The sequence below is a fragment of the Lolium rigidum genome, chromosome 5 (assembly GCF_022539505.1).
Source record: "Lolium rigidum isolate FL_2022 chromosome 5, APGP_CSIRO_Lrig_0.1, whole genome shotgun sequence".
NCBI lineage: Eukaryota > Viridiplantae > Streptophyta > Magnoliopsida > Poales > Poaceae > Lolium > Lolium rigidum.
In genome coordinates this window covers 11,368,462-11,440,550 of record NC_061512.1, presented here as the reverse complement: position 1 = coordinate 11,440,550, position 72,089 = coordinate 11,368,462, and positions in this window count along the sequence as shown.

Here is a 72,089-nt window from a genome sequence, read left to right as displayed (position 1 = left end):
TACCAGACAGCGATATGGAGAATAGTTTCTTCCTCACTTCATCCATAGCAATACCTGCACACTTGAATAAACCGCATAATTAATGTAAGAACAGTAAATGATCTCCAGGGTGGACAGTTCCATCCCCTGTATAACGGTTACCCACTACACGTTCAATAATTTTCATAGGTATTTTGTATGGTATTTCTTCCTTACCTGGCGCCTCATCCACTACCTTTGCAGTAGTAGTAGATTTCCCAAATAAACACTCAAGAGAAGATCTCTCCATAATGAATTATAGCAGCAGGCAGAAATAAAATCAGCACAAACAGTAGAAATTTCCCTTACCAATTCCACTTACCAATAGCGCTTCACTCCCCGGCAACGGCGCCGAGAAAATAGTCTTGATGACCCACAAGTATAGGGGGTGTATCGTAGTATCTTCGATAAGTAAGAATGTCGATCCCAACGAGGAGCAGAAGGTGTTGACAAGCAGTTTCGATGAAGGATTCACTGTAAATGCTCACAGACAAGTATTCAGGGGGTTTTGATGTAACAGATGAATAAAGTACAAGTAAATAAAGTGCGAGAGAAATAATTGCAGCGAGTGGCCCAATCCTTTTTAGCACAAAGGACAAGCCGGTTTGTTTACTTATAATGACCAAACATTCTTGAGGACACACGGGATTTTAGTCTAGTGCTTTCGCTTCATACAGCTGATTAATCTTCATTGTTTTGATAAGTGTTGTGTGGGTGAACCTATGCTAATGTACTGCCCTTCCTAGGACTAATACATACTTGTGATTATACCCCTTGCAAGCATCCGCAACTACAAGAAAGTAATTAAGATAAATCTAACCACAGCCTTAAACTGCGAGATCCTGCTATCCCTCCCGCATCGATATACCAACGGGGGCTCGGGTTTCGTCACTCCGGCAACCCCGCAATTGGCAAACGAGTACAAGATGCATTCCCCTAGGCCCATAAATGGTGAAGTGTCGTGTAGTCTACGTTCACACGACACCACTAGAAGAATAACACCACAACTTAAATATCATAACATTGAATACTACTCAACCATAATTCACTACTAACATTTAGACTTCACCCATGTCCTCAAGAACTAAACTAACTACTCACGAGACATCATATGGAACATGATCAGAGGTGATATGATGATGAATAACAATCTGAACATAAACCTTGGTTCAACGGTTTCACTCAATAGCATCAATAACAAGTAGAAATCAACACCGGGAGAGTTTCCCCTATCAAACAATCAAGATCAAACCCAAATTGTTACAGCGGTGACGAGGTGCAGCGGTGCAGATGGCGGTGATGATGATGGATATGATGACGATGGTGATGGAGATGATGTCCAGCTCGATGACGGTGACGATGGCGTCGATTTCCCCCTCCGGGAGGGAATTTCCCTGGCGGATTCCTGCCCGCCGGAGAGCTCTTTTCTCTCTGGTGTTCTCCGCCCCGCAGAGGCGGCTGTGACTCTTCGCGACTATCCTCTGGGGCTTAGGTTTTCGGGATGAAGGCGTACACGAAGAAAAGGAGGCGAGAGAGGGCTGTGGGCCCCCTCCTCACAGGGCGGCGCGGCCAGGCCTTGGGCCGCGCCGGCCCATGAGGTGGGCCCACCTCGGGTCCCCTCGGCTCCCCCTTCTGGCTCCCTTCGTCTTCTGGAAAAATAGGATTTTTCATATAATTTCCGTCAATTGTTGATCTTCCGAAATATTGCATTCTGACGGCGCTTTTTCCAGCAGAATCCTGACTCCGGTGCGCGATCCTCCAATAATCATGAAACATACAAAATAGATGAAATAACATAAGTATTATCTCCAAATACGAAATATATCAATGAATAACAGCAAATTATGATATAAAATAGTGATGCAAATTGGACGTATCAGCTTCGTGGAAAAATAGGATGTTGGGCGTTGATTTCGTCCGATTCCGAGAATATTTCCTTACTAGGATTTCTGAAACCAAAAACAGCAGAAAACAGCAACTGGCCCTTCGGCATCTCGTCAATAGGTTAGTTCCGGAAAACGCATAAAAACGATATAAAGTGTGAACAAAACATGTAGGTATTGTCATAAAACAAGCATGGAACATAAGAAATTATAGATACGTTTGAGACGTATCACAGCTATATACATGAGCAGTGTTTCCTTCTCACGGGGGGTTACGAGGACTGGAGATGTCGACAAGATTTTCTTCAGATTGTCGAAGGATTCCTACGCCTCCTTTGTCCACTCGAACTTCTTCGATTTCTTCATCAGATGGTAGAAGGGCAGTGCGTTTTCCCCTAGCTTGGCGATGAACCTGCTGAGCGCTGCTAATCGTCCGGCCAATTGCTGCACTTGGTGCAGATTCTTTGGCGGCTCCATATCGAGAATAGCTTTGATTTTCAAAGGGTTGGCTTCAATCCCTCTGGCCGAGATGAAGTACCCGAGTACTTGCCCCCCTGGCACTCCAAAGAAACATTTTTTGGGATTCAACTTGATTTTGTACTTGTCTAAGTTGTCGAAGGTTTCCCGCAAATCATCGACGAGGGTGGCAGCATGCTTCGTCTTCACCACGATATCGTTGATGTAAACTTCGATGTTCCTCCCGATCTGCTCTCCAAGGCAAGCCTGCATGCAACATTGATAAGTTGCTCCTGCGTTTTTCAACCCGAAGGTCATGACGTTGTAACAGAAAACGCCGTGTGGGGTGATGAACGCGGTTAGCTCCTGGTCTTCTTTCTTCAGCTTGATCTGATTATATCCGGAGTACGCATCGAGGAAGGAGAGGCGATCGCATCCGGCTGTGGAGTCGACTATCTAATCAATACGAGGCAGCGGGAAGTGGTCTTTCGGACAGTGTTTGTTGAGGCCGGTGTAATCGATACACATACGCAGAGCGGTGATGTCCTTTTTGGGCACCATGACAGGGTTGGCCACCCACTCAGATTCCTTGAGCTCTCGGATGAATCCTGCTTTACGGAGTCGATTGATTTCCTCGCCAATTGCTCTCCTCTTCGGTTCGGAAAATCGGCGCATTGACCGTCAGTATCTTGGTTTGGGCTGTCGGGTCAACATTAAGGGCGTGCTCGGCGAGTTCCCCGGGGATACCTGGCATGTCGGATGGCTCCCATGCAAATATCTCCCAGCGCTCACGGAGGAACTCGATGAGCGCGCCTTCCTATGCGACCGTAAGGTCAGCCGATGTATTGACCGTTTTCTTCGGGTGAGTGGGATGCACCTGCAGCTTCTTGGCTTCCTTTGTAGCATCAAACTCGTCGGATCTTACGTTTCGATTGTCGGCTGGTGGTTGCGTATGATCTGTGGCAGCGTCGATTGCATTGAGTTCTTCCTTGGCACCGAACTTCGAGGCGATCTTCTGGAACTCCCTATCGCAGGTGTCTGATCGAGCAAAGCTCCCATGAACGGTTATTGGGGTCCCGTTGTTGCCTGGCATCTTCAGTTTTAGGTACGCATAATGAGGTACAGCCATGAATTTGGCAAACGCGGGCCTGCCGAGGATGGCGTGATATTGAGACTCCCAGTCGACTACTTCGAACTCGATCTTCTCTTTCCTGAAATTGTTGGGCGTACCAAAGACTACATCCAGTGATGTTTTGCCGAGAGAATAAGCGGGTCGAGTCGGTATAATGCCATGGAACCCTGTGTCAGACTCTCTTAGCATATCGACTGTTAAACCCATTGCTCTCATTGTGTTGGCGAATAGTAAGTTCAAGCCACTTCCTCCGTCCATGTATACTTTGCTCATATTGTACCCTCCAATCTGCGCCTCAAGGACAAGGGCTGCATGACCTGGTCTAGGGACGGCTTTCGGGTGGTCTGTCCTATTGAAGGAGATGCTTTGCTCCGACCAGTCGATGAATTCGGGTGTGTCAACCATAGCAAGTTCCGCATACTTCACTTCTCGCGAGAATTTCTTGATTTCTCTTTTCGAAAAGCTGGTTTTATGGATCATGTTGACCTGCCCGCATGGCTCTGGGAACGCTTCGGCTGGTACATACTCGTCTCTTTCCATCGGTTCATACGGCTCTGGTACATACGGTTCTGGATGATAGCTGTAAGACCTTGCCCTCTTCTCCATTATGTGAACTCTTGATATGGCTTCGCCTCTAAGATCATCACAGAACTGTCGAATCTCCAGGAAGTGTCGGCAGTTCCTTAATAAGTGACTGGATTTCTCTCGACCGTCCTTCGGATCAATGTAGGAGTGGAGGTAGCATGGTGCCTCGAGTTGCTCTGTGGCCGATAAATACGGCGAACGGGTGCGGCCATGGATCGGTTGCTTGTCCTGCTGCCCTCGTTCGGTCTGCCGAGGGTGAGTCGTTGTACGTTCTTCTTCTCCACGGCGCGTATCCCTTTGTCTTTTCCTTCGTCCCGCTGCGAGGTCGAAACTTCCTCGGCTGCCTCCTTGCGCATTTCCGGGCGGGATTTCCATGGATGCTGCCGGAACGTCACCTGCCGAGACTGATGTTCTCGAGCCAGATGTACTTGCCCTAGGGAGGCAAAGAAAGCCTCCGGAGTCGATGATGAAGTGAATGCCTCCGAAAGTTGCGGTCATGCCGTCATGCGATTCTGCAGAGATCGAATGCGGCGGCTCGAGATGCGGTACGAACTCAAAGGATCCGTAGCGGATCGGGTCTTTTGGATCTGGTGGCGTTGGCGACTCGAGTACGAACGCCGCAGATGTGACTGGTATTGCCGATGACCTGCCTTGTGCCGACAGGGTTCCCACAGACGGCGCCAATTGTCGAGGGTGCTCCTCGGCAATGCCCTCCGATAGGGGCTTAGGGTTGATGGAATCCTGCAAGCGGACACGAGACATCGGTTCACAGACAAGCGGGGAGAGCGATTTACCCAGGTTCGGGGCCCTCGATGAGGTAAAACCCTTACGTCCTGCCTGTCTGTTCTTGATTATGATGATAATGGGTTACAATGGGGTGCCAAATAGTTCGGCTGTGATCTCGTCGAGATGGCTAAGTACTAGGGTAACCTAGCTCTAAGCTTCTGTTGGCTAAGATCGCTAAGATTGGTTGTGTCCCTCGGCAGCCCCTCTCCTGGCCTTTATATAGGAGGCCAGGTCTCAAGAGGTCTAATCGAGTACGACTAGGTTTACAGTAGATCTATCTCTAAACTTTCCTTGTTCGGCTCCTTCCGTGCCTTATTCTTCAAGGAATCTTCCGCTGCACCGGCCTAGCGACCCACCTTGCCATCGGGTACCTTCATGGGCCTCCAGTTGGACCGTATAGGGTAGAGCAACGTCGGTTACCCGAAGGGTAGTGCCCACGTCAGCCATGAAACTCCAATTCGGAGAAATCATGCCCTCGCTCTGGAGGTCTCTGAGCTCCGCGTCCATAATCTCGCAAGGCCACCATTGCTCTTTCTCGCCCTCTCGGATCCGGGCCTTGGAAGCCTTCTTAATCTCCGCCTCCTGCACTTTAGCGGCCATCCTGGCTTGGAATTCAAGTTCCTCTTGGATCTCTTGGAGAGTTGGGATCCGGCTTAATGCGTTGCTGGAAGATGAGGAGAATGGTTGAGCTAACTTGGTGTCGGAAATATATGGTGGCAGGAATGCTATGGGTTCCGGATAGCTTGGTTCCACAACTCATTGTAACAACGCGAAAGTGCCCATATAATTCCAGACAAGCAGCAGTAGGCCCTGTCATCGTGCAGGTGTTCCGAAGCTGGGTAAATCGCGTACTACCGTCCCGAGGACTCTCTGCCCTATGAACCCTACTTCTTCTCCCCCTCGTGAGGATCCCTACTCCGAGGTACCGTCGAATAGGCAACGACAGGAAGCAACCACAACAATCTGAAGGAAGGACCAATCAAAACTCACTTCTATCCTTAATCAAGGAGTACTTCAACATGGAAGTACCATGAAAGTGAGAAAAATAGTGAATATGGAACAGTAGAAGTGAAGCCATATTCATTATGGAAGAAGGGATTGCATGTAGAGTCACTTATGATACTATCTTCATAGTATCAACAAGTGGTTAGCTTGCAAAACAAACCCTAGAAGAAGGAAAATAGACAAGTGAAGTCGCAGTCGATATAATAAGACCGCAGCTGATATGGGATAAACGTGAAGAGGAAGTGTTGAAAGTGAGGTAGATCGTAACTAAAACTATAAAAGTATCTGCATCTGGTAGGTAGATGTTGACTAGAACCATCAATAGTCCACAGCTGGTATCAAATAAGTCACATCTGGTGCTAGTTAGTTTGCAGCTGGTATCAGATAGTCTGCAGCTTGAACATTCCTTTACTCCAAAAGAAAGAGGGATTCCGCAGATGGTATTCTGTAGCAAGTAAACATTTAGTCGGAGGATTCACATCGGATACCCACAATTGTGTGGATACACCGTGATGCATGCAGTTGACACACGTCCGTTGGGAACCCCAGGAGGAAGGTGTGATGCGTACAGTATCAAGTTTTCCCTCAGTAAGAAACCAAGGTTATCGAACCAGTAGGAGTCAAGGAACACGTGAAGGTTGTTGGTGACGGAGTGTAGTGCGGCGCAACACCAGGGATTCCGGCGCCAACGTGGAACCTGCACAACACAATCAAAGTACTTTGCCCCAACGTAACAGTGAGGTTTTCAATCTCACCGGCTTGCTGTAAACAAAGGATTAACTGTATAGTGTGGAAGATGATGTTTGTTTGCGAAGAACAGTAAAGAACAAGTATTGCAGTAGATTGTATTTTAGATGTAAAGAATGGACCGGGGTCCATAGTTCACTAGTGGTGTCTCTCCCATAAGATAAATAGCATGTTGGGTGAACAAATTACAGTTGGGCAATTGACAAATAGAGAGGGCATAACAATGCACATACATATCACGATGACTACTATGAGATTTAATCAGGGCATTACGACAAAGTACATAGACCGCTATCCAGCATGCATCTATGACTAAAAAGTCCACCTTCGGGTTAGCATATGCACCCCTTCCAGTATTAAGTTGCAAACAACAGACAATTGCATTAAGTATGGTGCGTAATGTAATCAACACAAATATCCTTAGACAAAGCATTGATGTTTTATCCCTAGTGGCAACATCACATCCACAACCTTAGAACTTTCTGTCACTGTCCCAAATTCAATGGAGGCATGAACCCACTATCGAGCATAAATACTCCCTCTTAGAGTTACAAGTATCAACTTGGCCAGAGCCTCTACTAGCAACGGAGAGCATGCAAGAACATAAACAACACATATGATAGATTGATAATCAACTTGACATAGTATTCCATATTCATCGGATCCCAACAAACACAACATGTAGCATTACAAATAGATGATCTTGATCATGATAGGCAGCTCACAAGATCTAACATCATAGCACAATGAGGAGAAGACAACCATCTAGCTACTGCTATGGACCCATAGTCCAAGGGTGGACTACTCACACATCAATCCGGAGGCGATCATGGCGATGAAGAGTCCTCCGGGAGATGATTCCCCTCTCCGGCAGGGTGCCGGTGGCGATCTCCTCAATCCCCCGAGATGGGATTGGCGGCGGCTGTGTCTCTGGAAGGTTTTCCGTATCGTGGCTCTCGGTACAGGGGGTTTCGCGACGAAGGCTTTAAGTAGGCGGAAGGGTAGGGTTGGAGGCGGCGCGAGGGGCCCACACCATAGGGCGGCGCGGGCCCCCCTCTGGCCGCGCGGCCCTATGGTGGCGGCTCCTCGTCGCCCCACTTCGTAACCCTTTCGGTCTTCTGGAAGCTTCGTGGAAAAATAAGACCCTGGGCGTTGATTTCGTCCAATTCCGAGAATATTTCCTTTGTAGGATTTCTGAAACCAAAAATAGCGAGAAAACAACAATCGGCTCTTCGGCATCTCGTCAATAGGTTAGTGCCGGAAAATGCATAATAATGACATAAAGTGTGTATAAAACATGTGAGTATCATCATAAAAGTAGCATGGAACATAAGAAATTATGGATACGTTTGAGACGTATCACACCGCAAAGAATTCTTCGTGAGACTCTACAAAAGTACAAACTATAAGCCAGACCAAGATAAATTCTCTAACATTGGAGTTTAATGATTATAAGAAAAGGAGCTTGAAGATCATTAGTAAACTCCAAGGGGGAGAGGAAGGTTGAAGGAGAAGGATTAAGATAGATCTTTAGAGTATGATAGATGAAGAAGAAGGTCTGAACTGGGAGGAAGTTCAATCTTATTTTCATAAGGTTGTTGGGAAGTACACATATAACAATACTCTCAGGAGGATGTCAGACCAGAAGCCGAGGTTCATATCTCGAAGAAGTAAGGATCAGAACCTAACTTGAGTGGATAATTGATAATTACTCATAAGTAAAAGAGCTCAAGTAAGTCTAAGATAATGAAGTTGGATGATGTCGGGGGACAATCAAAGCTTAAGAAGGCTTAAGACCGAAGGAGTTTGACATACCAAAACATAAGCCTATTAGAAAGATTCCTTTCATGGAACCTAAAGAACCAAAAATAGGATAAATAGCGTAAACTAGAAGTCATGATAGGATGGACTAAATGAGTCTAATCCATTTGTAGGAATAAACCTCAAGACCATGCTTATTGTAAATACCTTACCAAATACCATTACTATAGTTATGGTAGTAAGGGAAAATAATACCTTACTTTAAACAAATCTTTTAGAATTAAGCTTTGGATCACCGCAGCTGGTACACCGTAGTGCCATATTACAACGTAGCTGGTAGAACCAAGTTTTGGGTACCCAGATAGGAATCTATCACCACAACCATTAGTAAAGTCCATTAGCATAAGAAGATGTCCTAATCCAAGAATCTTTGGAGAGCAAGACTATAAGCTTAGAGTGTTAGAAGAAATCCTAAAATTAAAGAAAGTATCAGTGCCAGACATCAGAAGACTTCAGGAAGGATCTAGACAAGGGATATATCCAATTATATCTAATGAGATCACCATGGAGTTTGAAGGATCGTAATATGTTCAGTTCCACATTCCGAAACATGAGAGCGTTCGAACTTCGGGACGAAGTTCAGTTTAAGGGGGAGAGGCTGTAATATCCCAGGTTTAGAGGCAATAAAATGAGAGAACACCAAAGTGTGCATTGCATTCATGCATAGAAAATCCGGGGAATTTTCGCGCTTTCAAATAAAACTTACCAAAGTAACTGAAGTTTCACTTGACTTTCTAGAATTGAAGTAGATCATCAAGCCAAGGGCTATAAACTTCACTGTGATCTTTATTTAAAACCTTGTTTTGGGTAGAGATGATTTGATCTATGGGCTAGATCAAATAGAATTAGCTTTACAACAAAACATTCTTTAAGAATCAAACCCTAACATATTAACACTTAAAAGTTAGCAACTACCTTTGTGTGTAATTTAATTCACTTCTAAACTTATTACCAAATAAGGTGAACCTTAGGGTCTAAAGTGCATAAAATCCACACATTCTTATTTAAAACATAACTTATTAAATATATAGAATATCATAAAACTAAATCCGTTTAAATTATGAATTATAGTTAAACTATTTGAATAAAACTAACTATGAGTATTTTGAAACTAATGTGATCATGCCTTGGGAATTCAAACGCCAACTATCCAAAATTGAGAAATAACCCTCAAACTTTACCTTTTGAATAATATTATAACATAAATCCAATCATACATGATATAGTGCACTATCACTACAAGGGAATGGCCTATTGCCGGCGCACCTAACTGGCCTATTGCCGGCGCACCAAAGCCCGCCGGTGCGAACGGGCCGGTGATAACTGGGTATTGCCGGCGCACCATTGTGTTCGCCGGCGGTAGGGCATCTACTGCCGGCACACATGCCCTGATTCGCCGGCAAATACCCTGTTCCACTGGCGCACGTGCAGCTGCGCCAGCAGTAGGGATGCCAGCACTGGCGCGTGCCTTGTGCGCGGCAGTAGGGCATGGAGGTGCGCCGGCAGTAGTACTCGAAAATACAATTTTTATTGCTTTTTTCCAGCATATTACAATGCGTATTTGCAAATTTATACAGCAGTACATGCAATATGAGAAGCACATAGAGAGCCAAGTCTCATTTCGGTATCAATACACAAATACGCATATCTCGTTTCAAAATGTTGATTCATACAAGACATATGCATATGCAACACCGAACGACGAAGTTTCACAAAGTTAGAAGTCTCGGTACATAGTCGTCACAAGTATCGTCATACACCTCACATTGTAGCTACTAACCTAAACTACAATCACATAGAACATGACCATGGTCACGATGAGCATCATCACGAAGGCCATGGTCTTCATGCGGTTCCTCCTCATGTCCCTCATCTCTCCCGCTAGATAACGCGTGTATCTTCCTTCCGCCTCCACCCTAGTGGGGTATCCCTTGTAGCTGTTATCGCTGAAGCGGTGCACCTGTCTCCGACAGTCCTCCCCGTCGTCGTAGACTCCAGGAACCCTCCCCTTGTACACGACATATGTCGTCGGCATCTCTATGCACAAGACAAATAAAACGTTAGTACCAATGCAATTAACAAGTGCCAACTCAAATAAGAGACAAGTGTTGTGTGAACTAAATAGCATGTGCCTCATACTTTGTTGGTCGAAATAAATATTAACATTCAGGGATGCGGTCAGCGAAGCCAAGTAGGATGCACAAGAGATTGACATTTGTGCCATCACACCAGGTTCACTGGCCCCACCCCAGAGTGTACAAGTGACCAAACATTCTAATCATCGGCCAATGCAATTAAGAAGTGCCAACTCAAATAAAAGACAAGTAATACGAAGTAAATAGCATGCCACACACTTTGTCGGTCGAAACAAATCTTAACATCCAGGGATGGAGTCAGTGAGGCTAGGTAGGATGCACATTAGATTGATATTTGTGGCCATCGCACCAAGGCTCACTGGCTCCACCCCCGAATGTGCGAGTGACCAAACATTCTAATCATCGGCGAACTCCAAATACGAGGCAAGTAAGGGGTCGAGTAAATGCAAATAATGATTAAGGTAAACACGCCATAATCTAGAAATATATAGCAAAGTAAATGTAATTATAGACGCGGGTTCACATGCACATCCATATACAACTAAATAAAAGAGACAAGTCGATCGGGCCGTAATATATATCAATTACAGTACACGGAAGTTCATGGACATATCGTTCAAGCTTAAGCAAAAAAGTTGCCGTCGTAGGATCAAGTTGTAGGCTTCTTAGGGGGGAATGGACGGCAGCCCTTCAGCGTGTTGAATGGCCTCTCATCACGCGACATCTCCAAGCGGAGTTCTATCTCATCATTAGGTGGTAGACCGTAGCCGTAGAAGAATGCGCTAGACCTATTGATGACATCGTGCAGGATTATCGTGCAAATGAACTGCTGGATGCGACCCCAGTTGCTTCTCAGCACTCTATCGTCGACATCCGCCATGTTTGCAAACCTGTTTCTGTGACTCTCTGGTAGCAACATGTCATCTGCGTACTTTATGTACTGTTGCATCTGAAGGATGGTGTACCATGCGTCCATCCCATTGTCTTCCAATGACTGCCTGAGGCAGGCGAAGTTGGTTGTGTGGATTTGATGACCCACAAGTATAGGGGATCGCAACAGTCTTCGAGGGAAGTATTACCCAATTTATTGATTCGACACAAGGGGAGACAAAGAATACTTGAAAGCCTTAACAACGGAGTTGTCAATTCAGCTGCACCTGGAAACAGACTTGCTCGCAAGAGTTTATCGAGTAGTAACAGTTTTATAGCAAGTAGCGATAGTGAAATAACAGCAGCAGAGTAACAAAGATAGCAGTAGTGATTTTAGTAAACAGCAGGATTAAAATACCGTAGGCACGGGGACGGATGACGGGCGTTGCATGGATGAGAGAAACTCATGTAACAATCATAGCGGGGCATTTGCGGATAATAATAAAACGGTGTCCAAGTACTAATCAATCAATAGGCATGTGTTCCAATTATAGTCGTACGTGCTCGCAATGAGAAACTTGCACAACATCTTTTGTCCTACCAGCCGGTGGCAGCCGGGCCTCAAGGGAAACTACTGGATATTAAGGTACTCCTTTTAATAGAGTACCGGAGCAAAGCATTAACACTCCGTGAACACATGTGATCCTCACATCACTACCATCCCCTCCGGTTGTCCCGATTTCTGTCACCTCGGGGCCATTGGTTCCGGACAGCGACATGTGTATACAACTTGCAGGTAAGACCATAAACAATGAATATCATGATGAAATAATAACATGTTCAGATCTGAGATCATGGCACTTGGTCCCTAGTGACAAGCATTAAGCATAACAAGTTGCAACAATATTATAAAAGTACCAATTACGGACACTAGGCACTATGCCCTAACAATCTTATGCTATTACATGACCAATCTCATCCAATCCCTACCATCCCCTTCGGCCTACAGCGGGGGAATTACTCACACATGGATGTGGGAAACATGGCTGGTTGATGGAGAGGCGTTGGCGGTGATGGCGGTGATGATCTCCTCCAATTCCCCGTCCCGGCGGAGTGCCAGAAAGGAGACTTCTGGCTCCCGAGACGGAGTTTCGCGATGTGGCGGCGTTCTGGAGGGTTTCTGGCGACTTCCACTTCTCCCCGTGCGTTTTTAGGTCGAGGCGAATAAGTAGTCCGAAGGGGGGCGTCGGAGGCCGGCCGAGGGGGCCACACCACATGGCCGCGCGGGCCCCCCCTGGGCCGCGCCGCCCTGTGGTGTGGGGCCCTCGGGCCTCCACTTCAATTGTCCTTCTGGCTCCGTCATTATTCTGGGAAAATAGGCCCTTTCGTCAAAATCCCGAGGTTTTTCCTGAAAGTTGGATTTCTGCACGAAAACGAGACACTAGAACAGTTCGCTGAAAACAGACGTTAGTCCGTGTTAGTTGCATCCAAAATACACAAATTAGAGGCAAATCAATAGCAAAAGTGTTCGGGAAAGTAGATACGTTTTGGACGTATCAACTCCCCCAAGCTTAGCTTATTGCTTGTCCTCAAGCAATTCAGTTAACAACCGAGCGATAAAAGAACTTTCACGAACACATTTGCTCATATGATGTATATATTCTCATGATATGGCTAATACTTGAGCAGTTCATAATAAGGTACATGCAAATAAGATCATCTAACAGCTATGTCAATCATGAAGAGGTACCAACAATTAATAATAAGCACCATGAATCATGTATATAAGCAGGATTGCAATGTTCATAAGAGAGTATGATAAAGTGGTATCTCGCTTGCCTGTATTTGATCGGCAAAACATAAATGCCCGGGCACCTCCGGAGTTCATAGAAAGACTAGAAGTAGTCATTGTCAAAGATAAAAGCATCAAAGTTATACCACAATCAATCATATTTTGAGACAAGCATATTATACTAAGAATGACAGTTGTGCTCTCAAGAAAGTGCTCAAAGAAATAATGGAGACACAACATAAAAGTAAAAGATTGGCCCTTCGCAGAGGGAAGCAGGGATTAACATGCGCTAGAGCTTTTCATTTGTAAAGTAGGAGTACAATTATTTTGAGAGGTGTTTGTTGTTGTCAACGAATGGTAATGGGTACACCAACTACCTCGCCAACCGGACTTTCAAGAGCGGCTCCCATGAATTATTTGCATGTTTATGTGGCACTCCTTCCAACCTTTCTTACACAAACCGTGGCTAACCGAATCCTCGGGTGCCTGCCAACAATCACATACCATGAAGGAGTGCTTTTTTTTTACTTTAGTTTTATTATGATGATGACACTCCCCCCAACGTTTGCTTACACAAGCCATGGCTAACCGAATCCTTCGGGTGCCGTCCAACAATCACAAACCATGGAGGAGTGTCTATTTAAGTTAATTAATTCGGGACTGGGAATCCCATTGCCAGCTCTTTTTGCAAAATTATTGGATAAGCGGATGTGCCACTATTCCATATGAGAGTCCGTCAAAAGTAAATGACAAGGTTGAAAGCTAAACACCACATACTTCCTCATGAGCTATGAAACATTAACACAAATTGAGAAGCATTTTGAAGGTTTTAAAGGTAGCGCATGAGAATTTACTTGGAATGGTTTGAAATGCCATGCATAGGTATTTATGGTGGACACTCTGGAATAACTTGGTTTTCATGTGTTTGGAGGCACGAGCAGCGTTCCCGCTCAGTACAAGTGAAGGCTAGCAAAAGACTAGGGAGCGACAAATCAAGAGAGCAATGAATCGTCATAATCATGCTTGCGGCAAAATAAATTAACCGAGGCATAAAAGTGATACAAGAACTCTGAAGCAATGTAAATCATTGAGGCTTAATTGACTCTTGTTCAGTCATATGCATGCGTGAGCATGTGCCAAGTCGATATTAATGAATTATTCGGAGGAGGATACCACAATGCCATACTTACTTATGAATAAAACAATGCAAGCAAACATCCATGACATGCTACTCATATTAATAGATTGGAGCTAATTATGAGAGATCATGAACTACTAGACTTTCTTAAATAACATATACCTCACATGAACCAACTAAGCATGCTCACATGGATGAGTATATGTACAAAAATGAAAACAAATAGAGTTCATACCAGCCTCTCACCACAATCAGATTGTCGTAGATCGTCATTATTGCCTTTCACTTGTGTAGCTTGGATAATATGAAATGAAAACCACGCTCCAGCCACCGAAGACCATTGAACTCATAATGAACTTTACAAACCAAAGAAGAACAGCAAATATTTTTGGTGTTTTCGAATTTGAGAACAAGAACAAAAGGAAACAAGCAAACAAAGCAAAATCTTTTTGGGTTTTCTTATAGCAAACTAGCAATAGCAAATAAAGCGAAACAAATGCAAGAAACCAAGATAAACAAATGATGAAGAGAAACAACAGAAATATTTTTGGTCTTTTTGTGTTTTGGGAAAGAAACAAAGTGGAAACAAGAAATAGCAAACTAAAAGAAACACAGAAAAGCGAGATGGCAGAAATCTGCCAAAACCTCGACAACAGATACAGAAATCGATTTTTTACAAAAATCTTACGTTGCTCAGTTCGAAAAGTGTTCAACTAATGAAAGTTAGATAACAACCTGGGGAACATGCACAAAAATTTGCAACTCAAAATACTGTTCTGGCTGGGCGCACGAATTTTTACGGTAACAGCCCAGAATCTGTTTTCAGGCAGCACTTCCCCAAATATCATCTTCCTCTCATTAGAAAACCACTCAAAGAGACTAAACAAGTATATACAAGTATCCAGCAATCATAATTTGCAAACAATGAGTGATGCCGGTATACCTCCCCCCAAGCTTAGGCTTTTGGCCTAAGTGGAGTTCAATCCCATCGATCCCATGAAGTAGCGCCTCCGTAGTATGACGAAGATGGATCGTATTCCGGGTAGGTGCTAGAAGATGCACCGGGATGTGTGACGGTGTAATCATAGGAAGGCTCGACATCCTCGGAGTCATGCTCGCTGGTGGAAATCTTGTATCTTCATATGTTCATCCACCTCCTCCTTAGTGCACGACCATGATTGCCTCGTCAATACCGAGCAAACCTGGTTGGGGAAGAGGAATTTCTTTCTCATCCCCGTCATAAAACAACATTCTATAGACCATATTATCTAAAGTAGAATCAGTAGTCACAAAATGATGACTCTTCATAGCAGCAATATCAAGTCTCCTAGGGGCCAATGGCACATCATTAGGATCAATAGGAAGATTTAGATATGTTAAAACACGCAAGGCAATAGTTCCTCCAAAAATAGGTCCCCTGGTAGTCAGGCGGCGAGCAATAAGAGCACCAAGGTGATAGGATGTTTGACCAAGTAAGTGCAATATTCAGGAAAGCAAGATGGTAGCTAGAGATATTACTAGTGTTCTCCCTACCAAGAATGCTAGTAGCAATGTAGTATGCAAAATACTTAATGGCGGGGAGTTGAATGTTCCTTATCTTGCCCCGCTGAATGGTGCGACAATCATCATCGGTGATCCCTCGATAGAGCTCCAACAAGTCCCGGGGGTTGTCATCAATCCTACTTGCTGTACCTGCAGGGACAATATCCAACGCAAGACAAAAATCCTTCAATTGCATAGTAACAGGATTACCATAAATCCCGAATGCAACCGTTGGCTCATATTGTTTGTTGTTGAACCGGAAACTCTCGACGAAAATTTTTGTGAGCATATAGTATTGCTCCCTTTCATCTCCCATATAAGTGGTTAACCCTGCCCTGTTGACAAGGGTTAAGAAATCCTCCAATATCCCCGCATTCCTTAGAAAATCATAGCATGGGAAAGTCGAAGCATTAGGAGGCCCGTTGTCCTCTTCGGGCGCGAAGCTAGGCGCGATGATGTCCTCGTTGTACGACCGCCTAATTTGGGTGGCGGTCCTAGAAGGCCTCCCGGTGCTGGTTGTTCCCTTCTTGAACAATTCTCCAAATTTGAACTTCTTCATTTTCTAAAATTTTCAACAAACAATATAAAACTTGATTTGGTGACATATAATTGAGGGAAACTACCATAGGAACTTGCTAGAGTACTAATCATGCATCAAAACTAATTTCTACCAATTAGAACAAGCATGCAAGCTCACCAAACATGTCACCTATAGCAGCAAATTATTCAAGATATACTCAACCAAACAAAATTCTACTTGGATGGGTGGAGGAGCCACATACCAAGGAGCAAATGTGCCAAATTTCAACAGGAAATCTGAGCTGAGCAAAGAGATCGATAAATCTGGAGTTCTTGAGCAAAAACGCGAGTGAGAGGAAATTGGTTCGAGTTTTTTCGGGAGAGAGAAGGTGCTTGGGAGAAAGAGATGACAAAGTGGGGCAAGGAGGGGCCCACACCACATGGTGGCGCGGCCACCTCCTTGGCCGCGCCGGCCTGTGGTTTGGCGCCCTCCGGTGCCCCACAGGTCATCCTCCGGTGCTCCCAGTGCCTCGTCGAAAAATAGGACCAACGGTATAATTTTCGCGAATTTTTGAAAACTTTGAAAAATGCACATTTTCTGGGTATTAAGTTTATTATTACTGGCCAGGAAAATTTTTGAAATCTCAAATCAACTAAGAAACTTTGCAAATTAAAAGTGCTACAGCAACTAAAGCAAGTGGAGAAAGAAAGAGATGTTGTTTACCTCCTCTATGCATATAAAAGGTATTTGTTAACAAGGTTGATCAAGTCTTGCCACCAAATAAATTTTACATAGCATATGAAGAAATAAACCTCAAATCAATCATGTTACCTTGAATTGTATTGATATGGATCCAATCACAAGAGTTTGATATTCTTCTTTAGGCTCATATATAGGACAATCAATAGTTCCCACTTTGATAGTTCTCACATGAGAAATAGTATTAACTCCGCACGCTTTTTCAATCCTCTTGGGGAAATAGACGGTGTGTTCCTTATCATCAATATTGAAAGTAACCTTTCCTTTATTGCAATCAATAACAGCCCCTGCGGTGTTAAGAAAAGGTCTCCCAAGAATAATAGACATATTATCATCTTCAGGCATTTCCAACACAACAAAATCAGTCAATATCAAGCAGTTATTAGTAACTTGAACAGGAACATCCTCACATATACCAACAGGAATAGCAGGTGATTTATCAGCCATTTGCAAAGATATATCAGTAGGTATCAACTTATCTAAGTAAAGTCTCTTATAAAGAGAAAAAGGCATAACACTAACACCGGCTCCCAAGTCACATAGAGCAGTTTTAACATAATTATTCTTAATAGAACAAGGAATAGTAGGTATACCTGGGTCGCCCAACTTCTTTGGAACTTTGCCATTGAAAGAGTAATTAGCAAGCATAGTGGAAATTTCCTCATTGGGGATTTTCCTTTTGTTAGTAACAATATCTTTCATATACTTTGAATAAGGAGGCAATTTAATAGCATCAGTCAAAGGAATTTGCAAGAATAAAGGTTTCATCCGATCACAGAATTTATTATAGTGTTCCTCTTCCTTTGATTTTAGTTTCTTTGCAGGAAAAGGCATTGGCTTTTGCACCCAAGGTTCTCTTTCATTACCATGTTTCTCAGCAATAAAATCTTCTTTAGTATACTTTTTATTTTTAGCATGCTTTTCAGGTTCTTTGTCAACCTCTTCTTTATCAGGAGTATCATTCTTATCATTATCTTCACTATTATCATATTCATTACCACTTTCAGTTTCAGCATCAGAAATAGAAATACTATTAGGATCATTAGCAGGGTTCGAGAGGATTCTACAACATTTTTATGTTTCTTCTTCTTTTTCTTAGAATGAACTCTAGGTTCAATGCGTTGAGAATCTTGTTCAATTCTTTTGGGATGCCCTTCGGGATATAGAGGATCCTGGGTAGAGACACCACCTCTAGTTGTTACTTCATAAGCTTGTTTTTCTTTAGCATTATTTCCTAACAAGTCATTTTGCACTTTAGTGAGTTGATCAATTTGAGTTTGAATCATATGAAAATGTTTAACAAGCATCTTAACATCATTGGAGGTTCTCTCCACAATATCATGCAATTGACTAATAGCTTGAGAATTTTCCATTAGATGATTCTCTACTCTCATATTAAAATTTTCTTGCTTAACAATATAATTATCAAACTCATCTAAGCATTGCGCAGGAGGTTTTGAATACGGAATATCTTCCCTAGTAAAGCGTTGAAGGGAATTTACCTCAATCATGGATGAAGGGGGAATTATCTCACATATATCTTCTATTGGAGGTAGATTCTTCACATCTTCAGATTTAATACCTTTCTCCTTGAGAGACTTCTTGGCTTCCCTCATATCTTCATCATTCAATTTAATTAAACCCCTCTTCTTCACTATTGGCGTTGGAGTTGGTTCAGGCGTATTCCAATCATCATAATTCCGGCCTATTTTAGCCAATAATTCTTCAGCGTCGTTTGGAGTTCTTTTCCTGAAAACACAACCAGCACAACTATCCAGGTATGCCCTAGACTCAATGGTTAGTCCACTATAAAATATATCAAGTAAATCATGCTTTTCTAAATCATGGTCGGCGAGCTCTAATAAGAGAGCAAAATCTCGCCCAAGCCTCGGGCAATTTCTCTTCATCTCCCCGATCAAAATTATAAACTCTCCGCAAAGCAGCATGTTGAGCACTAGCAGGAAAGTATTTCCGAAAGAAAACAGACAAGCAATTCTTTTGGACTTTTAATAGAACTAGGTGGCAAACTATTATACCAAGTTTTAGCGTCATCCTTTAATGAGAATGGAAAGATTTTAGCAACAAAGTAAGTACGCTTCTTAACATCATCGAAAAACAAGCTACTCAAAGTAGATAACTCGAGTCATGTGTTCAACGAGCACTTTCTTTTTCGGTACCACAAAAAGGTGTTTTCTCAACAATAGCTATATGAGATAGATCAAGAGAAAAATCATAATCTTTATCCTTAATGTTTATAGGAGATGTGGCAAATTTAGGATCAGGAGACAGTTTATATCTAACGGTATGTTCTGCAAGCAACTTTTTAATTTTTCTTGCATCAGTAGTAGCATGGCATTTTTCAATAAAATCATCATCAAGTTCCACATAATCTTCATCAAGATCATCACTAGAGTATTCAAGTTCAAGTGAATTAACAGGTGTAGCAACATCAGGAGTTTCAGCATTTTCAATTTGTCTAGACCTAGCAATTTTAGCATCTAGAAAAGTTCCCAATGAACCACTATCATCAAGCACAACAGAAATATTATCAATATTATGAGAGTTTTCAGATTCAGCAGAAGTACCAGCATTTGAAGCATGTGGCGGTGAAACAAGTTTATCAATCACAGATGGTGAATCAAGAGCAAGCAGAGGTACTCGGAGTTGTACCTTTTCTTGTAGTGGATGGTAATATGGCGACCTTAGTATCGCGAGGTTTACCCATGATGGAGAATTTGCAGCGAACAATATTAATCCAAGTGAACTTCCAAATAAAGCTATGCTCCCCGGCAACGGCGCCGGAAAATAGTCTTGATGACCCACAAGTATAGGGGATCGCAACAGTCTTCGAGGGAAGTATTACCCAATTTATTGATTCGACACAAGGGGAGACAAAGAATACTTGAAAGCCTTAACAGCGGAGTTTATCACCTGGAAACAGACTTTCTCGCAAGAGTTTATCAGTAGTAACAGTTTTATAGCAGTAGCAGTAGTGAAATAACAGCAGCAGAGTAACAAAGATAGCAGTAGTGATTTTAGTAAACAACAGGATTAAAATACTGTAGGCACGGGGATCGGATGACGGGCGTTGCATGGATGAGAGAAACTCATGTAACAATCATAGCAGGGCATTTGCAGATAATAATAAAACGGTGTCCAAGTACTAATCAATCAATAGGCATGTGTTCCAATTATAGTCGTACGTGCTCGCAATGAGAAACTTGCACAACATCTTTTGTCCTACCAGCCGGTGGCAGCCGGGCCTCAAGGGAAACTATCTGGATATTAAGGTACTCCTTTTAATAGAGTACCGGAGCAAAGCATTAACACTCCGTGAACACATGTGATCCTCACATCACTACCATCCCCTCCGGTTGTCCCGATTTCCGTCACTTCGGGGCCATTGGTTCCGGATAGCGACATGTGTATACAACTTGCGGGTAAGACCATAAACAATGAATATCATGATGAAATAATAACATGTTCGGATCTGAGATCATGGCACTTGGGCCCTAGTGACAAGCATTAAGCATAACAAGTTGCAACAATATCATAAAAGTACCAATTACGGACACTAGGCACTATGCCCTAACAATCTTATGCTATTACATGACCAATCTCATCCAATCCCTACCATCCCCTTCGGCCTACAGCGGGGGAATTACTCACACATGGATGTGGGAAACATGGCTGGTTGATGGAGAGGCGTTGGCGGTGATGGCGGTGATGATCTCCTCCAATTCCCCGTCCCGGCGGAGTGCCAGAACGGAGACTTCTGGCTCCCGACACGGAGTTTCGCGATGTGGCGGCGTTCTGGAGGGTTTCTGGCGACTTCCACTTCTCCCCGTGCGTTTTTAGGTCGAGGCGAATAAGTAGTCCGAAGGGGGGCATCGGAGGCCGGCCGAGGGGGCCACACCACATGGCCGCGCGGGCCCCCCCTGGGCCACGCCGCCCTGTGGTGTGGGGCCCTCGGGCCTCCACTTCAATTGTCCTTCTGGCTCCGTCATTATTCTGGGAAAATAGGCCCTTTCGTCAAAATCCCGAGGTTTTTCCTGAAAGTTGGATTTCTGCACGAAAACGAGACACCAGAACAGTTCTGCTGAAAACAGCGTTAGTCCGTGTTAGTTGCATCCAAAATACACAAATTAGAGGCAAATCAATAGCAAAAGTGTTCGGGAAAGTAGATACGTTTTGGACGTATCAGGATTAAGGACAAGCCTCCTCGGAATTTCCTCTCTACTTGGAGGGGGCCTGCCTTAGCGGCGAAGCCGGTGAGAGCACCATTGAGAATGGTCTTGATGTGGCTGTAGTCTTTCTTCTTGTCCCTTCCTGAGTCGAGATAGATTGCATGTGAGTGTTGCGGGTGGACGACGATGAGGGTGCAGTACTTATCTCTGCGGATAACACACAGATTAACCATTGCAAATGCAAATGGAGATATAGGATAGAATGGTAATGGGGACTAGCGAGTGATTACTTACTCGGGGAAGTAAGGGATGAGAATGCCTCTCTTTTTAATGTTGGCCACTAAGAAATCCTCGACTTGCTTGGTGGCAATCGCCCGATCCCCAGCGTTGCAGATGATGCTCTCTCGCATATAGAAGGGGTCCATTATCGCGATGCCCGGCGTCCCCTCCTTAACGATCTGGGAAGACAGGCTAAGAGCAACTAGCCGAACCACTGACTAGTGGAGCAATCGCATGCGAAAGACGTCGAAGATGTCGTTGAACCGGATGAAGCACAAGTCCGTGGGGTACTTTTCGACAAAGTTAGTGCCACTTGGAACCCTCACCGCGTACAAAGGGTAAGCTGGATCTTTTGCATTGAGAAGTTGCTTCTCCACATACTAGACAGAGTTATGCAAGCTCCTCTTATCCGGGGTGAGTACCTTGAGGACATGCTCCGGCAGCATCGGTTCACCCATCCAATGTTGTTTGGCACCTTGTCAAGGAGTGGGACCTTGTCCTTGGATTTGGCCACCGCCTTGTCTTTGGCGTCCTTCTTCGCTGGCCTCTTCCGCTTCTTGGGTTGTACTGCACCACCATCCATCGCCGTATTGGTCGTAGCATGGAGTGTGTTTGGGCTCAGCATCTTTTTGGCGGCGGCGGTGGTGGCCCCCTCATGTGCTTCCTCCTCACCTGTTTCTTGAGAATCGAACAGCTCCTTGGAGCATACTCTCTTCAAGGTCATCGCGTTCAGATCCACCTGGGCATCCTCATGGAGAATTTGTGAAGACATAGGAATATCCCATTGGAAGTCGTCACGTTCGTAGGTCTCGTCCTCTGGCGCTGGTTGTGGTGGGGCGCTGACCTCTAGCGCCGCTAGCTGCTGCGGTGGGGCGCTAACCTCTGGCGCCGCTGGCTGTTGTGGTAGGGCGCTGACCACCGACGCCGCTGGCTGTTGTGGTGGGGCACGGACCACCGGCGCCGCTGGCTGTTGTGGAGGGACGCTGAGCTGTGGCGCCGCAAGGTGCTTTCCTTTGCTTGCCGTCGACCCCGAGTAGGTGTTGATCCTAATTAGGGTCTTCGGCCATAGCAGTACCCAATCCTTTAGTGAGGCCAGCTTCAACGGGCTATCCTCATCGGCACCATGAGGTTTATTAGGATGAAACAAATCCTCATAGCCCGGTAACGCCCAATCCACTTCAACCCGGTAAATGTCATCCTCCATATCTCGTGTGTGCCACTTCTTATCCAGAGGGCGAAGGATGGACCCCCTCGCGACGTCTTTGAGTTCGTCGTTCACTTTCATCAGGAAGCTGCATGGCGTTGAGAGCGCCTGCGAGAACATGTGTACGGCATTAGAGAGAGGGCAAGGATGACGAAACTAATATATTAACTTGATGTACACTAGCTTAATTACCGTGAGGGCGTTGAGCTCGGCTAATGTCAACGGGTCGACACATGCGGCGGCGGGCGTGCAAGTGATGGAGGGGCTGCTACCCGACATGACCGGTGAATCCTCCCTATCACCTGCGACATTGCCGGTGGCCGGAGGAGTCTCCATTATAACATCGGCATTGCCGGCGGCCGGTGGCGCCATCGAGTTGCTGCCACCGAAGCTAACCACTTGCATTTGCGGGGGGGGGGGGGGGCTTGTTTGCCACCCTCATACCATGCGACGACAGCGTTGAAATCAGCTTGGACTAAAGCGGCGACTTCAGCTGTGATATCAGGTACGAGTGAAGCTTTGAGTTACGGTACCAGTTGCGGTACCAAACCAGCTTGGACATGGGCTAGGATTGAGTCCCTCATTTCCTCCGCCTCCCGCTGCTTCCTCTCATTGTGCGCATTTTTATCGGCCGCAGACGACAAGCCGTAGTTAGCATGCTTGTAGCCTGTACCGGCGCCAGCCACACGGCCTCTATGCGGCCTTCTCTTAGGTGAATGATCATTAATGATGTTTAGCGCCCGTACGAGAGGCTTGTCCCAGGCTACCCTGCCCGTTGACGCCTGGGACGAGGAGACTTCATCACATTGAGAAAGTCTTGTCTTTCTTCTTCCTACGGAAGAAACGTGAGCCATTTAGAAATGTTGCTACTATCATATGAACGATACTTGATCTAATTAAACCAGTAAATTGCTTACCATTTTTTTCTCCAACGCCAGGACCCTTTTGTCGTTCGTGAGCCAAATTATGTCAGTTACCACCTTGGGGTCCGTGACAAGTTCCCCGGTTAGTTTCTTCTTATGGAAGCGGGACCTGATAAATCTTCTTTCAAGCGGGTCCTTGTACTTGAGCCAGGGGTTCTCAATGCCGGCATTTATATACGCCTCGTCCTCCTTCGCCCAATAGGGCTCCTTTCCCTCGTACCCACGGCTCCCAAGGTCAGTAGCATTTGCATTTTCAATAGCATTTGCATTAGGCATTTTCAGTAGCATACTACATCTCAATTTTTTCTTACTGCAACCAGAGAGCATAAACTATAAACCCTAAATCGAGCACATCAAGAACTATAAACTACTGCAAGAACTAAGGATTTTCGAAGGCAAGAACTTCAATTTTTTCTTACTGCAACCAGCACATCAAGTATTCTTGCAAGAACTACTGCAAGCACTAAGGATTCGAAGGCACATCAAGCATTCTTGCAAGAACTACTGCAAGAATTCGGAGGCAGAGAGAGGGAAGGAAGAGGGGGGTGGAGAGGGGAAGGAGAGGGGAAGGGAGAGGGGTTCTTACCAACGGCGATGGTGGTGACGCCCTGCTGCTCCTCTCCGCGACGGTGGCCAGCGCGCAACGCCCTCCTCCTCCTCCTCTCGGCGATGGTGGAGACGGTGGCCGGCGCGTGACGCCCTCCCCTCCTCTCCGCGGCCACGCCCTGCTCCTCCTTGCGCGGCGGCTCCGGTGTGCAGCGAGGTCTCTTGGTCCAGGGCTTCCGCGCGGCGGCGCTCGAGATCGACGGTGGCGGCGGCGCTCGAGATCGACGGTGGCGGCGACAGTTCGTCTCGATCGATTGGGAATGGGGAGGGAGAAGAGGGTCGCACGGCGCGGTTAAGTCCCAGGTATAGCCGGACCCACCTTATTGATGGCGCACCACCTTCTTTGTTCGTCGGGGACAATTATACCCCCTGCCAACCAAACTGGTGGTGCGCCGGCAATAAGGTGAGTCCGGCTATACCTGGGACTTGTCCCCCAGCTAGCCCCTGGCTGGCTGTTTCCTTTTCTGTTTTTATTTTATTTTTCTTCATTTCTTTATTTATTTTCACTTTCTTTTATGTTTCTTTTCTTTTCCCTTTCACTTTCTTTTGAAGGTTCGACCTGACCTCGGTAGCGTGGTCCCACCACAAGAGTGTTTCACTTTCTTCTTGCTTTTCTTGCTCGTCGTTGAATAATTTAGCCCTGTGTCGTGACTTCTTCTTTTGAAGGGTCGACCTGACCTCGGTAGCGTGGTCCTGCTTCTTCTTGTGGTGTATGTTGTGTCTTCGTCCTCGGGTTCTTCCATCATTGGGTCTTCGACCTGTCCTTCGAAGTCTTCCTCGGTTGCAACTCCATCCATTCCGACGATGGTCCTCTTTCCTCTCCTCACGATAACACGGCTAGGCTTGGATGGGTCGATTATGAAGAAGCATTGGTGCACGTGTTCTGCCAGTACTCATGGCTCATTCTGCGCGGTGACGTTCGTGTACTTTGATTTGTTGGCTTCGGGTAGAAGCATGGTGGTGAAATACTGGTCTTCTTTTGTGACGCTCTTAGCCCATCTGATACGGAACATCGGCACTTTCTCCCCAGCGTAGCTAAGCTCCCAGATTTCCTCGATCCTTCCGTAGTATCTAGTCTTTACGTCACCCGTCCAGGAATCCATCATTACCCCTGAGTTCTGGTAAACATTGTTCTTGTCTTTTTCTTCCCTGTAGAATGTGTACCCATTGATATCGTACACTTGGTAAGTCATGATGTTGGGCGCGGGGCCATGTGACAAGGCTAATACTAGTTTATCCTTGTCAGAATCCATTGGTGGGGGATTAGCATCAATGTGCTCTTTGAACCAGCGCGCGAAAGAGGAGTTGTGCTCTCTGAATATTTCTGCTTCCGTCATCATCGGCTTGCCACTGTTCTCTATCATGGTTTTGTGCTCTTTCAACCAAGTATCGATCAAGTCAATGTGTTGTAGCGCTACTAAGTTGGCCCTGTCAAAGTCAGAAGTCCGACCAGACATGTGCACGTGCAGTTCCTTTCTTCCATTTTTGTGGCCTACTCCCTCGAACCTGCTGAGGTGCTTGTTTTGAGGCAAACCAACAGGGTCCTCGATGTCTAGATAATTCTTGCAGAAAGAGATGCACTCTTCGGTGAGCCAGCCCTAGACGATGCTTCCTGATGTCTACGCACGCTTCTATTCCTGTAGACAGTGTTGGGCCTCCAAGAGCAGAGGTTTGTAGAATAGCAGCAAGTTTCCCTTAAGTGAATCACCCAATGTTTATCGAACTCAGGGAGGAAGAGGTCAAAGATAACCCTCTCAAGCAACCCTGCAATCACGATACAAGAAGTCTCTTGTGTCCCCAACACACCTAATACACTTGTCAGATGTATATGTGCACTAGTTCGGCGAAGATATAGTGAAACACAAGTAGTATGGATGTATATGAGTGGTAATAGCAATCTGAATAAAATATGGCAGCGAGTAAACATGCAACAGAACGATAAATAAACGGAGATTCGATGTTTGGAAACAAGGCCTAGGGATCATACTTTCACTAGTGGACACTCTCAACATTGATCACATAACTGAATAAACAAATACCACTTTCTCTACACTCTCTTGTTGGATGACAAACACCATTCATTGTGTAGGGCTACAAGAGAACCTCAATGCCGGAGTTAACAAGCTCCACAACATTCGATGTTCATATTTAAATAACCTTAGAGTGCATGATAGACCAACGCAATTATACCGAGTACTAACATAGCATGCACCTGTCAACATCAACTATGAAAGGGGGAATAGATCACATCAATACCATCATAGTAATAGTTAACTTCATAATCTACAAGAGATCACAATCATAACCTACGCCAAGTACTACATGATGCACACACTGTCCACATTACATCATGAAGGAGGAATAGACTACTTTAATAACATCACCAGAGTAACACATAGACTAATAGTGATACAAAGCTCATATGAATCTCAATCATGTAAGGCAGCTCATGAGATCATTGTATTGAAGTACATAGGAGAGAGATTAACCACATAGCTACCGGTACAGCCCTTAGCCTCGAGGGAGAACTACTCCCTCCTCATGGGAGACAACAGCGGTGATGAAGATGGCGGTGGTGTCGATGGAGATGCCTTTCGGGGGCACTTCCCCGTCCCGGCGGCGTGCCGGAACAGAGACTTCTGTCCCCCAGATCTTGGCTTCACGATGGCGGCGGCTCTGGAAGGTTTCTCGTACCGTGGCTTTTTCGTCTCGAAGATTTAGGTCAGGGACCTTTAAATAGGCGAAGAGGCGGAGTCGGAAGGCTGACGAGGCGGTGACACAATAGGGGGCGCGGCCCAGGCCCTGGCCGTGCCACCCTGTCATCCGGTGGCCCTGTGGCCCCCCTCTGCTGGCTCTCGGGTGTTCTGGAAGCTTCGTGGAAAAATAGGATGCTCGGGCATTGATTTCGTCCGATTCCGAGAATATTTCCTTACTAGGATTTCGAAACCAAAAACAGCGAGAAAACGAGAACCGGCACTTCGGCATCTCGTCAATAGGTTAGTTCCGGAAAACGCATCAAAACGATATAAAGTGTGAACAAACATGTAGGTATTGTCATAAAACTAGCATGGAACATAAGAAATTATAGATACGTTGGAGACGTATCAAGCATCCCCAAGCTTAGTTCCTACTCGCCCTCGAGTAGGTAAACGATAACAATGATAATTTCTTAAGTGACATGCTACCAACATAATCTTGATCAACATTATTGTAAAGCATATGAGATGAATGCAACGATTCGAAGCAATGATGAAGACAATGAGTAAACAACTGAACCATATAGCAAAGACTTTTCATGAATAGTACTTTCAAGACAAGCATCAATAAGTCTTGCATAAGAGTTAACTCATAAAGCAATAGATTCAAAGTAGAAGGCATTGAAGCAACACAAAGGATGACTAAGTTTCAGCAATTGCTTTCAACTTGTAACATGTATATCTCATGGATAATTGTCAACATAAAGTAATATAACAAGTGCAATAGGTAAACATGTAAGAATCAATGCACACAGTTGACACAAGTGTTTGCTTCTAAGATAGAAAGAAGTGGGTAAACTGACTCAGCATAAAGTAAAAGATAGGCCTTTCGCAGAGGGAAGCATGGATTACTATTTTTGTGCTAGAGCTTTTCATTTTGAAAACATAGAAACAATTTTGTCAACGGTAGTAATAAAGCATATGTGTTATGTATAAGACATCTTATAAGTTGCAAGCCTCATGCATAGTATACCAATAGTGCTCGCACCTTGTCCTAATTAGCTTGGATTAACACGGATTATCATTGCATAGCATATGTTTCAACCAAGTGTCACAAAGGGGTACCTCTATGCCGCCTGTACAAAGGTCTAAGGAGAAAGTTCGCATTGGATTTCTCGATTTTGATTATTCTCAACTTAGACATCCATACCGGGACAACATAGACAACAGATAATGGACTCCTCTTTAATGCATAAGCATTCAACAACATTTAATATTCTCATAAGAGATTAAGGATTAATTGTCCAAACTGAAACCTCCACCATGAATCATGGCTTTAGTTAGCGGCCCAATGTTCTTCTCTAACAATATGCATACTCAAACCATTTGATCATGAAAATCGCCCTTACTTCAAACAAGACGAACATGCATAGCAACTCACATGATATTCAACAAAGGTAAAAGTTGATGGCGTCCCCAGAAACATGGTTACCGCTCAACAAGCAACTTATTAAGAAATAAGACACATAAGTACATATTCTTCACCACAATAGTTTTGAAGGCTACTTTTCCCATGAGCTATACATTGTAAAGGCAAAGAATAGAAATTTAAAGGTAGCACTCAAGTAATATACTTTGGAATGGCGGAGAAATACCATGTGGTAGGTAGGTATGGTGGACACAAATGGCATAGTTTTTGGCTCAAGGATTTGGATGCACGAGAAGAATTCCTCTCAATACAAGGCTAGGATAGCAAGGTTGTTTGAAGCAAACTCAAGTATAAAATGGTGCAGAAAGACTCACATATGAACATATTGTAAGCATTATAAGACTTTACATCGTCTTTCTTGTTGTTCAAACACCTTAACCAGAAAATATCTAGACTCTAGAGACCAATCATGCAAACCAAATTTTAACAAGATCTATGTAGTTCTTCATTAATAGGTGCAAAGTACATGATGTAAGAGCTTAAACATGATCTATATGAGCACAACAATTGCCAAGTATCACATCATTCAAGACATTATACCATTTACCACATGCAGCATTTTCTGTTTCCAACCATATAGCAATTAACGAAGCGGTTTTCAACCTTCGCCATGAACATTAAAAGCTAAGAACACATGTGTTCATACGAACCAGCGGAGCGTGTCTCTCTCCCACACAAGGATGAACTTATTCAAACATAAACAAAAACAAACAGACGCTCCAAGTAAAGTACATAAGATGTGACCGAATAAAAATATAGTTTCAAGAGAAGAAACCTGATAATGTTGTTGATGAAGAAGGGGATGCCTTGGGCATCCCCAAGCTTAGATGCTTGAGTCTTCTTGAAATATGCAGGGATGAACCACGGGGGCATCCCCAAGCTTTAAACTTTTCACTCTTCTTGATCATAGTATATCATCCTCCTCTCTTGACCCTTGAAAACTTCCTCCACACCAAACTCGAAACAAACTCATTAGAGGGTTAGTGCATAATCAAAAATTCACATGTTCAGAGATAACACAATCATTCTTAACACTTCTGGACATTGCCCAAAGCTACTGGAAGTTAATGGAACAAATAAATCCATCCAACATAGCAAAAGAGGCAATGCGAAATAAAAGGCAGAACCTGTCAAAACAGAACAGTCCGTAAAGACAAATTTTCCAGAGGCACTTAACTTGCTCAGATGAAAAAGCTCAAATTGAATGAAAGTTGCGTACATATCTGAGGATCACGCACGTAAATTGGCAGATTTTTCCGAGTTACCTACAGAGAACCCTGCCCAAATTCGTGACAGACAGAAATCTGTTTCTGCGCAGTAATCCAAATCGAGTATCAACCTTACTATCAAAGACTTTACTTGGCACAACAATGCAATAAAATAAGATAAGGAGAGGTTTCTACAGTAGTAAACAACTTCCAAGACTCAAATATAAAACAAAAGTTTCTGTAGTAAAATAAAAACATGGGTTATCTCCCAAGAAGTGCTTTCTTTATAGCCATTAAGATGGGCTCAGTAATTTTAATGATGCACTCGCAAGAAATAAGAGTTGAAGCAAAAGAGAGTATCAAGAAGCAAATTCAAAACACATTTAAGTCTAACATGCTTCCTATGCATAGGAATCTTGTAAATAAACAAGTTCATGAAGAGCAAAGTAACAAGCATAGGAAGATAAAACCAGTGTAACTTCAAAAATTTCAGCATATAGAGAGGTGTTTTAGTAACATGAAAATTTCTACAACCATATTTTCCTCTCTCATAATAACTTTCAGAGGCATCATGAACAAACTCAACAATATAAGTATCACATAAAGCATTCTTATTCACATGCATAAAAGTATCATTACTCTCCACATAAGCATAATCAATTTTATTAGTTGTAGTGGGAGCAAATTCAACAAAGTAGCTATCATTATTATTCTCATCATCAAATATCGGAGGTATAGTATCATCATAATAAACTTTATCCTCCATAGTAGGCGGCACCAAAAGACCACTATCATTATAATCATCATATATGGGAGGCATATCATAATCAACATAAACTTTCTCCTCAATACCCGGAGGGCTAAGGAGATCATTTTCATCAAAACCGACCTCCCCAAGCTTAGAATTTTCTATATCATTAGCAACCATGGTGTTCAAAGCATTGGTACTAATATCATTGCTACTAGCATTCAAATAAGGTTCCATAGGTTTTTTAATTTTCGCATTAAACCATTCATGTCTTGACTCAGGAAATAGTTTAAAAAGCTCACAGATGTTTTCCATTATGCCTTACTAGTGTAAAACAAGAAACAAAAAGATGCAATTGCAGGATCTAAAGGAAATAGCTTCGAGCACTCACACATCGACAACAGTGCTAGGAAATAGCTTAATAGTCGGAGGATGTGAATACCTTTTACCTTACCTCCCCGGCAACGGCGCCAGAAAAGTGCTTGATGTCTACGCACGCTTCTATTCCTGTAGACAGTGTTGGGCCTCCAAGAGCAGAGGTTTGTAGAACATCAGCAAGTTTCCCTTAAGTGAATCACCCAAGGTTTATCGAACTCAGGGAGGAAGAGGTCAAAGATAACCCTCTCAAGCAACCCCGCAATCACGATACAAGAAGTCTCTTGTGTCCCCAACACACCTAATACACTTGTCGGATGTATAGGTGCACTAGTTCGGCGAAGAGATAGTGAAACACAAGTAGTATGGATGTATATGAGTGGTAATAGCAATCTGAATAAAATATGGCAGCGAGTAAACATGCAACAGAACAGTAAATAAACGGAGATTCGATGTTTGGAAACAAGGCCTAGGGATCATACTTTCACTAGTGGACACTCTCAACATTGATCACATAACTGAATAAACAAATACCACTTTCTCTACACTCTCTTGTTGGATGACAAACACCATTCATTGTGTAGGGCTACAAGAGCACCTCAATGCCGGAGTTAACAAGCTCCACAACATTCGATGTTCATATTTAAATAATCCTATGCCAGGGCCTGGGCCGCGCCCCCCTATTGTGTCACCGCCTCGCCAGCCTTCCGACTCCGCCTCTTCGCCTATTTAAAGGTCCCTGACCTAAATCTTCGAGAAGAAAAAGCCACGGTACGAGAAACCTTCCAGAGCCGCCGCCATCGCGAAGCCAAGATCTGGGGGACGAAGTCTCGTTCCGGCACGCCGCCGGGACGGGGAAGTGCCCCCGGAAGGCATCTCCATCGACACCACCGCCATCTTCATCACCGCTGTTGTCTCCCATGAGGAGGGAGTAGTTCTCCCTCGAGGCTAAGGGCTGTACCGGTAGCTATGTGGTTAATCTCTCTCCTATGTGCATCATCGAATGTTGTGGAGCTTGTCAACTCCGGCATTGAGGTGCTCTTGTAGCCCTACACAATGAATGGTGTTCATCATCCAACAAGAGAGTGTAGAGAAAGTGGTATTTGTTTATTCAGTTATGTGATCAATGTTGAGAGTGTCCACTAGTGAAAGTATGATCCCTAGGCCTTGTTTCCAAGCACTGAAACTCCGTTTATTTACTGTTCTGTTGCATGTTTACTCGCTGCCATATTTTATTCAGATTGATATTACCACTCATATACATCCATACTACTTGTATTTCACTATCTCTTCGCCGAACTAGTGCACCTATACATCTGACAAGTGTATTAGGTGTGTTGGGGAAACAAGAGACTTCTTGTATCGTGATTGCGAGGTTGCTTGAGAGGAATATCTTTGACCTCTTCCTCCCTGAGTTCGATAAACCTTGGGTGATCCACTTAAGGGAAACTTGCTGCTGTTCTACAAACCTCTGCTCTTGGAGGCCCAACACTGTCTACAGGAATAGAAGCGTGTGTAGACATCAAGCACTTTTCTGGCGCCATTGCCGGGGAGGAAAGGTAAAAGGCACTCACACTCCGGTACCAGGTAACTAAGTTATTTTCTGTTGCCGTTGTGTGTGCTCGAAGCTATTTCCTTTAGATCCTGCAATTGCATCTTTTTGTTTCTTGTTAAACACTAGTAAGGCATAATGGAAAACATCTGTGAGCTTTTTAAACTATTTCCTGAGTCAAGACATGAATGGTTTAATGCGAAAATTAAAAAACCTATGGAACCTTATTTGCATGCTAGTACTAATATTAGTATGAACGCTTTGAACACCATTATTGCTAATGATATGGAAAATTCTAAGCTTGGGGAAGCTGGTTTTGATGAGCATGATATTTTTAGTCCCCAAGCATTGAGGAGAAAATTTTCTTTGATGATACTTTGCCTCCTATTTATGATGATTATAATGATAGTGGTCTTTTGGTGCCGCCTACTATGGAGGATAAAGTTTATTATGATGATACTATACCTCCTATATTTGATGATGAGAATAATAATGATAGCTACTTTGTTGAATTTGCTCCCACTACAACTAATAAAATTGATTATGCTTATGTTGGGAGTAGTAATAATTTTATGCATGAGACTCATGATAAGAATGTTTCATTTGATAGTTATATTGTTGAGTTTGTTCATGATGCTACTGAAAATCATTATGAGAGAGGAAAATATGGTTGTAGAAGTTTTCATGTTACTAAAACACCTCTCTATATGCTGAAAATCTTGAAGTTGCGCTTGTCTAGTTTTCCTATGCTTGTTGCATTATGCCTACATGACTTGTTTATTTACAAGATTCCTTTTCATAGGAAGTGGGTTAGGCTTAAATTTGTTTTGAATTTGCTTCTTGATGCTCTCTTTTGCTTCAACTCTTGTTTCTTGCGAGTGCATCATTGAAATTACTGAGCCCATCTTAATGGCTATAAAGAAAGCACTTCTTGGGAGATAACCCATGTGTTTATTTTACTACAGTACTTTTGTTTTATATTTGAGTCTTGGAAGTTGTTACTACTGTAGCTACCTCTCCTTATCTTTATTTTATTGCAATGTTGTGCCAAGTAAAGTCTTTGATAGTAGGGTTGATACTAGATTTGGATTACTGCGCAGAAACAGATTGCACTGCGTCACGAATTTGGGCAGGGTTCTCTGTAGGTAACTCAGAAAAATCTGCCAATTTACGTGCGTGATCCCCAGATATGTATGCAACTTTTATTAAATTTGAGCATTTTCATCTGAGCAAGTCCAGTGCCTCTAAAAAATTCGTCTTTACGGACTGTTCTGTTTTGACAGATTCTGCCTCTTATTTCGCATTGCCTCTTTTGCTGTGTTGGATGGATTTCTTTGTTCCATTGACTTCCAGCAGCTTTGGGCAATGTCCAGAAGTGTTAAGAATGATTGTGTTACCTCTGAACATGTGAATTTTTGATTATGCACTAACCCTCTAATGAGTTTGTTTCGAGTTTGGTGTGAAGGAAGTTTTCAAGGGTCAAGAGAGGAGGATGATATACTATGATCAAGAAGAGTGAAAAGTTTAAGCTTGGGGATGCCCCCGTGGTTGATCCCTGCATATTTCAAGAAGACTCAAGCATCTAAGCTTGGGGATTCCCAAGGCATCCCCTTCTTCATCAACAATTTATCAGGTTTCTTCTCTTGAAACAATATTTTTATTTGGTCACATCATATGTGCTTTACTTGGAGCGTCTGTTTGTTTTTGTTTTGTTTGAATAAATTCATGCTTGTGTGGGAGAGAGACACGCTCCGCTGTTGCGTATGAACACATGTGTTCTTAGCTTTACTTTTAATGTTCATGGCGAAGGTTGAAAACTGCTTCGTTCATTGTTATATGGTTGGAAACAGAAAATGCTGCATGTGGTAATTGGTATAATGTCTTGAATAATTTGATACTTGGCAATTGTTGTGCTCATATGGATCATGTTTAAGCTCTTTCATCATGTACTTTTCACCTATTAATGAAGAACTACATAGAGCTTGTTAAAATTTGGTTTGCATGATTGGTCTCTAGAGTCTAGATATTTTCTGGTTAAGGTGTTTGAACAACAAGGAGACGATGTAAAGTCTTATAATGCTTACAATATGTTCATATGTGAGTCTTGCTGCACCATTTTATACTTGAGTTTGCTTCAAACAACCTTGCTAGCCTAGCCTTGTATTGAGAGGAATTCTTCTCGTGCATCCAAATCCTTGAGCCAAAAACTATGCCATTTGTGTCCACCATACCTACCTACTACATGGTATTTCTCTGCCATTCCAAGCAAATACTTCATGTGCTACCTTTAAACAATTCAAAAGCTATTATCTCTTATTTGTGTCAATGTTTTATAGCTCATGAGGAAGTATGTGGTGTTTATCTTTCGATCTTGTCATTTACTTCGGACCGACTTTCACCAATGGACTAGTGGCATATCCGCTTATCCAATAATTTTGCAAAAAGAGCTGGCAATGGGGTGCCCAGCCCCAATTAATTAACTTGCATTAATAATTCTCTTCACATGCTTTGCCCTGATCTATCAGTAAGCAACTTAATTTTTCAAATAGACACTCCTCCATGGTATGTGAATGTTGGAAGGCACCCGAGGATTCGGTTAGCCATGGCTTGTGTAAGCAAAAGGTTGGGAGGAGTGTCATCCATAAATAATGAAACTAAAGTACATGTGTAAACAAAATAGAAGAGGGATGATCTACCTTGCTGGTAGAGATAACGTCCTTCATGGGAGCCGCTCTTGAAAGTCTGGTTGATGAGGTAGTTAGAGTGCCCACTACCATTCGTTGACAACAACAAACACCTCTCAAAACTTTACTTTTATGCTCTCTATATGATTTCAAAACTTAAAAAGCTCTAGCACATGATTTAATCCATGCTTCCCTCTGCGAAGGGCCTTTCTTTTACTTTATGTTGAGTCAGTTTACCTACTTCTTTCTATCTTAGAAGCAAACACTTGTGTCAACTGTGTGCATTGATTCTTACATGTTTACCTATTGCACTTGTTATATTGATTTATGTTGACAATTATCCATGAGATATACATGTTACAAGTTGAAAGCAACCGCTGAAACTTAATCATCCTTTGTGTTGCTTCAATACCTTCTACTTTGAATCTATTGCTTTATGAGTTAACTCTTATGCAAGACTTATTGATGCTTGTCTTGAAAGTACTATTCATGAAAAGTCTTTGTTATATGGTTCAGTTGTTTACTCATTGTCTTTACCATTGCTTTGAATCACTTAATTCACTTCATATGCTTTACAATAGTATTGATCAAGATCATGTTGGTAGCATGTCACTTAAGAAATTATCATTGTTATCGTTTACCTACTCGAGGCGAGTAGGAACTAAGCTTGGGGATGCTTGATACGTCTCAAACGTATCTATAATTTCTTATGTTCCATGCTAGTTTTATGACAATACCTACATGTTTTGTTCACACTTTATATCGTTTTGATGCGTTTTCCGGAACTAACCTATTAACGAGATGCCGAAGTGTCCTGTTTTCTGCTGTTTTTGGTTTCAGAAATCCTAGTAAGGAAATATTCTCGGAATTGGAGGAAATCAACTCCCAGCATCTTATAATTGCACGAAGCTTCTAGAACACCGGAGAGGGGCCAGAGGAGAGCCACAGGCCCACCACACAAGGTGGCGGCGCGGCCAGAGGGGGGGCGCGCCCCCCTACTTTGTGGGTCCCCCGTAGCCCTTCCGACTCCGACTCTTCGCCTATTTAAAGCTCCCTGACCTAAATCTTCGATACGGAAAAGCCACGGTACGAGAAACCTTCCAGAGCCGCCGCCATCGCGAAGCCAAGATCTGGGGGATAGGAGTCTCTGTTCCGGCACACCGTCGGGACGGGGAAGTGCCCCCGGAAGGCTTCTCCATCGACACCACCGCCATCTTCATCAGCGCTGCTGTCTCCCATGAGGAGGGAGTAGTTCTCCCTCGAGGATAAGGGCTGTACCGGTAGCTATGTGGTTAATCTCTCTCCTATGTACTTCAATACAATGATCTCATGAGCTGCCTTACATGATTGAGATTCATATGAGCTTTGTATCACTATTCATCTATGTGTTACTCTAGTGATGTTATTAAAGTACTCTATTCCTCCTTCATGATGTAATGGTGACAGTGTGTGCATCATGTAGTTCTTGGCGTAGGTTATGATTGTAATCTCTTGTAGATTATGGAGTTAACTATTACTATGATAGTATTGATGCGATCTATTCCTCCTTTCATAGTGTGATGGTGACAGTGTGCATGCTATGTTAGTACTTGGTATAATTGCAATGATCTATTATGCACTCTAAGGTTATTTAAATATGAACATCGAATGTTGTGGAGCTTGTCAGCTCCGGCATTGAGGTGCTCTTGTAGCCCTACACAATGAATGGTGTTCATCATCCAACAAGAGAGTGTAGAGTGGTTTTATTATCTGATCAATGTTGAGAGTGTCCACTAGTGAAAGTATGATCCCTAGGCCTTGTTTCCAAGCACTTGAAACTCCGTTTATTTACTTGTTCGTTGCATGTTTACTCGCTGCCATATTTTATTCAGATTGCTATTACCACTCATATACATCCATACTACTTGTATTTCACTATCTCTTCGCCGAACTAGTGCACCTATACATCGACAAGTGTATTAGGTGTGTTGGGGACACAAGAGACTTCTTGTATCGTGATTGCGGGGTTGCTTGAGAGGAATATCTTTGACCTCTTCCTCCCTGAGTTCGATAAACCTTGGGCGATCCACTTAAGGGAAACTTGCTGCTGTTCTACAAACCTCTGCTCTTGGAGGCCCAACACTGTCTACAGGAATAGAAGCGTGCGTAGACATCAGTGCGCCGGCAGTATTAAGCCGACCCGGCTAAAGCTGCTGCGGGTCAGGCCCAGGAAGTATTGTCGGTGCACCGGCCCAGGGGTGCGCTGGCAATAGCTAAATTCCACCGGCACGCCACTGGGCCGGTGCGCCGGCAATACTTCCTGGGCCTGGCCCAGATGGGGGGAGGCACGGCCTCATCTTAGCGCCGGCGCGCTTTTCTTGCTGGTGTGCCAGCAGTGAGGCATCATCGTCGGCGCGGCGACTTCTAGGTGCGCCGGCACCACTTGCCACCGGCGCAATGAAAAAGGGGTGCGCCGGCAGTAATTTATCCACCTATAGACGTTTTCCTAGTAGTGTATACACAAGTATAAAAGCATCCACAAGATATTTAGTAACAAATGCCACTTGGCATTCAAAAATAAATCATATGAGAGGATAATCTCTATGCCACATAGGATGAAAATATCTACATGACTTGCATCCCAAGCTTTGCCACCTCATGCCCAAAGGATTGCTATGGATGAGAGCATGACAAACAAGCACCTTACTCATCACACCCAAACAAGAGTCACCCACCTAGGTGTCATGATACTAGAGCTTGCCCAAGCCTATAAAAGGAGACACACCCTTCATCCATTTGGTCATCTTGTACCATGCTACAAGGAAACCAAAACCTTGAGACCTTACATGTGCATTAGCTAGGATCAAGATGAAGAAGCTAGGAGGTGGAGGCATACCACAAGATGCAGGTTGTCAGATTTCCAGAAGAACAAGCTACATAAGATACCAAGGTAGAATCCCTAGGCAAACCATATATTTAGAGGATCATATCATCATCTCTTGAGTAGGACCTTAGGCTATTCAAAGACATTTAGAAGTGAGAGAGATTATAGATGCTAACCATAGCCATGTCTATCCTAGAGTAGTAATAAATCCTACTTGTTCAAGCCAACCTTTAATCTTGAAGTGAGAGCCATATTCTATTAGTGAAACATAACCAAAGCTTATGCCCATATCATAATCCTAGTTGTGTATCACATGGGTGATCACCACTAAAACCCTAGACCACATCTGAATTCCAGTCCAAGGATCACTTTGGATCATAAATAGAAACCCGCCATACCTCATGCCTATTTGTATTTCAATTTAATAAAGCTTATGCAAAACCCCAAACCATTTCATATGGGATCCACTCCACATAAAATAATAAGTCCTAACTTGTGTATCATGGATCACAAGTATCACCCAAGCCATATATACTTTACAACTAAATGCCATTTGGTGACTAGAGTTAAACCAATATCCAATTCCATTTTGCTTTCCAATATCTTGCTTAGTGAAACAAATGCAATAGTATTTTATAAAATAGAACCATCATATAAGCAGATGATTTAACCATGAGGAATACATGATCTATCCTAAATAATTTAATCTTAAGCTAGTTAATGGAGGTTGGTGATTTTAGAGTTGATCTCACCATTCTTCTTAAACCCTAAGAAATCATCATCCACATAAAATCATAAATCAATCCCATTCCCTTGACCATTTGTTAAACCCTAGTCATAATTAAATTGTATGTGAGTAATCACTAGGGTTAAGCATTAGAAAAATATAATTTGTTCACTATGCACATGATCTAAATTTCAAATCATTTTAACAGATTTGATTCTTAAATTAAAAAGCAATTTAAATGAATCCTAAAGTTCATATCTATTTGAATTTTTAACTTATGCCTCATAAGAACCCAAAATGAATCAATTATAAAATGGTTGTTAAAACAAAATAATACAGTAAGTATCATTATCAAATTGTTTTGATATTCAAATAATTTAGAACCTGCAAAACAAAACATAATTCAAATTTAAATTCAAACAACAAAATAGAGAACAGGAAAAATAGGACAGAAATTTGAAAATAGAAAAGAGAGGGAACTTACCGTCCAGGCCGCAGCAGCCGAAGCCAACCCAGCAGCAGCCCACGTCGAAGCCCAGGAGCAGCCCAGCCCACGTCCAAATACCGTTTCGGGTGCTTCAAGAATCGTGCGAGGAGAGAGTCTTCGTCGTCGTCGTCGTCTCCGAGCACGAAAGCGCGGTGGAGCCAGTAGACGTTGTCCTCGTCGAGGATAAGGACACCGCCGGACGCTGCAGACACACTCAGAGCCCTACCAAATCATCTTCGCGTCCGAGCCTATCCACGAGCGAGAAGATCTTCGCCAAACAGAAGCATCTAGAGACCGCCACCTCCCGACCATGGCCGTCGCCGTGTTGAGACCACAGGGCTTCCCTTGGCCTATAAATAGGAGGAAGACATCACCGTGCACTCCTTGTTCACCTCCACTACTCCATTGCTACTCAGACACCCTCTATCTCTCAAATTCATCCACTCTCTGTCGCCGGAGTCGAAGACGAAGCCGATGAAGGAGGCCACCACAGCCTCCGGCGCGTGGTCCAGGAGGAGCGCCTGGACTCAGGGAGCATCTGGGAGGAGCCCAGCATCCAGGGGAGCCGTGTGGAGGACTAATTTCGTCGATCCCTTCTGCAACACATCATCGGGAAATCGCCAATCACCGTCATCTCCGTCGACTATCGCCGGAGCTGACCACACCTTGAGCTTCAGGGTGAGCATACGCGTCTATAGCATGTACTCTCGCTTCCTGGCATCGCCCGAAGACCTAGTTCGCATGTTGGCCGGAGTAGCACTGCCACAGTACCCATCGCCGGTGACACTCCGATGATCCCCTCGCGGAACCACCACCACCATTCGATTCGTCTAGTTGTACTCGTTCAGTAGAGCCTAGCCGCGCATCTCGGGAGGCCATAAATCGGCAGCGCCACCATCTATTGACCGTCGGTGTTTAACCTCCGGTGAGGTCAAAGGTCCTGGTCAACTTTGACCGGTCCTTGCTTGCGTGGCAGTCGACATGGACACAAGCCCCACCAGTCAGTGACTGTGGATGTGTACCGTTTGGGTACATTTAGTTTTTCTGTTTTAATTTAAAAACCAGTAAATTACTGAAACTTTGCAGAAATAGATAAAATTTATTTTAGCTCAGAAAAATATAACTAAAATATTAAAATGCTCACAAAAATAAACTCTATTCAAATAAAATATAAAATAAAAATGTGTGTCAAAATAAAAATTCACTTATTTTTATCTTTATTAATTATGTATTTCCAATTGTTGTAAATACAATTTGAATTCAATAAATAGTTAAGTTCAAAAATTAAATTCTAACTATTCAGTAACTAAGTAAAATGTTAAGATTAGTTTTCTTTATCATAATTGCATCCACTTAAATATTAGTGATAATTCATAAACCCTAATTTGCAAATTGCTATTTTCTATTTTCTTTAAATGATAATAAGTCAAGAAAATAATAAAGGCTAATATTATTTTGATCATTCAAAACTTGTTTACTTAAACATCTTTAGTTAACAAGTTAATTATTTTAAAACCTAATAACAATTGTTAAACCCTAGTTTTAATTTAAGTAAGACCTTGACCTCATTATTTTATGTGTTCATCCTTAATAGTTACAATCCTAAAACCCTAGGGGTTTAGCCCATATGATTATATAAACTTCATCTTTACCTATAGAACCCTAGTTAGAAACAAATGCATGCATGATCATGATCTACTAAAATAAAACAACATCACTTTACATATGACCATTATTTCATGTCTTTATTTTTGGTTAACACCTATATAATCCAGTTAGTGCCACCTAGGTATAAACCCTAGCTTATTACCACATATTAGCACCATTAATAACTATTCCTTTATAACACACCCTTAGAATCAACCTCAACCATCAAACCCTAGTAGAACCATAATTATGAACCCTAGTACCAACCTTGTGTAGCAATTCACAACACATGCTCCTATTCCACTAAACCCTACTTAGAAAGTAATAAACCACTTAGCTTAGGAACCATTAGTTACTTAGTGAAGCAAATGTGAAGCCATAGTAAACCCTAACTCATAGCAACACCTTGACCATCATTCTTTGATATGATACCCATAATCAACCATAGTAATAAACCTGCTAATACTTGCTACATATAGACCAATTCTATTTAAGAACCCAACTAGTTCCTATTAGAGAACTAAATGAATCCAATAGTAAACCCTAGAAAGCCATAGCTCCTATGTATAGTAGTTCTTATTCTTTTTTAACCTGTTCTTCAAAAGTTATTCTTTTGAAGTACAACTGTCAATCAAACCATAGAAACCATAGTTCTTCTTTGAAATACTTATTAAATCTTAATCAACATGCTCTACAAAAGTTATTCTTTTGAAGTATAATATAAGTAATCCTAAACCATGTCATGTAGAACTTAAAATTGACAATTGTTCTTTACATTTTATTCCACTACTATCCTTTGTGTGTATGCTTGTTATGTTCCATCATATTACTTGCTTATGATCTTAATATCACCAACCTTAATAAGAACCTTGTTTGAGAACCATCCTAAAAGTGCAACACCCCTAAAGAAATCTTTACAACTTATCAATCCTAAATCATCGAGGTTAGGTTACGCTCGGGACGATTGCATCTCATACTATGCATTATAGCATCTTTGTCAGTTCTTTAAACATTGTCCTTACCGGACAATGATGGTATTTCAGAATTTGGAGTTCTCACGTATCGAAGCTTTTTCCTGCATAATCTTGCAGTCAAGAAAGGCAAGTTCATCGCTTGCTAATGTCATTTGATTATTTTTATCAAACTATATGCAAAATACTATACTTATCACTCTTGCATTGAAAAGCAAAATATATTTTACAATTATGAATATGACTATGTGGTGGGCAATGGAACCATGGTATGTGTTGATTGGTGGAGGTTCAATTGCAAGGGTACTACTCATCTAGGACTAAGTACCAATGTCGTCCAGTAATTCTAGCGCTGTACATATCGCGTTAACCATAGGATCTACAATGGCTGCGGGAAGTCAGCTGTATCTTTTTCCTCTCTCATGCCAACAGACTAGTGATAAGGGTTGCCTGTATCGTTCTATCTTTGGTAAAGGTGGGGAAAGTGGTCTGTCACGGTCTACCATTAGATACAGGAGAGGGCAGACTTATTCATGGTCTATGAAGGATTGTAAGGGTTGTCCGGATCGGTCTATCTATGGTGTATAGGACAGGGCACATGATTTGTTCAGAACGGTCTACCTTAATGGTATAGGTGAGAACAAATGCCTGGGTCGGTCTACCCATAGATAAAGGAGAGGACAGACTTACAAAAGGGTGGGTCTACGGGGTCACGGAGAAGGCAGTGATTGGCTTGGATCTTATACCAGGCCCCATACCAAGGAAGTGTGGACAAGGCTCGCGACTTGGTTGGCAACAAGGATAAGCTCTCTTATGGGAAAAGTAACGCACCTCTGCAGAGTGTATTGAATTGTAATTGTCACTCCCTGTTCCGGGAAGGGAACTACGAATGCGGCAGGAAAGGAACTCCATGAAGTTCTGGTCAACCTGTGAAGACTGACGGGCATAGTTTTCAGAATAAAGTAAACCTTTTGAAGAAATGTTTACGAAAACTTGCATTCGCCTATGACTTTCTGGTCTATAGCTGTAGCTAGTGCATGATACACCTATTTCCTAATATGAACTTGCTAAGTACGCTCGTACTCATTCCCTCCCATTTGAACCCCCTTCTTAGATCAAGGCACCAAAGGAGAAACTACCGTGGAACTCGAAGACCAAGGAGTCAACTGCAATAAGATGAATAATACGATCAAAGAATTCAATGGAGTCAACTTCTGCATCAACTAAAGTGGAAACTTAGACTAGTAATAGAAGGGAACCTTTCCCTAATCCTAGCACCTAAGTAGCTAGAGTTCTATACCCAGCCAAGTAGCTCCTAAGCTAGGGTTAGCAATAAGTTAGACTATGAGTCGTTCTTCTAGAGCTTTATTTGAAGTTTTACCTCACTGTAAAGTAGGAGGCTATGTTGATCTTCTGTAAACAGTTCATGTATCCTTCTATAGACATACCTTGTACTCGCATATGTTTCTGTTGTACCACTCTGAGGGATGTAATATGAGTGGAACGGTGTTTCACTTGTGTTATGTCAACGACTTGTGTACTACACCATGCAGTGGTACGCTGGGTCACCACAGCAGCGTGGACCCGATGTACTTGTTTCCTGTTCCATGCGTGTGATCTGCGGGATCGATGTATGGGTTGCCCAAATCATCGAAAGCCTCCGACGCTTCCTCCTCTTGGCGGCTTGTTCCCCCGATTACGCAGACTTGGTGATATATTCCAGTTGTGTTTTCATCAGCTTCAGGGTTGGTAACACCGTCGTATAGATCGGCGAAGACCTCCCTACTGGCAGTAGAGTTGTCAATGAAGTCGAAGTTGGTGAAGCTGATGTTTTCGATGCTTTGCGAGTCACTACCCAGATCGGAATCTATGAACGACCCGAAAGTTATGTCACCGAACAGATAGGCGAGTGCCCCGCCGGCGGCGGGCTTGATGAAGCTTGGCGGCGACACTTCCTTGTCGCCTGACTCGATGGATGATGCTGATGATCTTGAGAGATCAGAATCGGCCTCTAACGGTTCCGAAAAAATCGGCGCCGCGAGACGATGTGATCCTTCTTTCCCAACGAGGAAATGGAAGCTCCCGAATGTCATCTCCGTCGACTCCTCCAGATCGGCATATGCATGCAAACGGGCGGGAGGGTGAGGAACAAAATCGGCGAGATCAGGTTGGACTCGTTTACCTCCGTCCATCGCGTTGCTTGTTGTTGATGATCTTGATGATGCCATCGAGATCACCTCCTTGTGGCCTCCAATCCCCACAAACGGCGCCAATTGACAAGGGATTAACTTGTCAATGCCTACATATTGTAGACTTAGGGTTTCGTAGAAAGTAGAGGGCAAGTAGATCTCGAAGGTTCAGTCAAAAAGGTGCTCGACTCAAAGGTTACGGTGGTGTGTTCACAATAGATTCCATCCTTTCTTTCTCCTTCGGCTCCCCTTTATATAGGAGGTGGAGCCGAGGCTTTTCGTGTCGTGTAAGTTACAAACTGGAGAGGCATATTGGGCCTTCCTATTTTGCTACATGATTCCTAATACAACTCTATTTTCCTTATCCGAAGATCTATGGGCTTCTGGGCCTTCAGAGCTTCAAGTTCTTCGGGCTTCATGTCTTCTTCAGATAACCCGGGTGTCTTATTCGGCATGCCTATTCGGCATACCTATGCACTACAACACAACAGAGCTTTGGTAACACAATCATGTAACACATGATATAATATGTTACAGGTAAAATTGCAGTAACACAACATTTGTGAGCCAACGGTCAATAGTAACACAAATTGTATCAGAGCCAAAAGTGTGTTACAGGATATCGACACCAGTAACATATAAATATGTGTGGGATGTAATGTGTTACAACAATATTAGCATAGTAGCACATATGTGTGTGTCGGTGGGAATCTGTTACAAGCTTACTTGGAAGTAATACTTAATCATTTGTACAAATCTTATGTTACAAGCTCTCTCCAGGGGCAATAGAAAACTAGAATGAACTACATGTATATATCACCATTACCTTACACATAGGGCCCACGTGTCAATGCTAAATTATTTAATGAAAAATGATTTTAAAAAATGGCAAATACCTAACTATTTCGACATGGTTTTGATAAATAGATTATTGATCAATATTTACGCAAATTTTGAGATGGCTCGAAGGCCATACATAGCAGATGCATACACTTTAAATTCTTCATATGAAATTAAGTAATTTACGCCAATACTCACGAAGGAACCGAAGACCAGAGGAAAATGAGAGTAAACTACAAGCATTTGTAAAATTTAAAAGGTTGCCAATTTCTTGAATTTTTTAAAAAATATATGTACGGTGAAAACTAGTTACGTAGAAAAAGTTAAAAAAGTTATGTGACATTTTCCTAAAATTATAACTACACATTTCTATTTGTACAACTATACTCATAGGTCTGCTCACGTAGCCACCCGTGGCTAACAACGCTACTACTCTGGGACTTCGGGTCAGTAGTATATAGCATAGGTGTTATAAAAAGTAGAACCCAAAACAGCTCGCTTGGGGACCCTTTGGTTTCACTTGATAGACACCCGCCCGCCCTGTTTCAGGACAACGCCCAGCTACAAGTGCAAGGCACAACTCACACACGCACAGGACAACGCCCAGCTACAAGAGCAAGGCACAACTCACACACGCACACAACTCACACACGCACAGGATGGTTCTCAAGAATTGAATCACAGGTTGAGGTTTTGTCACCAAAAAAACATCTCACATAAATCACAACGTCCATTTCAAGGAGCAAGTTCAGTTTACAAGATCGTAAATCAGACATAACAATACTTTAACAAGTACTAGTATATCTATTACCAACGAAATTGTTCAGACATGAAGCTTAACTTAGTAGCAATTTTCTGAATTTTTCCAAGCTTCAAGTTCAAAGAGCAAGAACTATGCAAACATATGAAAGTTCGGTAATAGAATGCATAGATTCATCCGTCAGTTCAGAGCATCCTTCTAATCTCCACTCCAAAAAAATTCAGCCAGGCACGACCTGAAGAACACCTGGTTGTTCTGCAAATGAAGGACCAACAGGCAAACATGTTTAGAAAATAATGGAATTCACAAGAGTTAAAAGTATCACAAAAAGTCATGGTGCAAGAGGGTCGGTCCGGTTTGGACCGGTTACGACCTGTGGACCTATATTAAAATACCAGGTTCAAGGGTCAGCCCGCACCTTTTTGACAAGGTTCCGGGTAACCTAAAGGTTCGATCCTACTCTGTTGCGTTAGTTACTTGTACGCATGTATGGTTGGCTCATCACGTACGCTGGAGAAGGGTTCCGGCAAAAGTTTAACCTCCATTGGGAGGCCCCTTCTGTGGTCGGCTACCGCAGGTATCGTTGGCTCGGAGGCAAGTGGTTTCGTCCCCGCCTCCGACCTCAACGGCGGCAGCTCCGGCCTCTGGCTCGACGGTGGTGATAGAGGAGGACCGGATTGCTTTTCTCTACATTTCAGAGAGGTCCTTTCTACCTTAGCTAGGGATCTATGTGTTTTACCGTCGGGGACGAGATCCTCACCGGCTTCATACGCCATGGCCACGCCTACAAACCCCCCATGAAGAAGAGGCTGACGAGGACGAAGGTGAGGAGGAGGAGGTCCAGGAGGAGCTGATCGACGCGGACACTAACGTGACCACAACGACGACGACGGACAGGCGGACCGGCAGCACTCGTGGTCCTAGGTGAAGATCTTTGTAGGAAGAATGTCTCATTGGCCAAGAGGTGCTCGCGGCGCGAGCTGCGTCAGCGTCCATGACTCCCCCGTCACCGTTCGATACGGCGCAGGAGCGGATCCGCCTCGGCACGTTCGATACAGCGCACGAGGCGGCGCGGGCGTACGATGCCGTCGCCTGGCGCCTCGGCCGCTCCCGCCGGACCATGAACTTTCTTGACGTCTGGACGCGGGAGCAGGCAGAGCAGCTGGCGGCGCCGCCGCCGGTTATCACGCGCTAGCAGCAGCGCCGCCGCCGGGAGCTGGAACAGCGCCTGCTCATCGCCGAGCGCGACGAGGCCCTCCGCCTCGAGTGGGTGCGGCAATTTCCTGAAGATGTCGCCGCCACCGAAGCCTTCTACGCGCAGAAGGAGGATGAAAAGGCGGCGGCGAAGGCGAAGAAGAAGGCGAGCCGCGACAAGCGCCGTGCGGAGTCCGCGGCGAGGAAGGCGGCGAGGGTAGAGAAGGCGGCGAGGAAGGAGGAGGAGAAGAAAAACGGCGCAGGGCCGTCCACCATCGTCCTCTCCTCCTCTTCGTCCTTCGAGTGGACTTCGACGCCGGTGTCGGAGACGACTCCGAGCTCCCACTCCTCGGACTACGACTGGGACTCGGAGGAGTAGACTCTGAGTATAGTTTGAAATGTCGCTTAAAATGTCGAACTTTCAATAAATTGCGTAATTTTTCGTGTTTTATTTGTTTTGTTTGATTTATATTTTGACCGAAAACGAAGCAACTAGCCGTTCGGACCGTGCTGCGCGCTGCATAATGGCGCTTCCGGCAGAGGAGCACTTTTGCCGTCCGAGCACGCCCGGCAAAATGGCGCTTCCGGCGGGACAACTTTCGCGCAAACGTGCGGTATCGGTTTACAGCGCGTTGCAAACTACATGTAGCGCGCCGATTTTTGGAGCTTCTGTTGGAGAAGCTCTCCCGCCAATCTGGTTATTTTGTTTCGAGACCAAAAACTAGCGGAGGGAAACTTTTAATTATTCCCGCTAATATTCACTTTTCCCTCCAATTATATGTCCTATATATAGAGCTCCTCTGATAAATCCCAGCGTCAAACAAAGAAACAAACTGTCCCGTAATTAACTCAAAAGTGATTACCGGGCTGAGTAACCCACCGCACGCCGCCTATCACTTCCCCCACGCGCCGCCCACCACCGCGCCGCCCACCACCGCGCCGCCCTCCACCAACGCGCCGCCCCCCACCACCGCGCCGTCCTCCACCACCGCGGCGTCGACTACAGCCTACCCCCTACCCCCATCGAGCAACCCAGCAACGGGATCTCCATTCCGCTCTTGAGACGTTCGGGTCCAGGTAATTTGCAAGCCACGAAGTGATTCCTATGTTTGATGTTTGAGGTTGATTTGGAACATCTCTGGTAATTGCAACGCTGATGACCTACATCTGCACTTTCTCCTCGGCTAGTCCAACTTGACATGGATTCTACACCTGAATCCAAAATATGTGTGCCTACGCCAATATGTCTGTAGCCTAGAATTTCAATTAGCAGGAATTGCTTCAAAATTATTCGACTATATCTATACATTGTGGGTCATAAGTCATAACTGATTACAAATCAGGAAAAATTCAATGTACAATTTGCACTCAGGCCTTCCTTTTGTCAGTGTTAGACTTGCAGAGTCCGACAGTTGATTGGGCACAAAACTGCCGGTTCTGAACTAGTAGTAGAACGATGGCTAGGTAACAGACGCACACATGAACTAGTAGTTGTTGCTGCACAGTATTCCTCAGTTAATCTTCTCACTTGAAGTACTCGTACACTTCTAACTAGTTGGAATATATCTAAGTTTTCTGCATATAAACACGGACATGGCTTCATTCAATTATGTAGATTTCCTTGTGGTCTTATAGTGTGATTCCTTAAAATTTCATGCAATAAATTGCTGCTGGAAACTCGAAATATCTCTGACATCTCATCAAAAAAAAAATTATCCAGATAGTAAATTACTAGTGTATCTACTTGGCCTATCCGGATCAAATCTAATAAATGCCTTATACAATGAACAATCTGTAATTGCAGAACAATGTAATAATTTAATTATACCTTTGCTGGTTTACCTATTTCAGTGAGGTCTAGTTGCTCTTTTTGCTGGTTTGATTGACATCTTTATATATATGTAGGATGGCGGACTTGTTGACCATATACCTGCACTATGAAGATGGAAATAAAGAAGCCAAAATTCTACAAAGATCCATGATGAAGCGTCACGTCTCGTATTACGATTTAATTTTAATGACCGAGGAAGTTGGCTTCCATGCAGTTGATTTCCTATACTATTCGGAAAAAGACCCACAAGGCAACGCCTACTTAGTTCACATCGACGATCAAAGTATTGCGATAAAAATGTTGTCTGATCCTGACATCGGGAAAACTGTCCATCTTTATGTGTCTAAGGAGAAGGCTAGCAATGATATTGCTCCACCACATAATCGAAATGATTTTGCTCCATCTAACCATACAAATGAGAGTGCTCTGTTACAGGATGGTGCTGAAGGTGCAGACCAACTTATTGTGAGAAGGCCGCAAAGTATTTCCTTCCCTCCTTAAATATGAAATATAGTCCAGACTTGCTCATTACATATATGTACCTACTGCCCTAATATTGTAATAAAATATGGATTGGCTGTTTTGCAGGACAATTGCGTAGGTCAAAGAGGTTGAATGTGATTAATCAACGTGATGATGAAGACCAGGGTGGTGATGAAGATGAAGACTTCAACAATGGTGAGCAATATACTGCACCAGGTGATGAATCAGAAGCATTGGAAGATAATGAGGATAGAGTTGACAATCAAGGTAATGACCTATTAAAATTTTGTACTTCTCTTAATTAACTTTGTATGCGCTTACTATCAAAAGATTAAACAGTGGGCATAATTTAATTACTACTTTTCTAAATTAATCTTGTAGTGCACAAGGAAGTAGTCAAGCGCAAGGGAACGAGCTTGCCAATTGTTTGGAACATGCCAAAGGGGCAAAGAATAGTTGTAACATGCAATGAAGAAGGCCAGCCTATAGGAGAAGAAGGGGCAATATTGGGGAAGTTTCTGGGCACGATAGCTAGAAATGGAGGATTTTGCCCACTAAACATAAATGATTGGCGTGATCTCAAGAAGAATAGCCGCGAGGAAACAATATTAGACTGCGTAAAGGTACTTCACAATTTAACAAGAAGTACAATATTCTATTTGCTGCCCTTCTACAGGTTTATTTACTTTTATTTTTACTTTCAGACAAAGTTTGTGTATCCTAGATCATGTGAAAAATGGATACTCAAAACAATTGGAAGAGACTGGAGGAAATTTAAATCTTGTTTGAAAAAAGCTATCTACAGCCCAGCCATGAAAAAAAATCCAGACATCAAGAGGAAGGCTTTGTATAAGCTATGTCCGGATGATGTGGACAGGTGACCAGTGGCGTGGACTTATTAAATTTTGGAAGTCCAAAAAGGAAGGGTAATGAATCCGATACCATACTTTCATGTTTCTACATTCAAATCTATGTTCTTGGGTTGATCTTAAAAGTTGCACTTGTGGTATGATTGCATCATAACAGGCCCTAGCTGAGAAGAATGTAATTAGTCGTTCCCTTGTAAAGAATACACATAATGCTGGGACAAAGAGTTATGCTCGTTGGGGTGAAGACATAGTGAGTAATCCTCATTCATGAAGTTTGTTTCTCTGTCTGTTTTGTCATGTCGTTGTTCTTTTTATTTTGTAGAGACAAGCTGATCCTGAGAAGAGACGACCACACCGATCAACAATTTACTTGGCAACTCACAAGAAGAAAGATGCTCCTGAAAATAAAGAGAAAAATGACCGTCTGGTAGGCAACATTTATGTGCTTTTTAATTTTGAAGTTGCAGTTTTCGAGGGTCTACTTACAAATTCAGTCTAGCAAGTATTATATGCATGATTCTTTTCTTATAGGATCGATTGGAGGATCTAATAGCTCAACGACCAGAGTTGGGACAAAATGTCAATGGAAGAGTTGCATGGCAAGGTGATGCCCTGCAAGAAGTGTTAGGGGAAGAAAAGACTGGACAGATTCATGGCATGGGCTTGCTTCCAACTCCTAAGCAAGTCTATGGTCGGACACCACGGTATCTCAAGAACATCAATATGACTACAACTCGATGGACCGGCATGTGGAGGTGAAGATGATGTGGGGGGAATTAGCAATTTTGAAGGAACATATAAGAAGGCTTGAAGATAGAAATAATAAAAGCCATGGGAATAACATAGAAGAAGAGGTAAATGATGTTCTTCTCTCTTCCCTGTTGTATGCATTTCTTTAAATATTTTACTCAGACTTGTTAATTCTGTAGGAAAATATACGATCAAACAATAATGTTATTTCTCAATTACCAGTACTACATGGTAAAACAAAGGTAAATGCCAATACATGGCTATATCATTGCCTGTCACTTCAAACCTTGTATTAATATTTCAGTTTGCAGAGAGTCCAATGCAGTGGACCTGGACCTGTTGAAGCACACTCACCTATGCAACATGGCGTATGTCAGGATAATTTATTGCTTTCGCGTGAAAAGGTTATGGCTACTTTTACTCATGTTAGAAAAGATACAATATAAAATAGTTACTTGCTTAACATTTCTGTGTCACCGAACCAGGATGGTGAGCATGACAATAGAAATCAATTACTTATTCAACAAAATTCATTGCCGGCACAAGACCCTGTTAGTGGTTCTATGCCAGAGGTAATATTCATGTGCTTTTGAGTTTTGAAGTTGTTGTAGATCTGGGCTATGGATATCACTCCATGTACTATCATTGTCTCATGTAGGTGAGGGAAACGAGAGATCATATTGATGAATCTTTTGAAAGATTAGACCAGCGGGGGACCAGAAATAAGCGTGGAAGCTCAGTACCCTCAAAATCCTCAAAAAGACGGCATACTTCTTCACTCAAGGTAAATGTCCGCATGATATCTACAATCGCCAAGTTATTTGCTTCTGGAGTTACACGATGTTCCCTTTAATACCTGGTATCACCAAAATGGCATTACAATATGTAGTTGCAGATTTATTGATGTTATCCTGTAACCAACTTCATTTATTATTTTCTTGTGTAATCACTACTGTATCAAAACGGAACTTCGTATAATGAATTGGTAGCGTATATTAAAATTGGTAGCTCATCATTAATCTTCTAAGCATGTACTTTCTCTTGTTATTGCTATTAGTATTAGAGATCCAAACAGACTAGTAAGTGGGCACGTGCACGTCTCTCATGCTTATATCTCTGCATTCTCAAAAAGTTGTTGACTACTCGATTACTCGTCTAGCATAAATGTATTGACATATACTATTGTAAGAAAACGTAAAATCTTTGCTGCCTACAACTCCAGCTATGCACGCTGATGCATCTTAGTCTCAAGACAAGTATCATGAATCTGACAGACTCATCCTAACTTTGCTAGTTTGTGAGATATTTTGTACTGAACTACAAGCACTTGAAATATACTGGGGTTATCCTCCATTTCATATAAAAAACAAGGCACTTGAAGTGAGTTGTACAAGGGATTAGGCTTCACCTTTTACTCTAGCATCCTTTGCTGCCAGACCTGCCTTAAGCTGAAAACGTATTAACGTTTTCAGTGCAGAATTCTCCATTGAGAAGACAATTACTAGATGCATTGCTAGGCATAAAAGTAAATACCTTACCCACGAATGCCTAATGGCCATCTGCAACCTCCACAAGATCCATCCCCTTCAGACATGTGTTTGTAACAAAGTGAATATCATGACAGTCTTCCTTTACCTATGACCATGTATATCCTTTGCCATTTTTTCATGCAAACATATCATACTTGTCATTGAATTCTAATATTGCTCATAATATAGGCTGGTTCCGAAGTTGTTCTTAGAACTTCAACCTATCCAAACAAGCGGAATATTGCATATGCTACTATTCGTAGCACTAATCCTGCAACTAAGGCTGGTGGTATTGAGTTGGGTGCGGAATTTTCACTAGTGCGCATAGATGAACCTATTATGGATAGTGAGGAATTAGTCAGGGAAGTATCTGATTGCAAGACCATTGGTGATGCTTTTTCGTCGGGATTCTTAATTGCTTGGCCTACAGCTTTCGTGAGTTATTTTCTTCCCTTTAATATTCTAGAATCTTATTCATGTACATTTATCATTGACTATACTTTCCAATTATATTTTACAGATTCGAAAGAAAGATTGAGTTGCAGCTGAAGTCCCTGGTTGGATCAAGAGCAAATAAAGTTTGAAGATATTTTTGATCAGTAGTTATAGTTTATATTGATAGATTGAAAAATGTACGGAGTAATATCATTTTAGAGGATATTTTTCTTTCGTTGAATTTATGCAAATGATACGGTGTAATGTTCTTCACAATTGTGTTTTCTATAGATATGAATGTTAAGATGGTGCACCAAATATATTGGCATTTATTCATTGCAATATATATGTATCCTACACTCTTATATTTTTAAAATAGATATCTTAATAAATTTCATTTGTGTGGATACGTCGTGGTTCACGGTTTCACATTGTAATGGTGTGTGCTTCAATTTCTCTCACATTGTGATGACACCAAGCATCATAATAAAGTAATTAATTGATTGTGAGTATGCATTAATTATATTAAATAAATATATAATATATTCCATAAATTAGGGACCTTATTTTGTGATTAATAATAAAAATACATTTGTTATGTTACTGTTCGTGTTACCATAGATACAAAATGTGTTACGAGGTATAAATCATTATGTTACAATGTATAGATATTATGTTACTATTCCAGCCATGAAGTTAATAAGAATGTTACTAATTATGTTACTACAACTACAAAAATATGTTACCACCAATCTTCTACGACTACGAAAAGATGTTACTGTCGGTGTTACTATAGTTTAGAAAATGTGTTACCGGCGCATCTAGTAACACAGGATATGCGTGTTACTACAATATAAATTGTAACACAATATTTAACATATGGTAACAATAATTATGTGTGACTCAGGACACCACCTAGTAACACGGCCTAATGGAACACATCTCAAAATCTGTTACTACGTGGCCTAGTAACACTGTTTTGGACCTGTAGTAACACAACATGGTGTTACCAAAGCTCTGTCCTGTTGTAGTGATGTCACAACCGTCTTAATGCCATCCACAGACTTCTCTCGGGGAATGGAGTAAATAGTTGTGCCTTAATTCCTCCCTTCTTCTAGCAATCCTAGGAAATAAAATAAAGCCTTGTGTTCCCAATTCCACCGTGTGGTTGTCAAGCACAATGTTTCGTGTAAGTAAAAATAAATAAAGTAGTAACTAAAGCAAAGTAAACTAAACAATTGAAATAAACTAAGTAAGAGCGGTTAAGGTTTGTTTGTTTTGAGGTTTTGAGTGAAACTAAAAAAGAAAAGTATTTTTGTATTTTCGGATTAAAATAGTGCTGCAAATAAAAAGTAAGAAAAAAGTGATGGAAAGGTGTTTCTTTTGATTAAAATTGGACCGTGGTTCATGGGTTCACTTGACTATTCTCTCTTTTAAGTTGTAGACAATAACAATTCATCAATGAGATAATGAGATATGAAGAAATAACTTTAACATGTATAAGATAAGCATCCATATGGGCATCACATCCTAACATATAGATGATGCAACACATCTCTCTTACACTTCACAAGATAGGAATAACTTCAAGCAATCTTGTATTAAGAATTAGGGATTTCTATTTTCGTGCCCTCCGGTCCTTAGTTGTACTCAGTTTTCCCCAGCTCCTTAGTTTTTCCTCAGTTTTCCCCAAGCCCTTGTTTGAAACCCGCGGAAGCGGCTTCGGACGGCGGGATTCCCGTTTAGTTGACCGTTCGTCACGTGTGGGGCCGCGTCTTGTGGGGCCGAGTCGTGTGGGCCCGCGTCGCGTGGGGCTGGTAGAAAGGGCCCGCGTGGGACAGGACGAGAAGCGTTTGGTTGCACGTGAGCGGGAGCTGGGTTCTCGTCTCTCGGCCCCAAATTGGCATCCCTATTAAGTGCACCTTTTTCCCCTCTTTCTCTCTCGTCCTTTTCACCAAATTAGTATAAAATCTAGAGAAGCTTGCATTTCTGACTTTCTTCAATTATTTGTGCCTTTTGGCCCTCGTTGTTTGCCCAATATGGCAGCAAATCTAGTACTCCCTCCGGTTCATATGTATGTAGTTAAATCTAGAAGCAAATCTCCGGGATAATGTACGATAAATTCACAGTCATAGTAAATCAAGAAAACTAAGTACGGCCAACAAAATATAGTAGACTAGGGATAGATAATCCCTAGATAATATGGATAGATAATAGGCTGCATACACGAGCAGCCAACATAGTAACGAGTTCTTCACAGACACCATCATACTAACATAACAACAAGGGATCCCTAGCTAACAACAAAGGGATCCCAACAACAAACTAGGAGGCAGCGACGAGCAGCAGCACACGTCCGGGACTCCGCCTACCCCATCCGGCTCTCCCTCCACTTGTTGCTCTTGCTCCCCTTGGGAGCCTTGGGCTTGAGCGGAGGCATGCGCCCGGCGAGAGATCTCCACCCGGCTGGAAGCTGCGGAGGTGCATGCCGAGCGCCCCGTGCTTGGCGCGGAAGGAGTGGACGTTCACCGTCGTGCCGACCTTGGGGAAGGTGTTGCTGATGTTCTCAGCATGCGTGACGAGGCAGCTTGAAGTCCGTGGCGCCGAGTCTCCCGGTGCGGAAGGGGCACCTGTACACCTCCTTGGCGAAGTAGGAGATGTATCGGCCGACCTGCAGCCTCCGCAGAGCACTCGGCGAGTCTTGACGTCCTCCTCGCTCTTCGTCGCTGCCGACGTCGCTGCCGACATCTGATCCATATCAAACAGAAACTAGTGAATGAGTTGCAACGATGACTAACGTACATGATAACAAAGTTAAGAAAAGCGAGTCAGCCTCGGTTAGAGTGGACATGATTATATATCTACAGGGAAGGGGTAAGCGAACTAAAGCTCATGCACAATGATTTGTACACAGCAATGGTTCGCTGAACCCTCCTCGTAAAAATTTGTGCCCAACCATTCATCATAGGCAAAGAAACAGATTCTAGATCTGAACTAGATCTGAACTTGAACACATTCGAGATTATTTGCAAAATTAAACGGTTGATATCTTTTGATTAGTGCATAAAATAACTGATTGAGATCCCATGATTACTTGCATAAATTAACTGATTGAGATCCAATATTACTTGCATAAATTAACCGAACAGCCGAACCCCAAATCAAGAAGTGATCAAAACAAAATGGAATAAAATCGGCGCAAATATTAGCCCAATACTGATCCATCTACAGATCCATCTACACCAGCAAAAATAGGGTTCAAAAAGGAATGGGGAACAAAAAAGGAAGCAAACCGTAGTTACCTCGTTCCATGGGTCCTCCAGGGAGGTGTCGTAGGGGTTCGGGGGCGGGACGTACGGCACGGGGTCGTAGGGGTCCCATCCCGCCGGGATCTGACTGCCACCGGCGGCAGCAGCCTCCGATGCACCGGCGGCGGCGGCGGCGGCGGCGGCGTCGTCCGTCGAGGGACGGGGCCGAAGATGGAGGCGTCGCGCTTCGAGCCAACCTCGACGATGGGATTGGCATTCTCCTTGTCCATCTCTCCCGGCGGAGGAAGAGGAAGAGGAAGAGGGAGAGGGAGAGGGTTTTTGCTTTGGAGAAGATGATGGGACGTGGGAGAGAGTTGGCGATGCGTGAGCGAGTGAGAGTGACAGAGACAGTGGGAGGAGGCGTCTATAAAGGCGAGGGGTGGTTAATGCGACCCGCGTCCTACGCGTGCACGGGTGCACGTCCGCACGTCTTGGACTTCGCAACGCGACACGCGTCCACGATTGCACGTCTCGACTTCTCCACCGCGACCCGCGTCTACGCGTCAACAATTGCACGTGTCCTCGAGTCTAACCCTGGAAATTTAGATATACTCGGGTATACCCTCGAGTCTTATACTAGCATTTTTTGTGTGCTCAATTTTCCCCTCGAGTGCTAATATCGGCTAGTGCAATATACTCAGTTTTACCCTCAAGTGGCTGGTCAACAGAGAGTCAACAAATGGGATTAACTAGTTAAATGAGTCATTTAATGTGCAAAAAAATCCTAAAAAGAGTGGCACTTACTCATGGAGTCTTTACCACAAATTGACACTTCTCAAATCATAGATAAATCATAGATAAATCAAGTTTTACCACAAATTGCCACTTCTCAAATCACCTAGTAGCTATGAAGGTGCATGGTTTTCCACAATAAGCCCTTCCCAAAACAGCTTCCCCCAAATCATACTTTGTCTAAATGAGGCCACAATTCTCACACCTGATGTATATTGGTATTGCAAATAGTTTGAGGTAGGCCAAGATGGGTTTCATTGTACAAAACACGCATTTTCCATTTTTTAAATCTCATATTTGAATCCCTTAGTCTATTTACTACTCAGGTGCCCTTGGTTTCTTGATAGTACTCAGTTTTGCCCTCTCTCTTGACAAATTCTCGCGGACGTGCATCATCGCTCCGATTGGTCTAGCCCATGTCACGCGGATCGTGCCCACCGACCGTTGATCGTATGATATAGGGAACGGGCGGGATAACCCCTCTCTCTCTCTGTTGGCGGTTAATTAGCTTGTCTGAAGGGCGGTTTTCACGTATTATTTTTCACGCGCTAAAAATTATAAACTGTTTTAGGCGTTATTTTTCACGCAAAAAATGATAAACCATCACCGATTTGTTGTTACCATTACTTTTCACGCAAAAAAAATGATAAACCATCACCGATTTGTTGTTGCCATTACTTTTCACGCAAAAAATTGATAAACCATCAACAATTTGTTGTAGCCATTACTTTTCACGCAAAAAAAATGATAAACCATCACCGATTTGTTGTTGCCATTACTTTTCATGCAAAAAATGATAAACCATCAACAATTTGTTGTAGCCATTACTTTTACGCAAAAAATGATAAACCATCAACAATTTGTTGTTGCCATTACTTTTCACGCAAAAAATATGATAAACCATCACCGATTTGTTGTTGCCATTACTTTTCACGCAAAAAATGATAAACCATCAACAATTTGTTGTAGCCATTACTTTTCACGCAAAAAATGATAAACCATCAACAATTTGTTGTAGCCATTACTTTTCACGCAAAAAAATGATAAACCATCAACAATTTGTTGTAGCCATTACTTTTCACGTGAAAAAACCTAATTTGTTACAAAAGCTGGTTTCAGTGAGACCTAACCAAGTTTGGCATACATGATGGCATACCTATAACAACAAGGAATATCTAAAAGGGAAAGTTTCAGAAAATTTAGGGTGAAAATGATGCCATACATGATGCTTGTTTTTCGAGGTTTTGACCTGAAAATCAATTGGGTATTGTAAAGGGAAATAAAAAGTTCGAAAAATGTAAAAACGAAACAATCTATCTATCTATGTATAGAAGATCAGCTGTATGAAATTTGAGGTTATTTAGAGAAGGTAGAAAAAATCACCTTGTTAGAAAAGCTGGTTTCGATGAGACGAAACGGCATGCGCTTAAGCAAAGTGATTTTTTCGAACATCTCCAAATGACCCCAAATTTTCCATACATGATGCCATACGTGTAACAACAAGGAACCCTATCTAAAAAGTGTCAAAAAAGTTTGCCCAACCGTATAGCTCTATCAAAAAGAACCTCACCATGGCGCTAGTATAATTTTGGGATAGTTACAAACTTTCGTTACCTAACCTTCAACATGAAACTTGTTTCAAATTCATTTTGGCCTACAAGAAACAAATCCCAACTTGATTCGAGCACCACAGCCTCCAAACGATGCCGATGCCGATATCGGCATGGTCAAAACGGCTATGCTCGCCGCCACTGCTAGGTCAACGTCGGGATGCACCCTCAATCCCGTCCCCTCATTCGATCACTGACACACCGGAGATACCGCCGAGGCCAATGCCGAACGTACATGCTGATGCCAATGCCGATCATGCATGCACGCCGCTGTGGGCACGGCCACGCCGACCCGCTATGCTCGGACGCCACGGACCGCCGCGAGATCTTTCCCTTCGCCACCACACTCTCCTAGCACCCACCTATACACGCCGGAAAGGAGAGACACTAGTTTTCTCTACATTGCTCGCGTTCGTGTCCGACACGGTCAGTCAAAGTTTTGAGGTGGTCGTCGATGTCGTCGACCATTTCTTCTCTTCTTTGCATGGTTAAACGCGTCTAGTTCATATCTATCTAATGCGTCCGGTCTCGCCTCATGCGGTTCTTTGTGGACGTCGATCTCATCTCGGCACCCCGCATGCCACCTCCTCCGTGCCATCGCCTGTAGAGCTCCGTTTAAAAATCTAATCCTACCCGTGTATTGCCCCTTGTATCGGCGTCATGGCCGTACTTGTCATTTGATATACCGAAGCCCCACTCGTTCGCGTTTTGGTCGGGGATACAGCGATGCTTACGGTCAAACAAAGATGGATGGTCCGACGTGTCTTTGCAGGCTCTACGTGGCCCCACTAGTCGGAAGATAACGGTCAACCGTCGGGCAACCGGCCGTTACATCACGTCTGATGGTTTCAGACAAACGCTTGGGTAAAACTGAGGAAAAACTAAGGAGCTGGGGAAAACTGAGCACAACTAAGGACCCGAGGGCACGAAAATAGAAATCCCTAAGAATTAACAGAGCATAGCTATAAGAACTTTGACATGATGTTTGAATATCAAATATGCTACCTTGAACAAACAAGATCATTATTTTTGTCATGTAATGAACATAGCACATGCATTCCAATTTATTTGTGGTCACTCTAAGCAGGTCACTAGTTAAAACATTTCTTGTAGTGTCACTTCACCCTAGTGAGATAGCAAAAGAAAAGGAAAAGACATAATAGATCAAGAATTTTTTGTCACTATTCAATCACTAAAACCATGGTATTCCATCTAACACACACATTCTTGCATATAAGTTGGATCAGAACCAATACTTAAGAACGGGTACATAATATGCATCTGTGAATACATCTTACACAAAGTATATCAAAATCTCGTAGTATCATATCATAGAATAAAGATCCACCATATAGATATTACTAATATGACCATAATCATGTTGGGCACCTCATATGGTACTAGGAACTATGAAGAACATGAGAGGAATGGATCATGCTACTGCCACAAACCTGTAGTCCAGAGGTAGACTACTCCCCCTTGATCATGGTGATGATGAGGAAGATGTTGGAGAAGGTGGAGATCCCTCTGGCAGCGGTTCCAGCGGAGTTTTCCCCTCTAATCTTCGTAGTTCCAGCCTCTATTTTCGTGTTTCTTTGCTTCTGCGGTGCTCCTCTCCCGAGAACTTTTCGGGGCCATATATATAGTGGGTTTTAGGTCAAAATACGTTGGTGTGCGAAAGAATCAAGCGATTTGGATGATCGACAACCGAAAGAGCCTAGGTGTCGTGCCCTACATGTCTGGGCGCGCCACCTAGTCTCTTTTGGGCCTCGTGTGCTTCCAGGGCCCAGGCTGCTTCTCCAGATGAAAAAATGACCCTCCAAAAATCCTAACTCAATTTGACTCCGTATAGGTTTCTGAAAGTGCAAAATACATCCTGTTCTACTGAGTTATAAACCAAATAAAGGGGATCATTGGTAAATCTCATAAATCAATGTAAAACATGGTATTATCATAATATTTGTTGCAAATATGTGGGAATTCATTCTAATAAAGTACAAATTTCATGTATGCATTTTACATGCATCAGTGCGCCACTGCTAACGTACATGAGCACCACTGCTATTTCGTCGAGGTGCGCCACTGCGCAAAAAAGAGGTGCGTCACTGGTAAAAATTTGAAATTTCGATCTAGATCTAGATTTGGATTTTTTTTTGTTCTTTTTCGAATTTTGTTCTAGTATGCATCTTGGCCCGTTCTCTGTGATGGGAAGCTCCACATGCAGCCAAAGAAGAGGAAGGAATGGTCGGACGAGTGGAGGAGGAGAGGATGACGAGGAGAAGAAGGAGGAGAGGAGTGGATGGGGAGGAGGAGGATGCCAGAGTTGGAGGAGTGGAGTAGGAGGAGGAGGAGGCCGGAGTTGGAGAAGGAGTGGAGGAGGAGGCCGAAGTCAGAGAAGGAGTAGTGGGGCGAAGTTGGAGGAGGAGGGAGTGGAAGAGGAGGCCAGTGTGGAGGAGAATGCCGGATTTGTATGAGGAGGCCGGAGTGGAGGAGGAAGAAATAGAGGAGGAGGCCGGAGTGGAGGAGAAGGAGGAGAGAGAGAGAGAGAGTGGAGGAGTAGTAGAGGAGGGGTAGAGAAAGAGAACATGATGGATGAAATGTGTGGAGGAGGGAGGAGGGAGGGGTAAAGGTAAAGGATGGCCGACCATTTCAAATTTCGAAAGAGCGAAACTTAGCAGTGACGCACCCCATGGCTTGGTGCGCTACTGCTATTTTTTAGAATTGTTTTTGCCTGAAATCATAAATCTGGAAAAAGTCATGTTTCCTTTTGATTTTTTGGGAATCTAGATGTAAAATTTCTCCTCAACACATTTTTATATAAAAATATTTTCATCGGATGTCGTACGCAACCAGAAAAGCAGTTTTACTGATACATGACACAATTTTGCAAAAAAAGTCGAAACTCATTTCTAATTTCTCTTGCAACTAAATGACATAACACATGGACATCTTGAAGGATTTTATTTTTGATTTTTTAATCATTTTTTTTAACTAGAAAGGCGATTCACAAGGGTGTGTGTGGGCAGAATTTTTGGTACCCCTTTAGCAATGGAAGACTTACCAGTGGCGCACCACTGGTGCGCCACTGCTATCTCGCATAGCAGTGGCGCACCAAGAAAGTGGTGCGCCACTAGTAATTCTAGGGAAGGGGGTAGACCAAGCAGAGAGTTAGTAGTGGCGCACTACTAACCAGGTGCGCCACTGGTAACATGACTAGGAGTGGAGCACATCTTCCTTGTGTGCCACTGCTATATAGCAGTGGCGTACTAGTATAGTGGTGCGCCACTGCTGGTCATCCTAACGGCTAGGGCTTTTTCTAGTAGTGTATGGGCCTAGCCCACCTATTTTAAATTGTCACGAGGCTTCGGTTCCATGCGTATTTTTTATGGGCATCGCCTATTGCTTCTATGATTCGCACCAGGGATGGTAACGTTAAATACCCGATATGGCATTCCCATGTCAATGCCCTCTATTAAATGCAGGCGTTCATATGGGCTCAACAGGATCTTACGTTGCCATATCATCTCAAACAATGGGTCTCACGCTTGGTGGCTATCCAGAATAAAGATATCAGACAAGACTTGAATCGCGTCCAGGGGAGTTTGCGGGAATTAACTATGAAGATGTCCTTCGTAAGATGAGAGAATTCTACGCCGGCATTCCCCCCTCTAGCAGAGACATAGATACAATGGTACAATTGTAGGGTGACAACGACCACACATTCACAACCATGACGATAGACGGCGGCTTCTCCCATGTTCCACCTAAACCGAGTCAAAAGTTTTGATGCTTGCCTAGCTATGTAGTTATGAACTATCGACGATCTTGTGTTGTAAAATTTGTCCCTCCATTATCTTGTTTGTAAAGTCTTTAGTTTCAACAGTCATTGGACCTAAATGTAATCGATTTATTTATTAGCGTTCTGAATCATACTATTGATGCTTACTTATGTTGCTTTTAATTTTTGCAGCTGTACTTCATGTTCGTTTTTAGAATGCCGATGATTTCATCTGGCACGATCTAATGACAAAGGGTGAGCATAAGATCATTTTATATTTCCATGCATATTTCTTGCGCATTTGATTTGGTCTTGTGCTCCTCCCTTTGCTTTGTGTGTCTTTACATGAGGGTTTGTCATATAATCATACATGATAAAGAAATTCTTTTCCTTGCACTACTATATTATCTATGAATTTGCTATTAACATGTTTTTTGTCATGTGCATAGCTATGCCATTGTATGTCATGTAAAAGGGTAGGGTTCCCAAAGTCTACGACAATCGTGAAGACTTTCAGAGACAGGTGCACCGTTTTAGGGGCAACAACTATAAAAGGTACAATACTAGGGCGGAGGATGAAAATAGATACGTGCGCTATCTAGCGGGAGAGATAAGAGAGATGAGGAGGAACTGGATGAAAACTACATTCATCGTGAGATTCTTATCGTGACTGCGTTTCTCTTTTATGTGATCGTAATTTAGATCACTTTGTAAAGTGATGACGAATTTGCTACTTGGTCTTGAGACCTACACTTGTCTAATATTTGGACACTTGTCACTATTTTGAGCTCGAGTTCTAATTAATGTAATGAACTATGATTATGTTGATCTTATCGCTGTTTTGCTAACAAAAGATCAACTATGTCTGTTTATACAATGTTGCAAAATGTATACTATACTGTATTTACTAGTGGCACACCATGTTATCTACTAGTGACGCACCAAAGAATAACGCCAGTGGGTACCAAGTTACATACTAGTGACGCACTTCAAAGAAATACCACTGGTGCACACGTCCAAGAAATAACCAGTGGCCCAACAAAAACTAGTAGTGGCGCATTACATGGTGCGCCACTGGTATGTGCCTTATCGGTGGCCCACCATATGGTGCGCCACTACTTGTTGTTAGTAGCGACGCATCGGCACTCATGCCCAAAACATGTGCGCCACCGGTAAGCATTTTTCTAGTAGTGTCGTCACACAATCCGGAGCAACCAATGTTATATTCTGAATTTTAAGCTTCTCTCCTTCTACATCATATCATGCATTACCACAAATTTACTAGTTCTCTTTGTCCATGCTTCCAACTAATTTGCAAAGGTTCATATGTGTTTATCCAAATGAAAATATAATCCATGCTTTCCATATTTATCATCTATTCTTCGCATCTTTATCATCTATGTTGCGGGCGGCCCTAGCTGGCGCTCGATCGCCAGGTTCTTATTGCGCGATCGGTTTCCGACAGCCCAATTAAGGAAAAAACCTTGTTTCCCTTTCGTGGTAAGAAACGTGCGGGAAGTAATTTGCGCATTGTGGACCATGCTATTGAGGGTAATTCTGCATGCATGTAAAATCAGACAAATTTGCTGATGTCAGCGAGAATCTTTTCCTATTTTTTATATTCAAAATGTTTTATCTCCTAAATGACAACTCAGATTTAAGATCCGTTTTCACCAATAAATCGGATTCGACGAGATCTACAAAACTAGCACACATGTTGATATGTTTCGAGAATTTTTTTTTCGGGCTAAAAGTTATCAACCCTCTCTATTTGAATAATCAACCCTCCGTGCTTGAGTAATCAATGGTAAATGTATAAAATTATCAACCCTCAAAGGTACTTTTATTTGAAACATTTTGACGGATTTTTTTAGCTCACATAATTCTTTTCCATTTTAGGTACGTTTTGAACTGTAGTGCATGCTATTCTAAAAACGTTCTGCATGCATATAGAAGGGAACAAATATGATGACGTAAGCGAAAATCTTTCCAATTTGAAAATTCAAAACGTTTTATCTCACAAACGAAAACTCTAATTTAAAATCTGTTTTCACCTATGAGTCAGTCTCGACGAGATCTTCAAAACTAGCACCCATGTTAATATGTTTCGACGACTTTTTTTCCGAGCTAAAAGTTATCAACCCTCTTTATTTGAATAATCAACCCTCCTTACTTGAGTGATCAACGGTAAATGCATAAAATTATCAACCCTAAAGTTAATTTCATTTGAAACATTTTGACGGATTTTTTTAGCTCACATGTTATTAGCCGATATTTCCTTTTCTAGCGATTGTTTTGATGAAAATTGCTATTTATGAAAAAATGTTGCATGTATTTGGTACAAGACAAAAAGAATGATGTCCGTCGAGAATCTTTCTTAATTCTAAAATACAAAATATTTTATCTCCTAAATGATAACTTCAATTTAAGATACGACTTCACTAATGACCTCGTCTTGAAGAGATCTTCAAAACTCGCATCCATATTGATATGTTTCGGCAACTTTTTTTCAAGCTAAAAGTTATCAACCCTGAAATACATTATTTATCAACCGTAAAATTTAAAACTTACCAACCTAAAAAGTTAATTTCATTTCAAAATATTTTTAGCGACTATTTTTTAGTTTACAAGCTATCAACCCGATGCCTCGTTATTTATCAATGTTAATATAAATAACTACCAACCCTTAAAAGCTTATTTATCAATTGTAAAAAAATCTAATTTTATTTAGAATATTTTAGCGAATCTTTTTTATACTACAAGCTATCAACCCAGTGACCCGTAATTTATCGATGATAAATATAAATAACTATCAACCCTAAAAAGTTAATTTAATTTAGAATATTTTAGCGACTCTTTTTTTGTTTACAAGTTATCAACCCGGTGCCCCGTTATTTATCAACAGTAAAAATAAATAACTATCAACCCGGTATCCAGTTATTTATCAACGGTAAATATAAATAACTATCAATCCGAAAAAGTATTTCATTAGTTTACTTTAGCGATTTTTTTTAGTTTACATAGCTATCAACCCGGTGTCCCATTATTTATCAACAGTAAAAATAAATAACTAGCAACCCTAAAAGTATTTCATTAATATTTTAGCGACTCTTTTTTAGTTTACAAGTTATCAACTCAGTGACCCGTTATTTATCAATGGTAAATATAAATAACTATCAACCTAAAAAGCTTAATTCATTTTGAATATTTTAGCGAATCTTTTTTAGTTTACAAGCTATCTATCCGGTTACCCATTATTTATCAATGGTAAAATATAAAAAACTACGAACCCTAAAAAACTAATTTTATTTAGAATATTTTAGCGACTCTTTTTTAGTTTACAAACTATCAATCCGCTGCCCCATTATTTATGAATAGTAAAAATAAAAACCTAGAAATCCTAAAAAAGCTAAATTTCATTTAGAATATTTTAGGAACTCTTTTTTAGTTTACAAGCTATCAACCCGGTTCCCCATTATTTATCAACGGTAATTATAAATTACTATCAACCCTAAAAAGTTAATTTCACTTAGAAATATTTTAGCGACTATTTTTTAGTTTACAAAGCTATCAACACGGCGCCCCGTTATTTATCAGCGGTAAAAATAAATAACTACGAACCCTAATAAGTATTTCATTTAGAATATTTTAGAGACTCTTTTTTAGTTTACAAGCTATCAACCCAGTGACCTATTATTTATCAATGCTAAATATAAATAACTATCAACCCTAAAAAGGTAATTTCATTTATAATATTTTAGCGACTCTTTTTTTGTTTACATGTTATCAATCCGGTGCCCCAGTATTTATCAACGGTAAATTTAAATACCTAGCAATTCTAAAAAGTAATTTAATTTGGAATATTTTAGCAAATTTTGTTAGCTTACAACTTAAAAAATTACTTAATTTGAGTAGCAAGTGGTAGTTCATTTGAGTTGCAAGTGAATTCCCCACCCGTTATTCCCCCTAAAAACCACTAGCCTGAAAAAGAAAATTATAAAAATTAATCCAAAAAAATGAATTGTCGTACGAAATAACAATAAAAAGGGAATTGCAAAAAAGAGAATTGTCAAAAGGGAATTGCAAATAAAGAGAATTGAGAGCATGCCTCGTGCTGCCTCGTGCTGAAAAAAAGAGCGAGATGCTCTGTGCATGCATGCAGCAACTTGTGAGAGTCTGGCTCGTGCTGAAAAGTTAGCTCATTAAATGCAAACCCATAAGATACTGTATGCATGCATGCAGTGTGAACGCTATGCAACTTGCAAGTGAGAACATGAGCTATTAGTGTGAACACACATCTGCATGTGAACGTAATTAAGCACTACGCGACAAAAAGGAAATTGATTTCGCGCATGGCGCGAGCGCTGCCGCGCAAGAAAACAGACCGCGCGAGCGATCGATTGACAGGGAGGGGATTCGCTATGTTGCTAATGATTACATTTTCTAAGTACACGATGTGTCATGGATGATTCAACATTTTTGTCTATGCTTTGTCAATGTTGAAGCATTGAGTGATAAGCTATGAAGCTACATCCAATTTTGTATGAAGCACTAAATGTAGTAAATTAAATACTGGGTTCTTAGATGTACATGCTAACTCGTTCGAAGCATATGTAGTTAAGATAGTGAATTTGATTTTATTATTGCTCGAAAATAATCCATATTACATTTGAACAGGTTCCATCGATGGAAGCTATACTAGGATTTTGTTGAAACAAGTTTTTTTTTTTGCATAAAACATAAATTTTTATTAGTTTTTTTATTCATTGTGGAAACAAATTCTCCTACCGATAATGATGAAGAAAGGTATGTGTTGAATTGCATTGGAAGAAACTTTACGTTTAGGCCAGAAACAAGATTTGCTTCCTAGTATGATCAGAAATTTAGTTTCCAAAAATAACAAATAGAAGTAAAGTTGGAGTTGTTAATGTTGAATCCCACATAATTCGCGTTAGGTACATCAGAACAAAAAATCACTACTTCTACTTGCTAGAAGTTAATTACTAGTACTACATAATCCCTCCGTTCCTATATACAAGCCATATAGTTTTTTAAGAAAAATTCCAGAATATAACGTTTATTGCATTGCTTTATTTGTATGGATAATATTTTTAGAGATTTGATTAGGTTTACTTATCTTATGCAAAGTCCTCTATTAGCTCACGGCAATCACCTGGGGTTAATCCTAGCCAAACATGATGTAATTTTTTCTAAATATGCATTCCTTAATTTTCGTGCCAAAAACTATATGGCTTATATTTAGAACCGAAGGGAGTAAAAAAAACAATTACTAGTACTACATTGGCCCACGTTATTTTCTGGGCCATCGGACGGTCTGTCGCGTTCCCCATCGTTATTCTCTCAGAGTCGGAGCTCATGCGTCCCCAACTTTGTATCCTAAATTACTGGATCTGAGTTTGAAAGTCCCCTCCCCTCTCTCCCTGCTGGGAGCTCGATTGAGGCGCAGCTGGAAGAACTGTAAGCGTGGTTTCGCTGGACGCCGTTCTGGCTCGTCCTAAGCCTGTCCGAGGAGCAGCACGAGGCATCCGGGCTGGCAGCGGTGCTGCAGTCCAGCAGCAGCGCGGCGGCGTGCAAGGAAGAAGAGGGTGTGTGGGGGGCTAGGCTGGCCGGCCTGGGCCTCCTCCTGGAGTCCCGGCTCTTCCATCATCGTCACAGGTCAGACCACTAATTTCTGCGATCCAAACTACGGCTTCCCCGGCAATCCTCTGTTTTGATAATTAGCTTGATTTTGGGGCTAATTGCGCTTGCTTACATCCAAACACATGGGCCAATTTTACTGAGAAAGCACCCTTGCTTAAATTAATTACAGCTTACATTCTTCTTGATTCCTACCGTTATTACCAACAAATGTGATCTTATTCAAAGTTACAATTCGGTGAATGATATTTGTGCTCCATTTTATCATTCTCTTCCACATCTCTTGAAAAATAATATGTCCATGTGCGGTATGTGTTTGTTTCATAGCCATTTCCTTCTGCAGACTAATCCATCCATCTTGTTTGAGGCATTTCCTGGAGTTGGTCTTGAAAGGCATTTCCTGGAGAACCAAAATCATTTTTCGTTACGTCACATATTTGGTCTTTGGTAACATTGTGGATGCTCTTAGGCCTCGTGCGAAGGAATAGCTGCTTAACTTGTCTACTATTGCAGGGACAACTACAATGTATTAGTAGTAGGTATATATGTTGTATCGATCATATTTTTCTTTCTATCACTGGTTGATCATCTCATGGATTTGGCTCCATTCCGAACCTTCAGTATCATCCGAGTCAGTAGGAGCCTCCAACTGGATTTCAACACGAACCGCATCCTCGATAGCTCTGACTACATCAGAGCTCGAAGGTCGCTGTGACTGCGTCCTCACACACAGGGCAGCGAGATCACCAATCATCATCACTGATTCTGGCTTGTACCCAGCATCCAAGGACACATCGATGATGGCCTCCACGTTCCCGCTCTCGATTTGTGGTATAGCCTGTACGAACCGTATAAGTTCATTCATCTATTAATGCCAAAAGCACACAGCTAGGATATATCGAACTTATAGGAAACACATATATCATCAAAACTAACTTACCCATGTGACTATGGAGCTAGGGTCACCGTCAGAGTCGTCGTGGATTGCCGCACGTCCTGAGATGAGCTCGAGTAGGATTACCCCAAAGCTGTAGATATCCATCTTTTCGCTTAGCTGCCCACCCATGTACCTACTCATCAGAGCAACAAACGATGCACACATCAGTTTAGCTATTAAATTTCCAAGACAACCAAACTAAGCTACAATGTGTGAAGCTCCCGGGAAGAGAGAAGAGGCCTTACGGATCCATGTAACCGACTGTGCCACGACTTCCCATAGATAGTTGAGCGCCGTCAACCATTGGCCTCGACAGGCCAAAATCTGCAATTTTTCCTCTCATGTTGCTATCGAGGAGGATGTTAGTGGTCTTCAGGTCTCGGTGAACGATGCCTGGGGTACATCCTGTATGCATGTACTCCATACCTGATATTAAAAAATCCAAGAAAAAGTAAAAATTCTATAAGACATTTCCTTACATGTACAATATAACAAGAGAGAAAGAGTATATATTGATATCAAGAAGATACCAAAATTACACCGAATACAACAAGGCATTGGATGAACAAAATAAGAGGCACATTACCTCTTGCAACATCTGCAGCTATCTGAAGACGCTGGGCCCAGCTAGTGATTTGAATATCCGAACCCCCTCCTGTCAATAATTAACAGCTAGGATTTTAAGTACATTTACGACATTATTTGGAGTAAAAGTTTATTTTCTACAACAATCTAATTAATCTAATGGTGCATCATCCTAAGATTTGACATACTAATAAACATTAACCTAGAGATAATTAACAGCCCGACAAAATATGTGTGAATTGATGTGTTAGAGTTTATAGTGTGGAGGTCTTATCTGTAACGGTGCAAATCATCTATGTATTTAATCACAGAACAAAACCTGATATATTTTATTCAAAAAATGATATATCCTTAAAATATTCATCCGGGTACAAAATTGATCCCAACCTACCAAATGATGCAATTCAAGATATCCTAAAGTACAGATGCAAAAAATAAGCTCGCCATGGTGACCTAGCCCCTTCTACGCTATTTACTAGGAATCACGTTGTCAATTTGAGGGACGTGCTATACACTAATCGATGCGGCGCTCACCCCATGCCGCACATCCCAGGCGGGCGTTTTGGGCCGGCCCACGATGTCTTTTTTTCATTTTTCCTTTTTTTCTTTTCCTTTTATTTATTTTTACACTTTTAAAAGTTGAATATTTTTTAAATATGAATACTTTTAAAATTTGTTTCCTAAATGAATATTTTTCAAAAATTCAAATATTTTATCTAAATATTTTCAAAATTTGTAAAATTTTTGAGCTTCAATATTTCTTCAAACTTAGATTTTTCAAATTTGAACAATTTATCGTCTACACATTTATCGAATACAAAAATTCAAAAAAATTGACATTTTTAAATTTGATAGTTTTGATATTTTAAAAAAATAAATATTTGATTTTAAAAAGACCCAATTATTACATTTAAACAGTTTTTTGAATTTTAATATTTATGGAAAGATAAGATGGAAAAGAAACATCAAAGAGAAAGAAAACAGAACAAAAAACATGAAACATGATTCGGAAAACAACTAGCACCAAAATGGGCCGGGCCATACCTATGCATGTTTGTTCGACATACGGGCTAAATTGGTCAGTGTATAGAAAAAGCCTCTATAAGGCTAACATTATTAACCATGCAAACTCCAGAGAGGAGCCCACTAAGTAATTGATCGGCCTAATATTTTTTTTTTTTTTGTGTGAATTGACCTAACAACAATTGACCAATGAATTCAACATATTATGGTCGCAAAATGACTCCCACCCAACGATAGTGTGGGTCGGCCCATACCAGGACTGCCCGCGCTACAGAAAATGTATATAGGCATCCCTAAAAAAGTGTATATATACCAGCGACTTTATTAGTCTATAAATTTTTCAAAATGTTTGCGAGTTTTAAAAGATGTTCGTAATATTACAAAATTTTGGTAGATCGGAAGCAATGTTCGCGACCTTGTATGTTCAAAAATTCAAAATAGTTTGTGGCTCAAAAAATTCTTCATAATTTTTAAAAAATTGTTTCACGAATTAGAAAGTTAATAAATGTTACAGGATTTTAAAATATGCATTATTTCAGAAAATGCTTCACAATTTTCAAAAAATGCTCCTGCTTTTTTAAAAAACTTCACGAATTTAAAAGTGAACAAGTAATATTTAAAAAAATAAGAAGAAAACCGGTAAAAACCAGCAAAAGAGAAATTCGTATTTAAAAAACTACTACTACTACTACTACTACTACTATTACTACTACTAGCAGCAAAATTGTTAGTAACAAACTCAGGGACAGTGGACTTACCAGGAAGGTGCTGTTTAAGTGTCCCGTTATGCACGAGTTCATAAACAAGTACGCTCTTCTCACTCAGCTGAGCGTATCCAAGGAACGACACCACATTTCTGTGGTGAATTCTAGAGAGCAAGGATATCTGCAATAATAAAGCCAAATAGTTAGTTAATTAATTGAATGCAATATATAAGAGCTCTCCAGTCGCGTCTCCCAAATGATGCCGGATCGAGCGTCTGGGGATGTGATTTGTTCGTGCCGCGTTTGGGAGACGTCGCTCCCCAGCCGCATCCTCAAAAAAAATTTCAGATATTTAAAACTTGAGAAATTCATTCAAACTTGCTATATATTACATAGATTCGAACAAAATTTGATGAAAATTTAAACTAAACCCTAATCTAGTGGTATTTGCGCGGCCAGATGCGTCGTAGTACTGGTGGTGTCGTTGCCTATTCGACGGTACTCCAGAGGAGGGATCCTCATGGAGGGAAGAAGAAGTAGGGGCCATCGGGCGGAGAGTCCTCGAGATGGTGGTACGCGAGTTACTCAGCTTTGGAACACCTGCATGACGACATGGCCTACTGCTGCTTGTCTGGAATTATCTAGGCATTTTCGCGTTGTTACAATGAGTTGTGGTTTTTTCCTCTAGGGCTTCCAGGATCCGGCTTATAAAGGCGCATGGATCTAGGGTTTACACGGAGAGTCCTAGCCGGAATACAAGTTGCCTAACTACGGAATATTACATTGCTGTGCACGTCAAGGATCCGCCTTCCCTTATACGTCGTATTGGATCCGGCTACCCCTGATGGGCCATGCCGGATCCGACTTCCAGGGTCGGTCGATGGATCCGGCTCCTTGTTCCTAGACTGGACTTCATCCATCTTGATCTACAGTAACTGGACCGCCCGATTGGCAATATGCCACCATCACCGTCTATGGGCCACCCGGGCTTGCCGGATCTAGGCACTGTCGATGGTACACCTATTAGGTATACCCACAACAGTTGCCCCCGGAGTTCTCCGAGATTCACCTCTTGTTT